The sequence below is a fragment of the Cibotium barometz genome, chromosome 26, assembly GCF_041138505.1.
Source record: "Cibotium barometz isolate CiBa-2024 chromosome 26, ASM4113850v1, whole genome shotgun sequence".
In the NCBI taxonomy this organism is placed as follows: Eukaryota; Viridiplantae; Streptophyta; class Polypodiopsida; order Cyatheales; family Cibotiaceae; genus Cibotium; species Cibotium barometz.
Window position 1 is genome coordinate 5,374,350 of NC_141071.1, and position 72,089 is coordinate 5,446,438.

The window sequence follows — 72,089 nt, forward strand, 5'->3', positions numbered from 1 at the left end:
AGCAAAACAATCCTCATAATCTCCCAAAATAGTCATCACATTTATATCAAACACTGGGACAACTGCTGGATTGGCCTTCAAATATTCCTCTTCTTCATCATCTGCCAGGTGTATGCCTTGTGCCCACAAACATTAGGGAAAAAGGGACCTCATTTTGGGGCCTTTTACGGTTTGGAAAAATAAGCTCTCAACCAATGAAAAGAGGGCCAACGTAACGTTGGAAATTCACAAAAATAAGAGAAAATAGATCAAAGAAACAATATTTTATGTAGGTACAAGCGTGCTACATTAATGTGGAGATTGGTTTTTTATTCTCACAAGATCTTTGGACATGAAGATAGAATCTAGTCTGACATTTTCTCTGACAAGGGTCTTCCCGCTTCCACCTTCCTTTGAACTTTGAAATGTTGTGCTGCCTTTCCTTCGAAAGGTCTACCATTCTACACCACTGCCTCATTGTGCAGCAACCTCTTCTTTTCCAAAACTGCTCCCTTGATCCTGTTTGGCTTAGAGTAAGATGTTTCTTGTCAACTATCTGTCTGTCCACTTTCTCTTTCTTGAAACTTCACTTTGTTATCTTGTTTACATTACTGTGCTGTGGTTATAGATTCACAAGGTCTCCATGGTGAATAAAAACTATGGTCATTCTTGTGGAAGACGCTCTGTGGATGATAATGCTATGAAGGCAAAATTATATCACACATCCTTACCACGTCGACCTGCTTCTTCTATTTCTTCGGTAGAGAATTCAAGTACAGTCAAAACGGAAGGAACTTGGGAAAGGTTTACTATTTCGAAAGGAGCATGGGTGCTCATGCAACCTAGTAAAAGAAAGAGACCCCAGACAAAAAACATTTTCTTGGCATCATGGAAGGGAAGAGTACGAGATTTTAAAATCACCAGAGGGAAGATATCGGTGAAAGAAGTTTTGATTTAGCATGTGTACATGCATAAATAACTTGTCTTGTGAGACTATCCAAATGATCTTTCACAACACAGGCCTAATTGTATATTTTTCTATTGTGGTTTTGTTCTTTATGAGGTGTATGGATTTTTAAGACAAAGCTTTGTTTCTTTGCTTATTGATATTCTTGTGTTATTTTATTTCAAATTTATACCCTTCATCATATGAGACATGGCAAAACATCGATTGTATTCTGGGATTTATAGATGTTTTGCATGGATCGATAGGAGAATAACAATACCAAGGTCGATGTGCAACAGAGCTAGCTTAATTCGGTATATTTTTTAATGATCATTTTTATCAGTTTGCTGGACAATGCAAACACACATGGTGTGTTAAGAAAACAAGACCTTCCGGCATGGAATTCAGTGGATTGGCCTCTCCCACATTTTAGTGTTACAGAGGCATATAGAGCCAAGCTTTTTAAAGAAGTACAGAAAGCTCTGAGGCCCAATATTGCCACAAGGACAATAAAAATTTCTTTATGCATGCCTCTCACAGTTTTTGTAGACTTGTTTAATACCTTTCCAGTGAAGGTTTCAAAAACAATGTTCACAGTTAAAGCAACAAGTCTGGCATGCATGCCACAATTTTTGGATAAAGGTTGGGATAAGAAGACATGTAGTTCAGTGTTTTGTGAGGTTGTCCAACCTTCTATGCAACTGAAGTACATGGTTGCATCACAAAATTTCATTTTTTCTTTTTATTATAAGCGCAGTCAAATGCTAGGTACAAAACTAGTCCCAATGGATCAAGATGAAGATTCTTTTGGTGCAGAAAATAAACTTCTTGATATTGATGTTGTTGAGAATGGTGATGTGCTAGTCAATATCTCATTAAGACAATGTTGCTCCCTAGCTCAATTGCACAATGACATTCTATTTTGAGACAGAAGGTTCTATTTCAAAGGACTTTTTATTTATCTATAACAATAAGAAGGTATACCATGTGACTTATCCTAGTCTCATTAAGAACTGCTATTAGTTTAATTTACCCTATTGTTTCATATTGCTTTTTTGCAGGTACTCAAAAGAAGAGAGAGTTCAATAAAATGCAAAGACATTGAAATTTGAAAATTGAGATAACAGAGACTCCATAAACAAAGGTATTATATTCAATAATGTAAAATTCTGTACAGAAGTGTCTAATAATATATGTAGAACATATTCTTGACAACAATTTTCTATTTATCTATAGGCTGCTCTACATGGTCCAAGCTCACCGTATCATCTTTATTTGGAGAATCTATTTTTTGCTGCTCCATCCTGTCGTGTACAGTCTCTTGGTGCTGCTCCATTGTCTCCTCTACTACCCCTGGAGCATCTGTTTGCTGCTGCTCCATCATCTCCTCAATAACATCAGCAGCAAAACAGGTCCTTGTTCTTGTGGCTTCTCCTCATCAGCACTAGGTCCTTGTTCCTATTCTACTTGTGCCTTTTTTATCCGCTCTTGTATCAATTTCATTGACATGGTGGGGGTCATACATTGCCTCTTTGATATTTTTCGCATTCCCATTATGTGTTGTACTCTTCAATCCACTTTTGCATGCATTGGGAATTGTAAATCACAAAGACACTTCAGTTCTCTTGCTCCTCATGGGAGAAACGTAGTGGGTGACCCTTGCCACATAATACCTTATCTGATAATTGGGTTGACTCGTGTTAAAATGCAAGCAAGAGTGGGCTATGGTGGATCAAATGCAAGAATCAACATAACTAGCAAGTGATTAGATGATGATTAAGATAAGATTAGTGAGCAATTAATCTAATAGGATAATGTAGGCATGGATACTCAAAAACCAGAAATTTCTCATTAGGCCAATGTCTCGATTTATAGGTTTTACATCCACAAGATGCCAAGCATCTAATCCCACTAATTTCTCCTTGATTTTTGCCACCTCCCCTACATCCGGGGAACCTTTTCCTAGAATCTTTCCACACCCCTATATTCACTCATGCTACCCTTGATTCTCTCATCAATAGATTCTTCTCACATTTTCACTGCTACCCACTTAATTACAGACTCCATTTTACAGTCTCTTGCTAAGGGCTTGTTCCCGCACACACCCATTCACTTGCATATTTCAACACCTCCCCTCCAGTGAATAGTTCTAGCACATCTGGACACTATACTAAGTTTCCCTCTTACTTGGTAGCTCGTGTGACCAGTGCCTCAAGTCCCTAACTCATAGTCCTTGACAATCTCTCTCTATGTGCCCAAGGCTACTACAAGTGCCTGTGACCTTGACTAAACTGCTCACACATACATCTACCACATGGCCTACATCATCGATGGTTCAGAGGTGGTTTTACTCTGTTGGGGCAAGTTACATTGGATTTTAGGGTCTCTCTCTCTTTCTCTCTCAGAAAAGATGTCGTGAATCCTCTACCTTAGGAGTCTCCACCATGAAGTTTGCCGATGTCGATCATTCTTCATTTGGTTTGCTGTAGCAGTATCTAGCCATATGTCCTAACTTCCCATAGTTGTGACAAGTGAAGGTCCTTCCTCCTCCCATACCTCTTTCTTGTCCTCTTCCTTGTGCAAGGCCTCCTTGGGTGTAGAATGCTTTTTCCTCTCCAGTTGTTGGGTCTAACCCTTTGTAGAGCTCCTTCTATCTCATGTAGCCTCAAATCTGGTACATTCTTTAAGGTTGCCACCACAATGTTCTCATACTCTCCCTTGTCCACACTCTTCAGAGGCACTATTAGTTCCTTGTCATCTTCTAATTTCTTCCCAATGGCTGCCAGTTGTTGCTGAATGCTTTTGTATTTGTTCAAGTGTGTGGTTAGAGGTCCACTTTCCTTCATGTCAAGTTTGTAGAATTGCATTAGCTATTTCTTGTGCACTGCTCAATGATGTGAAGGCGGTCTTACCTCTTGATCCAATTCAAGATTCAAGGGTAGTGTCTACCCTTTTACAACTCCAATCTGATGATTACAACAAGTTTTGATCACTAATGATGTTGCTAAGAAAACTAGGTGTACTAGTTCACAATTTGCTAAGAAAACTAGGTGTACTAGTTCATAATTTGCGTGTGTGTGCAAAGAATACTCTGATTTGGAGGGATTAATTGGGATAGTTATTGTGACAAAAAATGAACACATAGACTTGTGTAGCACCTTCCCAAATTTGGATTAGATCCACCAATGCCTAATTAACACCTCAATTAGGTGAAATAATTAAGCAATTTTCCAAGATAACTCACTGTTCATGTGCAGAAGGCTGTCCCCACTTGGAGTCTTCAATTGATCCACTTGCACAAATCTAATCTCAAAATGCTTCAATATAATAGTAGATAAATGTGTCTCTTGAGCCCACAAACATCAAGATTGAATCTTTAATGAATAATTAATCAAGTGATTAACAGAGAAACTTCCCTGACTGTGCACAGTGCTGGATCTCACTATAGACTTGATGAAATCAAAAACCGTCTTCACCAGCATGTAGAGCATGCTTGAAAACCCCCAAGTCTAGTTGTAATTAGACGGATTTGAAGCAAGCACGTCACATGGATCTTTTTTCCCAATTCTTCAGGCATCTGATAATCACGCTGCCTCGTCGATCTACGCTGAAATTCACCGAGTCCATCAAGGTGCATGTGGAGCCCTGAGTCTAGTTTGTGCCTTTAAAAGGGCTTGGGAAATGGATGTGTGTGAAGGGAGAGGGAGCTCCTCCACCAGTTGGGGGTACAACTTGGCTATGGAGAAGAGAAAAGATTAGTGCTTATAATTATGATTATGGGCTAATGAGGTGAATAAGGCACTTGATGATGGGCTAAGGCATGTTGGGCATGGATCTGGGACTCTGATATGATTCCAGCAAGTCCAACACCGAGTTTTAAGTGACGAGGTTCTTATCTAAACTTTGGCTAGGTTCTATCAATGTGTTTGAAAGCTTCATAATTAGATGATACTCCAAGGAATTCATTTGTGCTCTTATTGGTTGATGCCCAATCCATAAGCTTTGCTAACTCTACGCTTCAAAATATGTATCTCACATGCGTAGATAATGGAAAATGTCTTAGAGCTTTCTAAGGAACAAGTGTCATCGCCTCGTCCCTTCACACACACACCCTTCTATTCCCCTTTTACATAACCTTAGTCTCTTAATACCACCCCCCTTAATACCAACTATGAAAGAAATTGGAATAGGTGGTATTGGACATAGGATGCCTTTATAACATTAGGCGTACAAGGTTAGGAATATAGGTGGTGTTGTTATCTAGGACTTACAACTATGTTCCTAGAGCCTTAGAGGCTAATACAATGATGCCATCTAAGTCTTTATTTGATGTAGATGAAGATGTACACCCTTAATGATGGTGCACCCCACTCTTCTTACTTGCTTGACCTCTTTTAGTTGACATGCTTTGGACATGCATGCCATTGCTTCCACATGCTTTCCACCTTGACCATTCTCACACAATGCTCAAAACAAGGCTGCCACCCTTGCTTAAGTGGTTTCCTCATAGATGTTCCTTCAACATGCTTGAAGCTTCCTTGAATACCATACCTCCTCCATGGGCAATGAGGGCCTTCCTTCTTAGAGTAATGGTTATATGGGAAAGGGAAAGGGAGGGTCTTACCACTTGCCTTATGGATTGGTCAAGGGCAGTGTCTACTCCATAATTACAACAAAAGCTTTTGTGCATGTTGGTTACATGATACCCATTCGGGTTTGAAGGTACAAGCTTAATGAAAGTGAGTAAGTGGTTGAGGTAAATGCTCAAACCAACAAGGTACATCATTCTTGGCTCAAGAAGGTGAGGGCGTGGCTCATAACGTTGCCTATGCCTCTTACAAAGATAATGCCAAGAGATGCTTAAAAACATGACAAACAACAAAGTAGAGCACTTAGTGATGCTATGCTCAACCTTACAACGCATCTTAGGAGATGAAAATGTTGAATATGCAGTGGAATAACATGCCTTGGGCTTGGGAAATGAGAGCATATGGCTTATGACATGCCTATACCTCTTACAAACAAGAGCCTCAAGGGTGATATACAAAACCATTAAAGATGAGCACTTAGTGTACATGTGCCCAACTTTAAACCACTCAAAAAAAGTGAGTTTGTTGTTGAAAAACCAGAAAACTTCAACCTCTTTGGCTTATGGGATGAAGACAACGGCTTATGGTTGCACCATTTCTCCTTGGAAGCTTGCCAAGGTAAGCATAGAAGTGGGTTGACGATGAAGACTTATAATGTGGCACTTATGGTGTGTGCCCGGCCTCCAATGTTGATGAAGAAGAGCCTCCTTAGTATTAAAGACCTCCTCCTTTGATGGTTAAGACCACATTAGTGTTAAGCAACACTTTGTTTGGTGATTAAGATCACCATTAGTGTTTAAAAACACGATTAGTGCTTAAAAACACGATTAGTGCTTAAGAGCACATTTTTAATGTCTAATGACACTTGTATTGGTGATTAGATTCACCATTAGTGTTTAATAACACTCTTAGTGTTTAAAAACACTTTGGAATAACTCCCCTTTGTTGGATTAAAAGCCTCATTAGTGTTAATCAACACTATTAGTGCTCATAAGCACACTTTGAAAAGCTTTGTGAACTTGAAGATGATGAGGAAGCTTGATGACGTTTTGATGAATGAGACTTATGAATGCCTCATGTGGTTGGCCACCACTTCAAAATCAAGACTAGGATCAACAAAAATCCCTCACAAGATCACTTAGGTGATTAGAGAAAAGAGGGGAGGATTACAGCAAGAAAAGAAAAAATTTGAAGCTTTAATGTGGTGAGCTTCAATGGAGTTGAAGGAGTGCAGCCTAGTTTTTCTACTGTGAAAAGACGAATGGAGCAGCCATTGGGGCTGAAAGTAGGGCTGTAGCTCCTTGAGACATTGGGCTTCAAAATCCCTAAAGCAATGCAGCTTCTAGTCGCCTATAGGCGACGAATTATTGTATGGCATCCGGCAGTGTAGTAAACTGACGTCGGCACACTCAGGCGGCAATGCTACAGCAAAGAGAGAAGCTACCCGTCAATTGGTCGTACGAAGATGAGCGCCCAGGTGTTATCTTCACTTTCTTAGTTGAAATCTCCCCTAGATATGGCCTCCACGAGCTGCTAGAGCTCCTCCAATGGTTGGGGGTTCAACTCCACACAAGAAAAAAGTGATAATTTTGACCTATTCTATACCACAAAGGGACCTAATCAACCAAAGCTCTAGATACCATGTTAGAATTCGTGGTGCTCAAGCTAGATCAAATATGTGGAGGGGAGAGACTCACAAAATACAAGAAAATATCTGCTTATTAAGTTGCTCAAATACAACTAAGCTTCTTGATCCATATAAAAAAGCCTCCTAGCTCCACCTTTAAATAGATGAGCTAATGGACCTTAAGTCCCTTCACACACACACCCTTCTCTTCCCCTTTTACATAACCTTAGTCTCTTAATAGGAGAGAAGGTGAAAAATATTGAGAAAAAGCAAAGGGAGAAAGGCTTGCAAAAGAAAGAGAGACGGTACGTGCTGCAATTCTGTGGTTTCAGAAAATTGCAAGGGAATTGAAGGCTTGGTTGAGGTCTCTTTTTCAAGTTACATCAAAGAAATATCTAATGGAGAAACGCTTTACCCAAAGCTTAAACAATTTATAATACAAAGCTTAAGTAAAAGCTTAAGCTTAAGCTCCAAGCTTTAACCACAAGCGTCGCTAATCCCTTCCCTTTCCGTCAGGCCAGCACGCGACGCATCATCCTTTGCTTGGGAAAAATTCAGCTCTCAATTTAGCAATCGGATCGAACATCTATTTCGTCAAATACGTCCGGCATGATCTCTTGCACAAATCCTGTACCCTGTCTGCTGAGAGTTTTGTGGAAGATCCAAGCATTTGAATTTGCAAACGGTGGAGGAAGCTCTACAGAAATCAAGGGTGGAGAAAAATTACATATTTTTTTACTCAAAAAGGTCTAAAAAGATAAGAGGAGATTCATACGGAAAGCTTCTTCAAGCCAAAACTTCATCAAAACCAGCTCGAACTTGTCTGAATTTGGCCTGGCTTTGAACTAGAAATATTTTCAATTTCTTATTTTGGTTGGGTTTAGAAAATTACACCAAGTCAAAGTTGCGGGATTTCCAAATTTGGTTATTTTATGCCTTCCTGAATCTTTAATTCACTCTCAATTCTCAATATTTTTTCTACCGACAAATCCTTCTTCACGCTAATGGGATACTGTATCTCACATATTAAAGTAGTCCAGAGCAGCTTGTTCTAGTCGATTTGATGAAATGAGTCATTTGTATAGCCATGGACCAAGTTCCTTTGTTAAGAATTCTGCCTTTGCTGAGCTTCTTCCATCATTGGTATGATGGAATATGTGCCTAGAGTGTTTTGACTACATTTATAAAGGGAACTTGATTGATTTATCCACGGGCTTAAATATGAAGATATCCATAATGGTTTGGGAATTAGAGAGGTATCACCACCTGGGAGGATGCCATAGCTAATTCCATCCAACTTGAGGATAACTTGATGATAAGGGGAGTAAGGGGAGTAAGAGCTTTAGGTTCTAATTTTGTTACGTCAGTAGAGCCAGCCACAGTGATCGTAGCACCACCACTGCAAAACCTATAGCTAAAGATAATACTTTAGTGGAAATGACTTGAACTGACTTCTCAAAAATCCCTCTAGAGGAAATTAAGGCTACCAAATCTTCGAAAATACCACCAGAGTGTCCAACTTGAAGAGCTCATTACAATGGTAACTTTAGCTTTTGTGGGAGCTATGGTCACAAAGCCTGAGATTGCTGAGCACGCCTACAGGCTATTGCCAACACAAAAAGACCATAGCTAGCCTTGTTGGCACCACAACAAACACTAACCCTCAATCCTACAAATCAAGAAATGGTATTGAATCCCCCTTAACAACGTCTATCAAAGGGCATGCACAATGCACCCATCAATTCCAACACAGAACAAGTATATCAATCCTTCAACTTGCACACAAAAAGGGATTAAGGCCCTCAAAGCTTCTTTGAGAAAGTATCAGATGCGGATAGCGGGCCATGAATCTTTTGTAGAACTCCACGTGCCATAAAACAAGGAGTTTGTTAATGTATAGCTAGAACACTTCAGTTGACAGTACCAATTTTCAATGCTTTTGGACCCCTTTTCAATACTTTTGGACAACTAAGTTCTTTTGGACCACTTTTAAGTACAAATGACTTTAAAGTGCACTTAGGACAAGATGAAAGAATACATAAAAACTTTTAAAATAATTCAAAGTGCTGTTAACCAAGTCAAGGACCACATGGAAGTACTTAAGTTATGCCAAGAGCACTTGCAGAATACCTTAAAGAGCTAAACATGTATTGAAGGTGCCAACAACTTACGTACTATATCAAAAGTATTTTAACACTACTTGGAAGTATTTTAAGACTATAAAAGAAACCTAAAGAAAACCTAGAAGTGCTTTAGGAATATCAAAAGCACTAGGATAACTTGTAAAGGACTTTAAGAGATACACAAAGTAATTTTAGAAGAATTCAAAGTGCGGTAAAGCAGGTCAAGGACCACATGGACGTGCTTTAGTTATGCTAAGAGAACTTGCATGTATCCAATTTAGAAACATTCGATCAATGTTGTAAAGAAACAATATCTTTAGATGACAACATGATAGGACACATTCCTCATCTCTAGAGCAAGTGAAGCAAAGGCTAAAGAGAAATTGATCTCGGAATTGTCATTACTTGAATTCTACACAGCCTTGCTTAAAAGCTTTGAACTGGCATCTCCAAGAGAGGATGAGCCCCCTCAAAACCAAACATCCTTAATGTCTCTCAAAGTGATTGGCGAAATGCCCTGTGTTCATTGCCATCCCTACGTCCATCCCAATCCCCTGGTCATGACACACCCCAATGTCCCAATTCACCTACAATTAACTTAAAACCTTCATCTCCCGTGCCCCAAACAAAAATAGTCGAAAGGGTAAAAATTGCTCACGAAGTAGTTAAGCAAACACTTTAGTGTTTCTATTGTCGTGGACTACACAACGTGGCAGACTGCACAGTTTGGAATACTTCCATGCCTACCGTCATCACTGCCACTTTGCCTCGAGGGGTTCACTATATGTAAACTCTCTATATCATGTGCGGTCAAGGTCTAACTAAAAAACCCCTTATCTGTAATCTTTTCATGGATAAAACACACTCTTTCTCTTTTCAATATGTAAATACCCCCTTAAAATGGGACCCTTCTGTATGTAAAAAATGTATAAAAAATGGGATTCAAAAAACCCCTTCTGTTAGACCCACATGCTACGCTTACATATTTATTCATGACCCCCCTTGAGCACTTTACAACCCATATGTGAACGATGCGGCATAGATAACATATTCTAAGATTGCCCAAGGCGCGTTGCTTAAATGCAACCTGTCTCGTAGAATACAACTCTTAACATCTTGAGCGTGCAAAATGGGCAATTGTCCATAGTACCCTTAAATGTGTTTACATGCTTGCTGAAACTAAAAGAGAAATCAAAACCTTCTAAACCCAAGAAAAACAAGGACCAACAAATAGTAGAAACCAAGGTTGAAATAAAGGACAGAAGAAAGGAACTTGTGGAGAAACTAACCCCAGAAGAGCCACCCAGAAGAGCCAAAAGTTACACATGATGTGAATGCATCCACCTCAAAGACTAACCCTAAAACCACAAAACCCACATGTGTGACACATGGAAAAAAAAAGCAAAAAAGAAAATTCGTTCTTGTCGCATGGACAAACATAATGAAAATTTGACAATCTAAGGAAAGTAAGAAGATGAAACAAGTTCTAGTACATCACTTAGTGAGGATGAAACAAGTTGTGATTTGTCACTCAGTGTACCTCTCATAGACCAATCAAGAAACTAGAACCTACCCAACCACCCCAAACTGAAAATCATGATCACATGACATACGTAACACAAAAGGCAAGTTCAGGAGAGCATGCTTTGCATTGTCGAGTGTCATACATGATCACCAGTTGTGATTGAAAGCTATGCGGCAGACATAAGAACCTATATTCTCAAAAAGGAGAGTAGCCACAAGAACCTGTAGCTTGTAAGCTAGTAGCCAAAAAAAAAGGAAAAGAAAATAAAAGAAAAGAAAAATACAAAAACACAAGGGAGTCACACATGGCCTATCTAAAAATGGTAGAATATCATAAGAAACTCCCAACGATCTTCAGTAGTGAATACATTTTTGTTAATCTTGTGGCTTACTCCTTGGCTAAGTTAATGTAGCAGTTGCTCCATGAGTACATATCCATACTCATGAACTAGAGAACATTTGCACCAAAGCCTCATCATCAATAACTATCCAAGTACATCTCTAGATGGGGGGGCCATGGTGGGTGACAGCCTGGTTAATGGTACAACCCATTGCCTAGAATCTTCCTTCAAATTGCAAACATATCCAAAGGAAAAATTAATCTTCACAACACATTGATATCTAATCCTTAGTAGATATCTAAATTAGCCTTTCAAGTTGATGTAATTCTTTCATACCTCTCCAACAACTAGCTACTTCAACAAGCAGCAGTTAAATAAGACTCATGTATAGCGCGCACTTAAATATACATAAAAGCATAAAAAGCACATGGAAAGAAGCATGCAAGAATAGGTCCTACTCAACAACATGTGACAATAATCAAGGACATCATCGAAGGCCAATTTCTTCAAATGATGATTGTCGCTTCAATGAATCAGAAGAGGAACTAAGAATCACTGTTACCATATTATAGTAGTGATGTGTGTGAACACACTTAGGACCGCCGGGGCACTTTTTCCCTCACTAGGAGGTTTTTTCCCCCGTGCATTGTATATACGCCCATTATCTTCTAGGGCTTGTTATCTTTCATTTTTGGCACTCATAATACACTACTGTGTTGTGCTCAAGCTTCCTCATCTTCTTGAAGTTGTGTGTGCATTCCTGCAACCCTAATTCCAACAATTGGTATCAGAGCAGGCTTCTTCCTCCCGGGCAGCATCACCGGCACCTGCCGCTTCATCTCCTCCGATTGCGACGAGGTTTCACGAGCGTCTGCAGGTTAGTATATGCCGTGGGAAAGCCCGTAGGGCTTGGTCATTTCAGAATTTTGATCTGAGGTCATTTCGCCCTCCGTTTTTGCATTCCAAGTACTGCGCAGGCAAAATCGTCCTACTGTGCAGATTTTCTGTCAAGATTAAAATCTGCAGGACAGGTGCCCATTCGTCTGTTTTGGGCTGTGCTACATAGCACAGGTCGATTTTATACAGGTTTACCTCTTACAGACAGCATTTACATCTAGTAGTACAGTCATTGGCCATGGCTGACAACAATGATGTATTCCGCATGTTGGCTGCTGAGGATAAGTTGGATGGCACCAACTATCCATTGTGGGCATATATGATGCGACATGTATTGGTAGCAAAGGGGTTATGGAACATTGTGCAGGGTATTGATGCACGTCCTATTGTGGCTGGGAATGCTGCAAACACATCAGAAACAGGTACTGTTGATGATGGTGCAGGCACAAGTGCTGTAGCAGCTGTTCGAGAACCACCACTTTCAGCAGAGCAGATTCGTTGGGATGGTAGAGATGCGCAGGCTCATGCCTTGATTGCGCTGTCTGTCAAACGTACCATTATTCCACATATTCGCTCCTGCAGGACTTCTAAGGATGCTTGGGATGTACTTGCCACATTGTATCAGGCAAGAAATGAGGCTCGTGTTGCTTATCTCCGAAAACAGTTGGAGAGTGAGCATATGAACGAAGGTGATTCTATGGATAGCTTTTTGACAAAGATCAAGGATTTCAAAGAGCAGCTCATTTCTGCAGATGAAATCCTGTCAGACAGTTCACTTGTGCAGACTGTTTTGAATGGTCTACCAGATTCTTATCAGGGTTTTGCTTCCACTCTTCGCTTGATGATGAAAGGCAATCCCAATGCCTTATCATTTGAGGAGTTAGTTTCTGTTTTGCTGCAAGAAGACCAGTCAAGGCAAAACAGGAATATTATGCGTGTCGCAGATCAAGCTTTCGTTGCTAGTCAGAGAAGCGGGAAAGGTAAAGCTGGCTTTTCTTCTAGTAAGCAGAAATCTGCAAATGCTGCGCAACCAAAGAAGGAAGACAAAGATGAGAAGAAGGGTGACAAACAGAAGACATTTTGCAAGTACTGTAAGGGAAATGATCATGTCATCAAAGCGTGTCCTAAGCTGGCTGCGAAAGAGGCTAAGAAGAAAGAGGCTGGTATGGCTGTTTTTGCAGATGCCTCTCCTTCTAACAATGAATCTGCTAATGTTGTTCAAGATACAGAATGGGCATTCAATGCGCAGTGCAGTTATGACCCATCTTTGCATTACACATGTATGTCTGCAGTAGATTCAGATGTATGGTACTTTGACAGTGGTGCCACTAAGCATATCACCTCGCAGCGCAGTTTATTCACTTTCCTTGAGTCTGCTCCCACAGGGAATACTGTCACTTGTGCCAATAACTCCTCTTATCCCATTAAAGGAGTTGGACAGATTGTGCTGAATGTTGCAAATTGCAACACCTTTACACTTTTTGATGCATTGTATGTGCCAGGGATCAAAAAGAATCTGCTGTCAGTCTCCGCATTTGCCAAAACAGGTTTGGTTGTAAAATTTGTGGATGACAGATGTACTGTTCATGATCTCTCTTGTGGTGACATCATTGTAGCATCTGGTTCACTATGTCGAGGGCTGTATAAGCTCAATATGGATGGCAAATGTGTAGAGGATTCAGCATGTGCTATTATGGATACGCAGGCTATTTCAAATGCAAAACTGTGGCATGCACGTTTTGGTCATCTGAATTTTGCAAGTTTGCTGCGCCTGCAGAAATCTGAAATGGTGTCTTCTTTGCCTAAGCTTGAGGCACCTGTCAAGCATGTTTGTGAGGGCTGCATATTGGGTAAAATGCAGCGTGCTTCCTTTCCCAAAGATGGATCAGTGAGAGCTGAACGCAGATTACAGCTTGTTCACAGTGATGTTTGTGGTCCCATGCAAACTCCATCATTTGGAAACTACCTTTACTTCGTGACTTTCATTGATGATTTTACCAGGCATGCATGGGTATATCCTTTGAAGGCAAAGTCCGAAGTGTTTTTGTGCTTCAAACAGTTTTTGGTTATGGCTGAAAATGTGTCAGAAAGTAAGATGGGCACCCTCCGTTCAGATCGAGGGGGGGAGTATATGTCTTCAGAATTTAATGCATTTCTGGCTGAGCGTGGGATAAAACACCAATGTACAGTGCCGTATACACCACAGCAAAATGGTGTGGCTGAGAGAAAAAACAGGTCTCTCATGGAAATGGCAAGATGTATGGTTAAGAGTCAAAGTCTACCACATGGTTTTTGGCTTGAGGCTGTCATGTGTGCCACTTATGTACTAAACAGGTGTCCCACCAAAGCATTACAGGTTGTCACTCCATATGAGGCTTGGCATGGCCGCAAGCCATCTGTTGGCCATTTACGTGTTTTTGGTTGCCTGGCATATGCATTAGTGCCTGTGCAACATCGCAGAAAATTGGATGACAAAGCTGTCAAATGTATTTTTGTTGGATATAGTGCTGAGAGCAAAGGCTATCATTTGTATCATCCACAGACAAAGCGCATTTTGGTTAGCCGTGATGTTGTATTTGTGGAAGATGCAGTTCAGCCCTTGGTTTCATGTACTAAGGAGACAGATATCAGCTCACGTGATGTCTATGATACATTGTTGCCTCTTTTCAGTGGTGCACAGTCAAGTGCAATACCTCATGAGGCAGTTTTTCAGCCTATGCAGGTTTTAAATGATGGCACAGATCAGCCTATATCTGATGCAGATGTGCGTGATGCACTTGAGGATGAGAGACAAGAGATTGAGGGCTCTAGGAATATGCCTAGATGGCTGGTGCAGACTTTGCGTGACAGCAAGTTGGATGCCCCTTTGTCTAGTCGCACTCGTTCTGGCTCTCATGGTGCCTCTTATGCGTCAGATTGTTATGCATTGGCTGTTTCTAGTATGTGCGATGAAAGTGAGCCTGTTTCATTTGATGAGGCACAAAGTTCAGAAAATTGGATGGCTGCTATGCAAGCAGAATACGATGCTATTATAAAGAATGGTACATGGTCTTTATGTGACTTGCCCCCTGGCAAGAAGGCCATTGGCACTAAGTGGGTATACAAATTGAAGCGTAAGCCTGATGGCACAGTGGATCGCCATAAGTCTAGGCTTGTTGCAAAAGGTTATGCTCAAGAGAAGGGCATTGATTTTGATGAGACTTTTGCTCCCACATGTCGTATGACCACTGTTCGTAGCATCTGTGCATTAGCAGCTCATAATGGTTGGAATGTACATCAGCTGGACATAAAGACTGCGTTCTTAAATGGAGATTTGCATGAGGAGGTGTATGTATCGCAGCCTCGTGGTTTTGTTCAAAGAGGGCAGGAAAACAAAGTGTGCAGGTTAAAAAAGGCTTTATATGGTTTAAAGCAAGCTCCACGAGCTTGGTATGAAAAAATACATGCATATTTGACTGCACATGGGTTTCAGAATAGTCCAACAGAAAGCACTTTGTATGCTAAACGTGTGGATGGTGTACATCTAATCATTGCTCTCTATGTCGATGACATGCTACTCACAGGACCAAATGAGAGTCATATTGCTGATTTTAAGGCTGATTTGAATGCCTCTTTTGAGATGTCAGATTTGGGGCATTTGCATCATTATTTGGGGATACAATTTAAGCAGTGTGATGGAGGTATTGCTTTGTGTCAGACAAAGTATATTGAAACATTGTTGCGGAGATTTGGCCTTGAAGACTGCAAGCCTATTGCTACTCCAATGGAGACAGGTTTGAAGTTGAGTCTTCATGATGCTGGAGATCACTTTGATGTCACACTCTATCAGACAGCTGTTGGTTGCCTCATTTATGTATGCATTACGAGGCCAGACATTCAGTTTGCAGTCTCACAGGTGAGCAGATTTATGCATAGCCCAGGCATTAAGCATTGGCAGGCAGTGAAGCGTATCTTTCGCTATTTGAGTGGTACTCGGCATCTTGGGTTGTTTTATCCCAAGGGGGGATCATTGCCGCCAGATTTACATGCTTTTTCAGATTCTGACTGGGCTGGTTGTTATGACACACGCGTGTCCACGAGTGGTTTTTGCTTCATGCTTGGAAGCTCATGCATATCATGGTTGAGCAAGAAGCAGCCTACTGTGGCCACTTCTAGTTGTGAAGCTGAGTACAGGGCAGCTTTCACAGCTACGGTTGAGTGTGTGTGGCTCAGACGCCTTATGGCTGATTTGGGTGTTGGGCAGCCATCTGCCACCACCATCTTCACTGACAGTCAGAGCGCATTGGCAGTTGCGCGGAACCCAGTGTTCCATGCTCGTACGAAGCACATTGAGGTGCACTACCATTATGTCAGGGAGAGACTCTCTGCAGGAGAGATCAGTTTGGCTTATGTGCCAACACAGGATAACCTTGCAGACCTTTTCACAAAGGCTCTGCCTCGTGAGAAGTTCGAAGCTTTTCGCAAAGCTTTGGGCTTACTCCCTTTTGTGGATTCGTCCACATAGCTAGACACTTCCCTATACATGAGTGCTAGCTCTTGTTCACCGCATCACTCCAGGGGGGATTTGTTACCATATTATAGTAGTGATGTGTGTGAACACACTTAGGACCGCCGGGGCACTTTTTCCCTCACTAGGAGGTTTTTTCCCCCGTGCATTGTATATACGCCCATTATCTTCTAGGGCTTGTTATCTTTCATTTTTGGCACTCATAATACACTACTGTGTTGTGCTCAAGCTTCCTCATCTTCTTGAAGTTGTGTGTGCATTCCTGCAACCCTAATTCCAACAATCACAATCTCAATCTGACAATTTTTCCTGCGTTTCCAGATCCTTCCTTCTCTTCTCTCACATCATTAACATCTCTTAGTTTCCCAACTAACACAAATCACATGTAACTCTGCTTATGATTGCCAAAAACAAAGTGATCAAAAATATAACCCACATAAATACATGCTTACAAAAATATAAAAATGCAATCACTCGCAAAACCCCTACCACCCCCACCTCATCACCCCGCCCGCTAATATCTAACCTTTTAACTAGCCTTTCTAATTCCTTCGAAGGAATAATGACCATGTCAAAAGCCATCCAGCAAAGCTTGTCAATTCTCCCCACACAAAGGTCTTCAACGCAATCATGAGGATGCGATCAACATCAGGAAGGGGGGAATGTTAACCCATTCCTAGGGTCAACAAGAGGTATTGCCATTATCTTTTATCAAGGAATCAAGGTGGATACACCAAAAGGTCATACATTCAAGATATGAAGCAATGGTGTCCAAATCTACAACTTGGATGGGCATTTGTAATGGTACGATGGAATACTTATGGTGATTCTCACTTTAAAAGCATGTGGTAGAAAGTTATGATGAAATCCCAAGTGATGTAATTCATAGATATATTATGGGACTAGTCATTTTGATAGCATTAGGACTCTTATGAGCCTAAAGTGCCCGGTCAGCCATAATTAAAGTGAGTGTGAACACTTACAGCCATGTATATAAGTGAATATCTCTCATAATACAAAGAACTCTCCCATTGTGTAATAGAGTCTTGCTCTTGCTAGTCTCTCTCTAATCCATGCTAGTGAGTGTGTGTGAGTGACGTGAGTTGAGAGGAGGAACGAGTACACATAGTGCAATGCGACAGTGTGACAATGCTCACAGGAGGCACGATGGAATTACTTCTCAAGGATTTGTAGAGCTTGAAGACCTCAAGGGTTATGAGCTCAGCCATTGGTGGAAAGATCCTCATTATAATTGTGGTTCACAAGGTAATCTTCTTATTGGATGCGTTTCAAGCGGGGTTTGGGTGATCCAAAACAACATAATCATCATGACTTACATAAGCAAGTGTACTTTGTTTTATTGATAGCAAAATATGTTTTTAAACAAGCATACATAAACATACTCACTTACATAAACAAATGTACTTTGTTTACATGTATCATACATGATAATTTTTTATTTTTATTTAAAGAAATCATTTCATTACTTAAGAACATATACTGGATTTAAGAACTATCCTCTAAGTGCGTATGCAAAGAGACTATGCCATTTAAGATTTAATAAGCTCTTAGAAGCTCAAAAATTTAAATCTCTTTTTAAACCTTATATTATTGTTAAAAGAGACATGCATAGACCCAATTGTTCAAGATATTAGATCTTGTGTTATATAATCTTTGTTGTAAAGGAGTGTTATTTGGCTTGCTAAATGTTTTGACTACCTCATTAGACACTCTATGTGAGTTGTGATTTATCCATGTCCAGGTAGGCCTTCACACCACTATGTGCTAGATGCACATTGGGATGATATGATTATTCCATGTCAGATACAAATATATATATACATATATATAATATCTTTGAAACTAAATATTTTCTTAGAACTAATATTCTGTATTGAAAAGTGATATGAGGTGTATTGAAAAGTAATATTCTTAGAACTAAATATCTAACCTTTCTTACAAATCCTCAAATGTTCTTTAATGCACTCAATATGAAAATTTATTTGGCAAATGCATTTCACCTAAATGAGCTAGAAAAAATCTATTTACAAACCACTTATGATAGTCTTTAGTGACCCCCTTGTCCATTGTTTGTGCACTATTGAGCATAACACTTTATGTGCTTGTTTGTTTCCCAAAGGGTTTCCCACTATGTTGTTTTACACTTGGATGACTTTATTATGCTCATTAGTATTTCAGATCACTCTTGTGTACTTTCTCGTTGCTTTAAGTAGATAGATAGTGTGATCGCGTATTGCTTGCTTATATGATGGTCACACTTGTGTCTCTTGACAATCTAGATAGAAAAGGCTTAAAGACATGTAACTTTGATTATACAATCACACATGCACATTATGGTAAGTAGTTCATTATATATGAGGTCACACTTGTGCTTAGGGGGGGGAGGGGTCACTCATAAATTTTTAAAATAGGCCTTGAACACACGTGATACAGAGGGTTTACTTATAGTGAACCCCCCTGAGCACTTGTGTCTCTTGACAATCTACATAGAAAAGGCTTAAAGACACGTAACTTTGATTATACAATTACACACACACACATTATGGTAAGTACTTCACTTGTTTGACAATCAACGCTTTAAAACTTCAATGCACAAGGTTTTACAAATAAAGGTTTGTCCCACTAAACTTTCTCAAGACCAAGAACCACCATGTGGTCTTCTTGAATTTACCATGGAGCTCTTTTTTCCTTGAATTTGCTAAGGATAAGTGTCTTCTTGAAGCACTTAAACACTGCCATGTTTCTAGAACATGGTAATGCTCTCAAAGTTACTAAGGAGAAGTGTTGATATTCTTGAAGCACTTAAACATTACCATGTTCCTAGAACATTAAACTATTTAAAGAATTTGATATAAGTAAAAGTATAGATCTTAAAGACAAAGTAGATCATTTCGATTTATTGCCAAATTAAATATATTTTTTCCTTACATATTGTTGTGCTTTTAATAGAAAACGAGACTAAAAAAGAAATGTCTTTGTACTTGTAGGTAACTCGTTTTTAAGCCAAAAAAGAAGAAGCATCATGTGACTCTATCTTCAAGAATATCTTATGTTATATTTAAAATCTTAAAAAACCTTAAACATTAGTCTTGTAATTGAGACATAAAAATGGATTTAGCAAAACAAAAGAGTTAAAATTTATTTAGAGGTTCAAAAAATGGAAAGAAAAATACTCAAAATTTTTATGTATGAAATATTACAATTACAAACATGAAGTTTTTACAAAAGTCTCTAAAATTGACAAAGTAGTTTTATTCCTATAAGACTAGTGTTAATTTGAAATCTTAATTGTTTTCTAAAATAGTTTCTTTTCATCTGCGTACAATATAATCTTATAAATATAAAAAATTATGCGCATGAACAATCTTTGTTCTTGTCTTATTCATTCTCATACATAGCTTTCAAAAAATAATAAACTATAGCCTTTGCTTGTTTGAAACCGCTCATGCTCTAATCTTTTAATGTAGTGGAAAAAATAATTAATTTGTATTATTTTCTACACTTTGTGTCTTGTCCACACAATCCAATAATTTATTCAAATAAAGGCCGTATGAAGGGTGGTGGAAAAAAAAAGATTGTCATCTCAACATACTTTTCCCCATTTGAACTAGGAATGATAAGGCTAAACAAAGTGGATAATTCTCAACTCGGAAACAATAAAGGGAAATAATTCTAAGAGACTTTGAACTTTGTTGACAAGCTAATAAAGATGAATTATTTGAGTATCCTAACTTCCAATATTCATGATGTTGATTTTATCATCATTTGACATGACATGGTAATGAGTGTATCAACTAAACAAAGTAGGGAAAAAATATATTAAGGCATTGTGCATGTGGAAGAAATCAATTACCGCATATAAAGAGATGCATTTTTTTTTTGCATCGCATACATCTTAAAAAGAAACACTAATGCTATTTTTTAGGTTTGAGTACCCATCATATTTTGTAAGAACAAATGAATCAAATCATGAAATAAAGAATTCAATTTTAAAAACAACTTCCCATAACTTGCAAAGTTATGGAGATTATTGTTTCAAAGGTGCAAGACTTATTGGACATGTGTATGTGTGTGTGTGTGTGTGTGTGTTGGGGGGGCATGGAGTGTTGGATGTGTGTGTGTGTGTGTGTGTGTGTGTTCATTCGCATGTGCATGATGTGCATATATGTGCATGTGTGTGTGTGTGTGTGTTGGGGGGGCATGGAGTGTTGGATGTGTGTGTGTGCATTCGCATGTGCATGATGTGCATATATGTGCATGTGACAATATGTTTGTGTGTGTCTGCATTTGTATGTATGCTTACTTGCACACACACACACACACACACACACATCTATGTGCTTGCATGTGTGCACATGCAAGATCCTTAGCACTCCTACACACAAGAAGCTACAAATACTTATACTCAATAGTAACATTATTCTTAGTATACAAAAACTAACTTATTCAAAAGAACAATATTATATGTATGCACGCTTGCACACACACGCATGCACACATCTATGTGCTTGCATGTGTGCACATGCAAGATCCTTCGCAGTCCTAGAGACAAGAAGCTACAAATACTTATACTCAATAGCAACATTATTCTTAGCATACAAAAACCAACTTATTAAAAGAACATTATTATATGTTGTGTAATAGAGACCCTCCCTATAAATAAAATTGGAGAACGTTTGCAAACATCCATATACCATATGTGTGAGTCGGCAATACTTCTTCTAAGAAGGTACGGAAGATGATGTGAGAGATGGCAAAGATTTTCCTCATCTCCGAGCATTGTTAAGGAAAGGGATGCCTCAATGCATCCTAGAGCCAATTAATTTTTTACTTTTAATATTTTATCTAAACTTTTAAAAAAAAGTGTATGCTCCACATAAGAAAATTGTCAAATCTAGTTGTGCTTTTCAAACAAATTGACAATTTCTTAGAATTTCAAAAAGGAAATATGTATGCAAAAGTTTCCTAAGAGCACCTCCTCATTACAAGTTGATACCCTAGCTGAATTCTCCTTGTGTCCTGGCCTGCTTTATTTTCACTTGTCAAGACACAAATTGACGTCTTTAACAATGGCTTGTTCCTTGAATTGGATAGGGGCTCCATGGCGTGCGCTTTGATAGGCTATGGGTTCACCACATTTTGGGAGTACTATATCAAATTTCGTGATGATCTCCCAATTGTATGATGGGCTCGTTACATAGGTGATACTTTAAGTGATGCCGGCAAGTCTTTTGGCCCTCACCCTGCTTTGTTCTCCCCTCGCGCTTTCTCTTGCGTGTTTATTTCTCCTTTTGGTCTTCCACCTGCCTCCCTTCCCTCTATATATCTATGTGCAGAGATGGCAGACTTCCCATTTTATGTTGTAGAGGAAGCTGCATTCTCACACTAGGAATTGTGCAGAGGTGACTTCCCACTTTGTGCTGTATTATGAAGCCCCATTCTGAAGGGGGGACCACTCTCCTCTGACCATTTGTATTTTTGTCCCATCATGCTTCTCCGCGAAGAAGCTTCGAAACTGCCTAGACAGGAATATGACGACCGCACACAAGCGCAGACGCCGTGACAAGATTGGCATCAACTTTTGCGCTCACCGTGATCTCCACTCGGATACTTTCAATCATGGCGTACTGCATCCTGGCTTGGCTTGTGTGTCGACACCCAGCTGACAGCTTATATAATGTTTTCTTCTTTCTTCCTTTTCTGAACAGCCCTCAGCTTCGCTCCATGCGCCGCTAGTCTTCATTACAGGCTTATCAGTATGCTTGAACTGCTTCCTAACTACGCTTTATCGATTTGCAGAAGAGGGAGAGCACAGCCCTTGAAAATAACATACGTGCACGCTTTACAAGGGCTGTGTTTTTCCTTTTCTGCAGTTCGTTCAAGCGTTATATCCACACCAGAAGAAGCTAGTGTTATATGCGAAGGTACTGAGTCCTGGAGGTATTTACTTTTGCCTCTGTATCCATGCAGTGCTGCCGCCCCGGAGGTGCGTGGCGTGGTACTCTGCCCCCGTAATTATGACCTAGAGAGAGTAATACGACCAGAGTCCTGGAGGTATTTACTTTTGCCTCTGTATCCATGCAGTGCTGCCGCCCCGGAGGTGTGCTCTCTCGCGTGGCGTGGTCTGCCCCCCTAATTATGACCTACAGAGAGTAATACGACCAGAGAAATGTACCGAGAGAGAGAGAGAGAGAGAGAGAGAGAGCGCCATGGCGAACGCAGCACGCAGAGAGAGGTAGGCAGGTCGACGACATCCACATGCAAAATTTCTTTCTGAACAGCACAAATACCTCCTTCCTTTTTCCTGACCTTATTTTGGCCGTTGTTCTACTGTTTACTGTCCAATTTTCCTGACGTTAGTTTGGCCGTTGTTCTAGTGTTCTATACTGCTGCTTTACGTATTAGCTTAGAATCGAATCAGTGAAGCACATATTTTTACTTGTTTGCAGAAAATGACTCGATCTTAGGTTTTTGCTTGCTTGTAGGAAATGACTTGATCTCTCCTCACAAATAATTACCCTTTTGCCAATTCTCCAATTGGGATTTAAATTGTCCATTTTCACATTCCTATCTCCTTTCCCCCACCACACCCATTTGCCTTTTGCCTATTTGCAACACGCAGTGCTTTACATTCTATACAGAAACAAACAACCTTGTAGTGACATTCAATAAAACAAACACTAAACACTAATTGAAACCATATAAACCATCTCCCAATTTCAAAAATGCAATTATAAACCATATCCTAATTTCAAAAATGCCCATTAGCTGAGCGATTCACTTGCAGGATTCGTCATCAGGTGGATGCAAGTGGTGGAGGGAATTTGTCTTTGTGGTCATCACAGGTGTATGCATGTTTGTTAGAGGGAATTTGTCTTTGGGTGTATGCCTGACTTAGGAGACTTAGGACACTATTTGAAAAAAAAAATCCAAATTGTAAAATACTTTTCACCCTTCAAAAATCAAATTGTAAAAAACTGTTCACCCTTGGAATTTCTTCATTTTTGACCGCCTGCCATTTTGGTCACGCTCATTTTAAAATCATTAGCACTACATCGTTTTCTGAAGATCGTGAGCCTGTCCAAGTGGCCACATGTCACTTCCTTTCTTTTTTTAATTAAGAAAATGCGGTGAATTTTAATTTGTCTTTTTTTACACGGTCACATTTGGCAGTTTACAACATTGCCCATCTGCAGTCTACGTAGCCACGCCATAGCTACGAGCAAAGCAAGCTCTTAGGGCTTGGATTTGTGTGGATTTGCGAAGAAGATGCCAATCAAGTAGCGCTCTTTATGGAGGGCCTCAAGCCCTCGACATCATCATAGGCGTTGGCGTTGCAGACCATTGTGCTTCCCTTCATGACAACCCCCCCCCCCCCCCCCCCCCCCCCCCCCCCCCCCCCTTGAGCACGTAGAGAGTGAATGATGGAGGAGAATTACAAAAATGAACATAAAACATTCAGAATTTGGGAAACTTCGCAGGTGGGCAGAGAGCCCATGGCTCAAAACATAGCAAGAATTATAAAATTTTGGAACTTTAAAAACTCTCCCTTGAGCATATGTCGGTGTAAAGAGTGAAGTATCTTTTGGCAAAATTTCCATGGTAGTGTCGATGATGTAGACTTTGTTGGGAAAGACAATGGTATCCTAATGCAAATTCTTGGACCTTCCAGAGCTACAAAAGCTCCAATTTGATATAGGAGGTTTAAATTTAATGATTTTCTTCATATTTCAAAAAAGCCCTTTTGCATGATACCTATTAATATAAATGAATGTAGGGAATGATTTTAGGCATTGTAAACTTGATTTTGCATACTAACCAAGATGCATGTAGAGGATGTTGTGTGGATGGATGATTTGATGGTGACGGAGTGTCCCTCGGGGGTTCACCTAAAAATATGTAAGTATACCACATGAGTTCAAATGAAGGGGTTTTTTAATTCAAATGTTAAGTTAAATTTACAAAAATACATTGATAGAAGGGGTGTTTTTTAAATTGATTTTGAAAAAAAAAACCCGTAAGTACATTAAGAAAAAGGGCTCATTTTATGAAAAAATCACATATAAGGGGTTTTTTTAATACCGCTTGAATGCACGTGATACATAAGGTTTCTTAGTAGTGCACCCCCGAGAGGTGTCCTTGTCTTTGTAGTTCTCAAGCCTTGACGTGTGGTGTTTTTCAATTAATGCTGCGGTGGGCTTAATTGGACCTGACCCTATTTTCCTAAGCATTTTGTTACCTAATTGTATACTAACCAAGATGTGTGTGGATGGATGATTCGATGGCTACTAATACCTTAGCTGATGGGGTGTGTCCTAGTAGCTCTTAAGCCTTGTTTTCTTCTCCTTCAGGATCAAAAGATGTGTGGTGTTTTACAATAAATGTGGTGGGCTCAATTGGACCTCACCCTATTTTGCTGAGCATTTTGTGACCCAATCAGGCCACCCTGCAACACAAAAGATGAGCTGCATTTTTTATTATCTGATCCATCCTCGATGCACTTCATTTTCTAGTCTACAATTCGTAGGTTGTTGTTTTTTTCTCTAGGGCATAGTTGTAAAACAACATATGGAGCTTTGTTCGTTGTTGCATTCATGGTTGAATGTGTAGAAATGAGGAGAGATGGCTGCAGATGAAGAGGTACAGACGATAACACAAAACTTCAAAAAAGAAAACATAACACTGACATGAGAAAAATATAAAGCTTGATATGGGAAATAAATGTAGCATAGCATAGTGAGGATGGTGGAAGCTCTGATGAAAAGAAACACATATGTGAAGCATAGACAAGGTGGCTAAGGTGGCTTTGATACCATGTTAGCATTCATGGTGGAGTATGTGTAAAGACATGGATGAAGGATTGAAAGCCTTACTTCAGAAGCTAAATAGTTTTTTCAAGCCCAAGTACAGAACAACTAGCTAGTAGAGCGAGATGGATGGGAAAAACCAGATCATATTTGCAAGAAGCCATAGCATCCTAACCGAAATCAGGCACAGCCGTTGATCTAATCATTTGAGGAAATCAACGCTTTTTTTCCTAACCGAAGTCAGGCACAACCACATTGATCTACTCATTTAAGAAATTCTTTAGGTTTTTATTTAACTACTCCAATTCTAAGTGTATTCCTATTATTTTAATTTAATTATTAAAACTCCACTGATTCCAGCCCATCCGGTTAGCCACCACCCAACTGAATTTCTTTCTTTGAATATTCACTTAACTGAATTTTAAATTAGTTACGAATTCCAATGAGGAATAAATTAATCATTTATCTGAATATTTTGATCTCGATAGATTCCTTGAATTTTCTTTTTACAATCCGTGTGAATATAAAACGATAGAAATTTCTCTCTTAGAGTATTTAATTATTTATTTATCAAATACTCATAGAATTTGAACATAGAATTTAACAGAATTCTAATATTGATATAAAAATTCTTTATGCATCTATTTATGCATAAAAATCAACTTCAATGGGAATAACACTTTTATATTTAAAAGAATCCTTTTATTCATCTATTTATGCATAAAATCAAATTTAATAGGAATAACACTTTTAAAATAAAAAGAATTTCTTTATGCATCTATTTATGCATAACAATCAAATTTTATAAGAATAACGCTTTTATAATAAAAAATTTCCTTTATGCATCTTTCTATGCATAGAAATCAAATTTAATAATATAAGAATAACACTTTTGTAATAAAAATATTTCTTTATGCATCTTTCTATGCATAAAAATCAAATTTAATAAGAATAACACTTTTATAAAAAAAATTTCTTTATGCATCTTTCTATGCATAGAAATCAAATTTAATAAGAATAACACTTTTTTAATTAAAAAATTTCCTTTATGCATCTTTCTATGCATAGAAATCAAATTTAATAAGAATAACACTTTTATAGTAAAAAAATTTCATTATGCATTTTTCTATGCATAGAAATCAAATTTAATAATTAATATCAGTGATATCCATGCATATTCATAGGTGAATATGTACATGGAGTAATTAGAATATTTCTTTTAGATGCAAAAAATGGTGGGAATCACTCTTTTGGAATAACATAAAAACAAACTTTCTTTTTCACAAAATTCTGGAAAACTTTGCCATAACCTCCTTTGTATGGCTGACCATTTCTCATTTTTTATCTTTCTTCACTTAACTTAATTAACCCAATTTAGAATTATAGAACTCTAATCTACACAATTTTCTAAATTCAAGAGAGTAAACAATAAGAAGAGTTTAATTAATCACTTAGTTAATCTTTCTAGGATTAAGAAAGGTTGGAATGTGAAGTTGAGAAGGGGAGGCATAGCATTTGAATTTAATTCAATCATTTGCAAAACATAAAAATCAAGAATACCATAGATTTTTCATTAAAATTCGTAAACAAAGTAAGAAAATTAGCTTACATGGAGCTTGTAAGCTCTCCTTTGGCTTGAGGGATTGAGGGTTCTACTCTTGTTTAAAGCAATAGTGGCCACCAATTCACTTTGGAGAGGATTAGGCCAAAAACAATTGAATTATTAAAAAATTCAATGTAGATGACTCAGGACAGGAGTAGAGTAACAATGCATAAACACCATTAAGCTTTTACAAAGGGGGAGGCTTCTATTTATAGGAAAAAGTCAGCCTCTAACCAAGCAAACTGATTCTAGAATTTTCCAGATCAGTTTGGTCAATTTTTGACCATTTTTGGGTCAGTTCAACTTACTTTTTGGATCTAGATTTGAAACAGGAGAGAGGAGAGATGAAAATATCTCATTTTATTGATTAAAAATTGGGGGTAATGATGAGAAAAAGGTGCCTACTTCATGAGGGGAGATCCCCACACTGAGGTGTCAAAATTCAGTTTTTTAATTCTTTTCTTTGGTCCTTAGTCCACTCTTCATCTTATGTGAGCATTTACTCATTTTTGGGGGATTTTTCTTTTATTCCTAAATTTATCTCCTCCCTACATTTGGATTAATTGCATTGGCTTGTCAAACCTTTGTTTCCACCTTAATCCGAAATTTTCTGAAAACAAGGGTCCTTAGGCTAAGGTCTTTTGTGCACATTATAATTTATTTCTAATGCACCTTGGGAATTTCTTTTTAAACTTCTGTTTTGAGGAAATTTATTTTAATAAGATAGGATATTTTTCCATCCAAGGATATTTAAAAACTGAATCACCTCTCTCTAGAACATTTTCTCTCTGTAGGCCAAAACAGGTAGAAACAAGATCTTTTATTATTCTGAAAAGGAGATTGATTACAGGGGAAGAAACTGGACATCTTGAGGGGCTGGGGAGGAATCTTACAGAAATAGAAGATAATATAAAAGATTTCTATAAATCTTGTGTTCTTTCTCTCTCTCATATATATTGTTCTATCTTGCCATCAACTATTGCTTCCATTGTGCATACTCCCAATAACTTTGACATTGCAATCAAGGTCTCTGACTTGTCATCCCACAACTCGTAGGTTTGCTTGTCTTTAGGTGTATAGAAGAACCCTCTCACAATAAAACAACCTCGTGCAATGGCATTCCCCCATCCGTCTTTTGTAGGTCTCTTGTAGAGCTCTTTCTCCTTTGTGCATTTCAAAATGTAGAAGTCCGCATTCTCTAGATTTCCTTTTTTAGCTGTCACTGCTGTGAAATTGTCTCCTCCAAGAAGGACATCACTATGGGTATCATGGTGCCCTTCGTAGGCCTCCTCAATGTTTGCAATGTTAACATCAATGTCAACATTATCTTCTTCAGTGCCATCTACCAATGGTTCAAGGAAAATGTAGTCCTATCTGTGAATATGAGACTGATTGCTACATCTACGCCATAAGTGTTTCATACAATAACTACAATAACATGATAACTGACGCACCCTCAATGCTGTTGGATCATGTTAAGAGTATATAGAGATTGAATGTAGGGATCTTTTGTTTGTTATAGCCTTGACATTCCATGCCTCATCTCTATCTATATCAGCCAACTTTTTCTCCCAAAAGGACTAACTTACCGAGGTTGTGATACATATGTGGATTCGGCTCTAGTAGTGGTAAACTTTATGACATTAGCTTCACATTGGATTTTAGCACCATTAGGCTTGAGTTGTTCATGATTTAGAGCCAAAGAAATTCCAAGTCATTTGAAACCCTGTGATGGTAATGTACCTGGAAACAAAGTAGAAAGGCTTTTTTGCTTTTAATTGAGATGAAGAACCATCAGACCAAACCCAATAACGTTGTAGGGGAATACTAAAGGGTAATACCCAATTATAATGAAACATGAGACAATGTTGCCCAAAATTGGTGTCATGCTTCTTATCATCAGAGATATAAAAGTGTATCCTTTTGTGGATGTCACCTGTAATGCGAAAGTATGTAATATGCACAAATATGGATACTTCACTTGAATACTAGTGCATTGATTGTATCTCATTTCGCTCCCTAAAAGAGTAATTCTCAGCAAAGTCTACAATAGGTATTACCCACATCTTCAGAAAACGTGTATAAGCATTCTTTGTATTGCTCAGCTTGTCACCTGTACACAAAATTATGTTTGATAAACTTTTTGAGCTGATCATTGAACATTTGATTCGGTGCCTTTGCATGACATTTCCTTGTGTATTAACTCTTTCCTCTTCTTTGTCTTGCCATTATCAATGGCTCCACATTCTATGCCCTAAAAGATCTTCAATGGTGACAAGCCAACCAACATATGCAGCTTCAACTGGACAAATTGCTATGTTTCAAGGACTACAGACAATGCAACTCCCCATTAGACACTTCAAAGCATGGAAAATAGTACCTTCAACTTTGGAGATCTAAGATTGACTCCCATGCCCTGGGTCCTCCCGTTCTCTAAGCGAAACTTTTTGAGAGCGAGGGAAAAATCGAGAAACACATTTCAAGTAACGCATTACGATAGTAGCACTCCAGAGATAATAAGAAATGATAACACCAAAGGTAATGAGAAAAAAACGAGCGATAATATTTTAGTGAGCACCAAAGGTGTGCAACATAAAATGACAATAACACAAGAACAAGCAAAATGAAACAATCGAGCAACACATTTCAAGGAACAAGCACACAACAAGGTTAGTGCATCGTAAGTGGCAACTTTCCAAAATTCATTAACTCTAGTGGATTACAAAAAACATAATGCGGACAGGAAGGCATAGCCCCCTTAAATAACATAGGTGCAATGGTGGCATGGATGAATATCAGTAGAGCTCCAAAATGTGGCACATGAATACCAAGATGGATCGGGATGAAAATATCAAGGAGAAATGTTACTTGATACAACTCTACCTTAGTGAGTGCAGCTTGGTGTATGAACTCATGTGGCGCAAGCACCTAGATGTAAATAAAGTAAATATGCTTGCATGGGACATATGTCAACTTTTTTCTCTCTCTTTTCTAGAATCCTTCACATGAGCACCTAGGGAACTCAACAATTGCCACTAAATAGTTCAATCCCAAGGACATTGATCCTTCCGTGCTTGCTGACATAAAACACATGAGACTCATTACAAACTATAGGTGCTTCTCTAATGACCTACGCATCCATTGTTCTCCCTTTCTACATATTGTCATGAAAGTCCTTGGTCAATTTGTTCCTACACTTGACAATCTTTCCATACCTGAATTTCGATCAAAAGGATGAAGGAACCTTCCCCGTATTGTTAGTGGTACCCTACAAAGGAGATGCACGGGGAGTAACACCCTGCAACACAAACACATTCAAAGTGAGCATTTCTATCTCCTGGGGTTAAAGAGATGTACCCTCCTCCACTGGTCAAACTCCTGGAGTAGGTCTCGGCATCCCAATAACTTGATTCTCATCCATAATCCAAGAATTCTCTGGTGTAATGTTACAAAACCAAAGAAATCCTCCCACTGTTCCACTAGGGTATTGTCAACACCCAAAAACAAGGTGCTGGTGCTCCTACTTCTTTAGCCTCCTCATTAATATATCTTTCACATCTTGCATTATCTCTAGGTGGAATCCAAAGCAAGTCATTTCTTTTCCCACATTATCTTTGCCACTTTCACTTCAACAATCGTCTAGTTTTTTTCCTCTTTTCTCCTCTTTTTGACCCAAATCTACTTTTTTCATTACTGACAGTAACATACTCAGGCCTATGGCTATCATCTTCCAACTCCACACCTGGATCTGCCAAAGGAGGCTGCTTTCTACACACTCCTCTTGCTCTCATGGTCTCTATGCATTTCTGGAGAATGCACCCCCATCCCCTACATGGAAGGGTGAGTGAGATCAACTAGTCATTTAGTAGTCGACTTACTTGAAGTTTTGGTACTTTGAAATATGTCCACCAAATCTTGCATGCTTGTTCCAATCTGGAAATGATTGCCTATCAAGTATGCATTGTACTTGACACTTTGTAGCACTACCATTGACATGTGTGTAGGCTGTTGCATCAAAGAGGGAGATTCTTGACTTGCAACCCACACCAACATGCACGCTTGCATGCGTGTTATTAGACAAATTTGTTGTTGGCACAAATACAGCAGAGTCATCCTGTGGCAGAATCCAGGCACCCCAGTGAAACTCTCTAACCTCCCACCAAGCTAGCCATGTTTCCAATAAAGGTATCTCATCTTTTTTTGCATGACCTACATGCTAGAACTTGCGAATCTCATGCTTGCATTGTTATGCTATACCCTCCGAGGAAGCACTTCTCCATTTGCAACACAATACTTTATGCTCCTCCTACAAATCCGACCTAAAACAATTCATTGTATGTCAGACCGTGCTATGGTCCCAATGGAATACACATGACCTCTCATTCTCTGGCATTTTCTTCTTCGCCCCTCCAAAGTAAACAATGTGGACAGCAATCCAATTGGCATTGAATTTATTTGCCATGAAACCTCTGAACTCTGGGTTTGCAAACCCATTGTCCTAAACCACTTTATTAATCATCCTCCAGAATCTTACTTGGGAATTCCTATACTTGACCCTAAATTCACAAGTGGCAATGGTAAGAAGCTCCCCCACAAATGAATGATACACAAAGGCTCACATGGTTGGCCAACCTTGCACTCATGCGGTCAAAATGAATCCACATGCTCTCTAAATTTTCATCAGGTTGCATCCTGTTAACCAAGTCAAGCTCACTTTCGGGGCCCATAGTTGACATTTTTAACACATGGGGTTCATGTTCAGGGGGCCATCTGACCAGGAAATAGGACACTATGAATGAATGGAAATTTTCATTTTGTTTTCAAATGAAGGAAAGCCTCCAAGACATAACCATGGCCAGAATTTCCCTTCCTTTATTCTTCCAAACACCTCTCAATCCTTTTTTTTATTTGAAAGTGGAGTCACATTGTACCAGAAGCTCAGCATACTCCTCCTTCCCAATACCAACACAGGCTCCACCCTTCTCATTAGAATATTGAATATCACATCCTTAGTTACATTTATCTCCATTTGTTTGACTATAGTAAATGGATTGAAGTTTGCCCTAAATGAAACAATGTCTTCAATGCTTTGCCAGTTTTCTACTCTATCCTTCCTCATATCGATGACTGTGATGACCCGAGTGTATTGCACATCTGCTAGTATCCTTATGGACTTTGGGTAAGCAGTAATATATTACAGCATGTCGCAAGGCCACACATTCTAGCAGCTAGTCACAATGTCTACAAAGAAGGTTCCCGTACTCGAGGCCAATCAATCCTGTGAGAAAACTCTTTTTTAAAATTTCCCTTCCACTGTGTTTCATTGTGATAACCAAGCCTAGAAAAAATAAGGACAATCAATTTTCACACAACGCAAGTGGCCTAAACTTCTACTAAACCAAACTTGTCCCGAGAAACAATCACTTGAACATGTATTCAACCCACTGATGACAATCATACTTCTGTTCCATCCCATACATGGCTGACTTCTCCAAGCATGGAGGTAGTTCAAACACTACATACCCATCATCAACCCTAGGCAGATTGTTTGGGGCATCATAGTATAGCGGAGGCTACACTCCAACCCACACACATTGTCAATCCATGAATGCAACCCGGTTAGCGCATAGAGGCTATCCCGAATGGGAGAAGATTAGTTAACCACACACTAATGACTTCTAATCCTACTCAATCCTTCTTCAACAATCAAGCAATCAATCGTTGATTCCTTCTCAATCTAACATAATCAACGCATCAAGGTTAGGCTACACTTAAGCACAAAAATGCAACTTATGCAAAGAATCTAACATGCAAAGAGCTATCACACAAGCCTCAACTACACATCATTTCATGCACAAGCTTCATCACATGCACTCTACAATTCACAAATCAGATTTTAGCATCAAAACATCATTACGAAATCTAGATTAGCAAGTGTGTAGACCGCAACCTCAATTCATTGAATACGTAGAGAATAGAGAGTACAAGATTGAAGCAAGAATGGAGATGGAGAGCCTTGGGAGAGCACATGAGAAGGAGCTATGGAGCAAGCTCTCTCTATGAGCCTCTCAACCAAATGACAAAAAAGTCCTCTTTAGCTCTCAAATGAGCCACTTTTTATACAAAAACTCTAAAACTCCCAAAAGTTCCCATGTGGGATTATTGTCAAGCCCACTCTCACATTCATCTACAACTTGGAACTCTTTACAAGAGCCCTAAGTGTCTTTTTTGTTGCATCCTTGCATTGATATTCACTCGTCATGCAACACTCCCCCCTTCCTATTTTGCGCACGTCCTCGAGCGCGGTAGAAGCAAGAGCTGCAAAAAACAATGGATACAAGTAAAGCCTTTTATTGAAAAAAAAAAAAGAAAAGAAGAAAAAAAAAACAGCAATGACAATTTCACATGTGAGCATACAAGTGAAAGGCTGATTAGAGTTTTAAAGAGTACTAAAATAGGTGAGTAAAGACTAGTCAAAGTGAGACTAAGTGGTAGATAGTGCTATGCAAAGACAAGTGTGCTTGCACACCACAGGTTAGGACCGCAGTCTCAATGTCCTACAAGTATTTAAGTTATTCCTAAGTGGCAAACCTACTTCTAAATATGAGCAATGGTGATTGGACCTTTTTTTTTTTATGTGTGTGTAGAGGGTGATAAAGATTAAGGTTCCATCCCAATGAGACCCAAGCAATGGCCAAGAGACCTCCGCCAAGAGAATCTAAAAGCCACTAAGTATCTCAAGGGCAACAGACCCTTTTTCTTTCTTTCATGACATAAGGAGTACCCCATGAAGATGAGGGCATCGTACTCAAAGGCCCATAATGTACCCCAGAGTCCTACCAACATCTATCAAGACGATAGATTCCTTGAAGTTCTTTTTTTCTGAAGCTTTTAGACGTCAGTGTTCACCCCATGGAAACCAAGGCATCGGCCCCAAGGTGCTAAGACAACCCCAGGTCCTACCAAGCATTCCACATGGCTGTAGACACGTCATGTCTTGATTCACTCGTATATATTTTTTTAGGATATATTTTCGTAAATTTTTTATGAATCCTTTCACCGAGCTCATACCTAAGAGGTAGCTACCACTAGGGATAACTAATATACCTTGAAAGCATAAGAACTTGGCATACTCCATTGGTATATATCCTACACTGTCTTTAAATAGAAATATCTATTACTAAGTCCTCTAAGAATCTAGAATTCACTCACCATATTTTAACAACTAATCAAAAACTTAAACCAGCCAACATTGTGTGAACATGCAAACCATATATCCAAAAGATAAAAGCACATAAAGAACAAAAGATTATGATTTGAATACACCTGTTGTAGTGCCCGTTGATGTTGTTCGTTTGCATTGATGCATTGCTGATTTTGTGCAGATTGCTCCTCCTTGGTCTTTGTAGGCGTAGCATGTCTCCCCCCTTCCTAATTTGTGTGCATGGTAGGTGGACTATTGGGGCGTGTTAGATGCTCTTGTTTGAAAAGATGCAGGGGGGAAGAGAGCTTGAGCTCTTGCAAGCACACACACACACTCACAAAACCCTAATAGAGAACACACAAGGTGAGAGGCTGAAAATCTTCTTCTTCTCTACTCAACACACCATATACAAGAATAAGAGTACACACAATATGAAAGGTACTCAACCAAATACATACACGGGTTCTCTATAATGTGAACCCGACTAAATGAGCTGGCGCTATAACTATGCCAGTCTCTAGAGTGGCTGTCACACAGCCTGTCATCCCACTGGCCGCATATCACCCAAGATCTCACCAACTATGCCAGTGGTGTAAGTGCGGGGCCTATCCCCCAGGCGGGTCATCAGTGTCCACCGCCTCACTAGAGCTCGATATCTCAACACTCCCCCTCGAGCTCAACTCCATCTCATGTACACCAAGCGAAGCCCTGAATCTGCGGAGCTTCTCTGTACCCAATGCTTTGGTGAAGATGTCAGCTACCTGATCCTCTGTGCTGACATAAACAAGGTCAAGGTCTCCTGCCAAGACCTTCTCTCTGACGAAGTGGTAGTGGACCTCTATGTGCTTCGTACGAGCATGAAAGACTGGGTTCCTGGCCAACTGTATACTACTAATGTTGTCACAGAAAATGACAACTTGTCTATCCACTGATAGACCCAAATCTGCAAGTAGCTTTCTCAACCAAGCTACCTCACATGCTGCCATAGCAGCTCCTCTGTACTTGGCCTCTGTACTCGATAGAGCAACCGTAGGCTGCTTCTTGCTGCTCCAAGTCACAGCAGCACTCCCCAAAGAAAACATGAATCCACTGGTAGATCTTCTATCTGAGATACTACCAGCCCAATCAGCATCCGTGTACCCATGTACACATATCTCTGTCCCAGTCTCATAGAATAGTCCACAATGCAGAGTAGACCTCACATACCTCAGTATGCGTCTCACTGCATCCAAATGCGGTTTCCGTGGAACCTGCATAAACTGACTCACCAACCCAACAGCATAGCTCAAATCTGGTCTGGTGATCGTCATGTAGATCAAACTTCCTACTATGCGTCTGTACATAGTAGGATCCTCCAAGATCTCTCCTGAATCTGCACTCAACTTGCCATTCTGATCCAATGGCACAGAAATAGGCTTACAGCCTGTCATACCATACTTGGACAACATGTCCAAGCCATACTGTCTCTGCAGTAATCCAATACCATGTGGTGACCTAATCACCTCAATGCCCAAGAAATATCTGAGCTCCCCCAGATCCTTCATCTCGAACTTCTGTCTAAGCAAGATCTTTACATCAAAGATCTCTGCATCATGGTCCCCCGTAATGATCAAGTCATCTACATAGATGACAACAAGCACAACTCCTCTATCACCATGTCTCACATACAATGAGAAATCTGCATTGGCTACATGAAAGCCAATAGTGACAAGATATTCAGAAATCTTGTCAGACCATGCTCTTGGTGCTTGCTTTAAGCCATACAAGGCTTTCTTCAACCTGCAAACATGCTCGGGGTGACCCACATCCTCATAACCAGGTGGCTGCAACATATACACCTCTTCTTGCAAATCCCCATGCAAGAATGCATTCTTTACATCCATCTGATGTAAAGACCATTGCTTTGACGCAGCCACTGCTATCACAACTCTCACCGTTGCCATCTTGGCAACTGGGCTGAAAGTTTCCTCATAATCAATCCCATATGTCTGCGCATATCCTTTGGCTACCAATCTAGCCTTGTACCTGTTTATGCTTCCATCACTGTTATGTTTAACTTTGTACACCCACTTGCATCCAATGGCTTTCTTGCCTTCAGGCAATTGCACTAAATCCCAAGTTTCATTTCCATATAGTACATCCATCTCCTCATCCATAGCTTTCTCCCAATTCACATTTCCAACAGCCTCATCAATGCATGTGGGCTCAACAACCTGCACAACCTTTGCCATATATGCATAGTGATGTGCCACATAACCGTCATATGTAAATCTCTGCACAGGGTTCTTCACTCTCCCTGATCTTTGCAGCTTTTCATTCATGGCTTCCATAGCCTTCTTTACACCAGGTGTTCTCATAGCTGGGATCCCAAGCTCCTCATCAAGGCTCATATCTGAGCCACTAGACTCTCCATCAACATGAGAATGCCCTGCAGAAATGTCAGGCATACCAAGGGGCTCAACCACTTTCTCTTTTCCTTTACGTGATGTACTAATCACATTTGCAGGGCTGGTATTATGACGCAGCCTGCCACTCCATGGTCTATCAACAGACCCACTAGATGAGGACTCTCCTGGTCCACTCAAAGACTGTGATTGCTGACCTGCATTCTGTGCAACCACACTTCCACTCAAATCAGCCCCAACAGCTTCTTTTTCAGCAGCATACCAGCTGCTCATCTCATCAAAGACAACATCCCTGCTTACCCTCAACTCACGTGTAGCAGGGTTATAACACCTGTATCCCTTTTGCTCAAGGGAATATCCAATAAACACACATTTTTCAGCTTTCGGATCCAGCTTGGTTCTCAGCTCATCTGGCACATGCACATATGCAATGCATCCAAAAACTTTCAGATGAGATAAATCTGGTTTTCTGCCAGTAAACCTCTCCTCTGGAGTTACATCATGTATGGCTGCAGTTGGAGTCCTGTTCATGATGTATACTGCTGTAGAAACAGCCTCAGCCCAATAGCAATGCGGCATATTTTTCTCTTCCATCAATGCCCGCGCAATCTCAGCAATGTGCCTGTTTTTCCGCTCAGCAACTCCATTTTGCTGCGGAGTGTATCTGCATGTATACTGTCTCCGAATTCCATTCTTCTTCAAAAATTCAGAGAACTCATTGGAGAAGTATTCTCCCCCTCCATCTGACCTTAGGCACTTGACATATTTTCCTGTTTGCTTTTCAACCAAAAACCTGAAATTCTGAAAGTGAGTGAAAACCTCACTCTTCTCCTTCATGAAATATACCCACACTTTCCTTGTGTGGTCATCAATGAAAGTGACATAGTACCTGCAGCCTCCCATAGACACGGTCTTCGTAGGACCCCATACATCTGAATGCACAACATCTAGTGCATTTCTGCTCACATATCTGTTACGTGGAAACACATGCTTTGTTTGCTTCCCAAATTGGCATGCTTCACATATTTTCTGCATACCTTCCACTTTAAATTTTGGCAGCCCTGTCACAATTCCTTTTGTCTGCATAGACTTCAATCTCTGCACATTTACATGTCCAATTCTTTTATGCCATATGTCTGTGTCTGCAACAACTCCTGAACCATTTGCAAACATCGCAGCACTCATTTCAGGCATGTCTACATCCAACGTAAACATTCTGCCCACTCTGTTGCCTTTTGCAACCAACCTGCACTTGTCTTTGAAATCTTCAACATAACACCCATCAGGGTTAAACCGAACCTGCAACCCCTGCTCAATCATCTGGCCAACTGAAACCAGATTCTTTGTTATGTTCGGTACATGAAGTACATCTGCAAGGTACTTCACTTTGCCATCCTGCATAGATAATGGCACATCTCCAATGTGGGCAATTGGATGAGCAGTGTCATCCCCTGTTTCCACAAAACCTGGTCTTTCCGGGTTCTTCATGTCCTTGAACCACTCCCCATGACTTGTCATGTGGTTCGAAGCGCCTGAATCCACATACCATACATTATCTTTTTGTGCTGCATCAACATTTTCAGACATGGCATTCACAACATGCTGCATAACAAACAACCTTTCATTATCCTCATTATTTCTGCTTGAGGATGCATAGTTGTTTTGCTGCACTTTCCCATTTTGCATGTCAGCCTGCTTCTTATAACATTCTGACTGCACATGTCCTGGCTTACCACAATAGTAGCATTCACGTGCATCATTATATTGCCTTTGCCAATTTCCACGGCCTCTTTGACTCCCCCTGCCTCTGTATTTTCCTCTTCCACCTGCGTGTTGTTGTTGTTGTTGTTGATTCTGGGACTGTTGTTGCTGCTGCTGCTGCTGACCATAATTCTGATTACCTGTTCGGCCACCTCCTTGACCGCGTCCACGGCCTCCTCTACCTCGTCCTCTTCCTGAACTCGTGTAGAAGGCCTGTTGCTCTGAACTGCTTTTACTTTGTGAAGACTGTTGGTCTTCACCCAAGCTCTTCTCTTCGATAATCAGCATAGACACCAAATCTGTAAAATTGGGAATGTTTTCCCGAGTCTGAATGGACGTCTTGAACGCCTTGTATTGTGGCCCGAGACCACGTAGACAGACTTCCACCTTGTCATCATCATCTACTGAAACACCAATAGATGCAAGGGATTCCACAATACCCTTTATCTTCAGCGCATAGTCATTCACAGACATGCTCTTTTTCTCCACAGTATGAAGTTCATTCTTCAACTGTATCTTACGAGCCTTGGTATTTGTTTCATAAAGCTTTACCAAGGTGTCCCACGCCTCCTTGGGGGACTTGGCATCCTGAATGTGCCCAATCATGGTGTCCTGTATACTAATGGAAAGCCAATACATAACCTTCCTGGCTCCTTGGTTCCAGTCTTTAAACTCTTTTACATCTGCAGCAGTCGGATTTATATCCGGTATCTCCGGTGCCTCTTCATGCTCACCTTCTATGTAGTCCCAATAGCCTTTTCCCATCAGGAAATTAGTCAACCTGAACCTCCAAGCGTGGAAGTTATTCTTGTCCAGCTTCTCAGCCACAATCTGTGTTATGCCATCATTAGACATCTTGCCAAACACACAACTTTACCAGAAACTGCACTCTGGTTTTTCTGCACAAATGCTGTATTTTCTGCACAGCGGTACTGCAGTACTCTCAAATGTCACAACCAGTGACTTCAATGCGCATACATACACCCAATGGCAACTGTAGACCTCTTTGCAGCACCCACAGTGTCTGCACAGTCAATCTGTCTTCCTGCAGTTCTTAAAACAGAGTTCTGCAGAGAATCGATGACTTACCCGCAGTGCTCGAAATCGCCTGCTTTCTGAAAAACGGAGGTCCAGACGCGCCCGAAACGCGTTTTCGGCCCGAAAAGTGAAGTCCAAAGGACTGTATAGTTGCCCTAGAGCTTCACTCCCGCGAAGAAAGCTCCTCAATCGGATATCGTTTGCCGGTGCCTCCCGTAGAGCTCCCGACAAGGGTGTAGTCACCAACACAATAGGGAAGAGTAGTTGAAGCTCTTACCCTCGTACCGCTTCCTGTGGTTCTCTTGCTTGCAGCTCAGCCCTTAGCACGAACCAGGCTCTGATACCATGAAAAGATGCAGGGGGGAAGAGAGCTTGAGCTCTTGCAAGCACACACACACACTCACAAAACCCTAATAGAGAACACACAAGGTGAGAGGCTGAAAATCTTCTTCTTCTCTACTCAACACACCATATACAAGAATAAGAGTACACACAATATGAAAGGTACTCAACCAAATACATACACGGGTTCTCTATAATGTGAACCCGACTAAATGAGCTGGCGCTATAACTATGCCAGTCTCTAGAGTGGCTGTCACACAGCCTGTCATCCCACTGGCCGCATATCACCCAAGATCTCACCAACTATGCCAGTGGTGTAAGTGCGGGGCCTATCCCCCAGGCGGGTCATCAGTGTCCACCGCCTCACTAGAGCTCGATATCTCAACATTGTTTAGCTGAGATCTCTACAAAAATTTTATTAACAAACAAGAAAAGAAAAGAAAGGAATAAAATTTGTTATTGGTGCCAATCACCGATAAGGGAAAAAACCCAATGGGAGAAAAGTGCCCTGGCTTTTTGATCTTATTGTGGAGTCACTGAGCTTACCCTTGCGCTGGTGGTGGATCCGTGTCCACGTCTGCTGGAAAGATGGTATCAATTTCCTCAGGATGCAGGGACAACCCCTCACAAAAACCGGCCTCTGGAGAAGGTGGTAGAGGAAGGAGTGCTTCCTCGCTAAAATATGGCATTGGTTCTATGGGAAGGTTCAGCAGACAATTTCGATTTTGGAATTGCGCAATATAGGTACTCATATTGATCCAATATTGACATGTTGAGGCTTGGGGAAGGAGGGCTTGCAAGATAGGTGGTTGCAAGTCATTTAAGCATGTATCCCTCCATAGTTGTGCTTGAACCTCCTCAGGTAATCTACGTTGATTTGGTCCTCTCTCTGGTATTCTCACATTAAGAAGATTATGGCGTTGGGGTGTAATTCCCACAATTTGTTTCATTAAGCCCGTACCATATCGTCTAAAGTAAGAGCGGCATATCCAACAAATATGTGAAACTTCTCCTAATACGAGTCGTGCACACTCTTGACAATGTGGAAATGGGTGATGCTGTTGATAGAATAACGTGACAAAGTGATGCCCACAGCAATTTTCACCTAAAGGAGCATAGAAGTACCTAGAATGAGTTTGAAATGGAGGAGGATTATAACCCCCGCGATGATCAGGTCGAGTACTATCAGGGTCAATGCATGGTGGACATGTATCTCGCCAAATATCCATCAGGAGTTATCTGGACGTAGAACAATGAAATTTAGAAACACTCATATCCATCATTAAAATTCTAATCAAAAACAAGATTATCTCAAAAAGAACACATCTTCTAATGGCATAAGGAACCACATTATGCAAACACTGATCTACCAAAGAGCTTCAATTGTAATGTTAATGCCTTATCTTTGGTTTTGGGTATGTCCTTCTTAGGTGGGAATTTTAGCAATTGTCTTGGAATTTGAGCAAGATAAGAGGATTTAGGCATTGAAGTGCTAGAATCTATGCTCAAATGAGACTCATTTGGACTTGTCTTAGGTACACAAGTTGATAGTGGAATTGTGTAACAAGGAGAAATTGGGACAACTTGTGTTTCAATACATGTTTTAGGAAGATCAACACAAGTAGATTTCACTACAAGAATGGTCTATACATAGCGACCCTCATATAAATATGAAGAAAATGGCGGGGGTCGCTTTCGTGGATGCTTATGCGACCTTTAAATTAAAGTTGTTTATGCCACCATTGTAGCGACCCTTGCAAACTGAAAATGAGTGGTTTATGCATCGAACTTGCGATGCATAAGCCACCTTTTTTTTGGGTCCTTTATGCATCGCGAATTTTGGCAAAAACTAAAATGTGTTCATTTTCTTCGCCCGTTTCGCGTGCACTGTAGCAGCTTCAAACTTTGATTCCACGCTCACGGCGATGCGCAGTTCGTCTCTCAATCCAAGCTCACGCGGCCAGGTAAGGTTTGTGTTGGTGGGGTATCTATTTCACCAAAGGGAAAGGCACAGTGTTCGGGAGTGTAGGCGCACTGCGCTTTGTCGGACGCTCTCCCACTTGAGAGTGGGTGCGTCTGTGTGTGTGTGTGAGAGAGAGAGAGAGAGAGAGCGAGAGAGTGTGCGAGCGCGCGCGTGTGGCTACGTAATTAGAGACAACGCGCCCTCCCTACGCACTCTCTCATACAAGCAATGTCACAGCCCGGTCGTGTGCTGATATTTGGCGCTACTGGTTACATTGGCAAGCACATCGCCCAGGCGAGCTTGGATGCTGGGCACCCTACGTTTCTCTTCGTCCGCTCGGAAGGTCATGACGCCCACAGTGCCTTGCGCAGCGCCATTGGTCTTGCGAGCTGCGAACAAGAGCACATGGTCTGCAGGGATGGCCCCAGGAAGGCCGGCATCGGAGGTGCCGGACACGAAGTGCACGCGAGGTGTGCTCCACTCATCCTTGGAGTTGTTATGCAGCCCAATTGCGATCTTGCGGTCCACACTCGTAGTGCCCAACAAGGCGGTAAGCAGGTTTATTGAGAAGTCGGCGCCAGCAATCACAGCAGCAGCAGCAGTAGCCATTGTTCTAAGGTGGCAGTTTCAACTTTCAAGCAAGCAACTGCAGGCGAAGATCGTAAGCAAGTAGTTAGTTAGTGATATATAGTGTGAGTGAACTGGACAGTATTCACAAGGCCTAGCTCTTGATGTCCCTCAAGAGATCCGGTGCTACCTTCTTGAAGGTAAAAAAAAACCCCAACTGCACCGTCCCTCACTCTTGAATCAAAGTTGTGAGCAGTGCAATACTTGAAATTACTTATTTGAAATAAAGTAAATGTTCCAATGATTATTCCATTCCTTTGAGACTAATTTCTGTGCTTCAGTACCTAATTGCAGGGCAGCGTAGAAGATCATAGCAGCCTGGTAGATGCAGTGAAGCAAGTAGACATTGTGATATCAGCCATGGGTGAACACAAACTTCTAGATCAACTGAAGCTGATAGAGGCCATGAAAGAAGCTGGGAACATCGAGGTAAAATCAGCAGCTGCAGGACTTAATGATGAGAGTTAGGATGACTAATTTATCATGAGCTAGATAGCGACGAGGAATAGGTAGATGACTGATAGAAAGCAGACGGTGATAATCATGATTGGATTTGTTTATTGCAATCAGCAGTGACATGATGAATGCAGCAGGCATGCTTAATTAATTGGGCATCAAGGTTAATTCAGAAGCATTGCATGCGTGTTAATGGTGGGTGTAGAGGTTTTTGCCTTCGGAGTATGGGATGGATCCGGACCATCTGGTGGACTGTTCGTCGCCGGCGGGTGATTTGTTTGCGGAAAAGAGACAAGTCCGGTGAGCTGTGGAGAAGGCGGGGATCCCTTACACCTACGTCTCGGCCAACTACTTTGCCGGCTACTTCTTGGCTGGCCTTGCTCAATATGGCCGGTTCTTGCCACCCACGGACAGCGTGGTCATCTACGGTGATGGCAATCAAAAAGGTCAAATCCTACGTATAACATTTTTGCCATATTTTTTTCGAAGGTTTACACCTTAGATTATGAATTAATTTCGAGATAATTTGAGGCTTTGCAGTAATCTGGGTGAGAGAGGAGGATGCTGCAGCTTATGTGATCAAAACTGTAGAGGATCCTCGTGTAGTAAACACGACTGTCTACATTCGCCCAGCAGCAAACGTCCTTTCTCAAAACGAGGTGGTGCCATTTGGGAAGAGCAGTCAGGAACAGCACTACAAAAGACCCACATTCTTGAGTCTACATGGCTTAAGGACATGCATGGTAAGCATACATTCTCTCTTCATGATATAGATTTATATGAATTTTCTAAATCTGTGATGCATCTCTACATCTCTACATTATCTTAAGGAAGGGTTTCACAAAGCTGCCATGTGGCAAGAATTCGGAGGTTTGGGAAGGGGAAGAGGAGGTTTGGGTACGTGCGAAGCACGGGTTCCCAACTAGTATTTACGATAAGGTCTTGTTCTCTCTCCTTCCTTCACAAAATAGACAGAGCAAGGGAAACCTATATTCTTGAGTTACGATAAGTGATAGCTTCTAATAACCTTTAGTTATGTTAATGTTTGAGCATGCAAAAGATAATAAATATTAGATGAAGTACTCATAATAACCTTCCTTTGGTTTAGTCCGACAAAGATTATGATTTTAGTGAAATAATATTCATAATAACTTTCCTTATAGAGAGAAACTTAGTGGAGAGATGTTGTAACTAGTTGCAAAATGCATTAACATTAAACTTTCCTTATAGAGAGAAACTTAGTGGAGAGAAGTTGTAACTAGTTGCAAAATGCATTAACATTAAACGGGGTATGTGGGTATGCATTTAAACAAATTTAGTTGCCTTGATTTCTTGGACTTAAAAAAACATACCGATGAACATAGTATCTACCTCTACATGGTAGGGGCCTACCTCTACATGGTAGGGCAAAGACACAAATCCTCTCTCTCTCTCTCTCTCTCTCTCTCTCTATATATATATATATATATATATATATATATATATATATAACCACAAAGACAAACATAATACATTGTGTACCCCCCCAACCTAGGTCTTTCTCTCTTAGGATAGATAGGGGATAGATTGACCTTGGGATAGGCATTTTGTGATTACATGGGTTTAGTAATTGAATCATGGAAAGCTAGTTAAACATCCCACTTATAAGGCTAGAAATAAGTCCTAAGGGTGCGTGTAACTATGTGATGATTTTTAATTGTGTGGTTTGGATCTCATCTAGTAGATGAAGTGGTGATTTGTGAACGTGTTAGGGAAAACATCAAGTGTTCATTTGTGGACAAGGTGGCTGATGGTCTCAAGGACTTCTAAATTTTTACTGGATTTGTGTATACCCCAAATCCATTTGTCTATGATAAGCTCTCAGTTTTGAGTTTCTTATGTTTATTATTTGTGCAAATTTCTTATTGCTTTTGATGTATGAGCATTTTCACTATTTTGAGCTTTATGGTTGGAGTGAATAGAACTTTGCTAACATGAAGCTTCTCATGTTTATGGTTTTCCTATATGCTTATGTGTGTGCTAGTTTGGTGCTCAAAGGATGAAGGTTGAATTTATCAAGTCTTTCAAAGTGTAAATTGGAGTACACTTTGCATTTTAAAGAAAAACAAGAGATGCCACAACTTGTTATAGTAATGACCATGTAAATTAAATCCCACCATTGATTCATCAAGTCTCCACATGGATATTTGATTTGATGGAATTAGGAGAAAATCCCTTCAATTTGTTGAGAAGAGAGGCCTAAACATTGGTGGGTTGGGATAAAGAAGAGAAAAAAAATGCAATTGAAGGGATTTCTTACTTCAGATGTAGGGAGAGTAGTCTCCACATGGATATTTGTGTGTTAATTTGATGGAATTAGGAGAAAATCCCTTCAATTTGTTGAGAAGAGAGTCTTAAACATTGGTGGGTTGGGATAAAGAAGAGAAAAAAGATGCAATTGAAGGGATTCCTTACTTTAGATGTAGGAGACCACTCATGGGTGACACTAGTACGGCCAGTAGCCTTTGGGGAGACCACTCATGGGTGACACTAGTACGGCCAGTAGCCTTTGGGGAGGGCTCTTCGAGGGATCCTATTCCCGGAGGTGGCGGCACACCCCAACCCGTGCATACGCTGTTGGTGCAGATGCAGGTGCAGCAGACGCTGGGCCCCAGTGTTTTGACACAGGCCGAGGGCACTCCCTTGGCACAGAGGCACCGCCGTTCGAGGTATGCATTAATCTACTCCGTGTCTAGGTGTAATTTTCATGAAACCATCCAAAATGAATCTTAAAAATTATATGTGTTTTTTGTGCAGTAGTAGTAGTAGTCAGCCATCACCATCACCAGTCTCTTCACCATGTGTGCCTCCTTCTGCACCTCCACCTGCCACCTCGGAGCTTCGCATGCTATCGGGCACGATGCCCACCATTAGCATTCAGGTGGATCAGAGTGGGCGAGTGCAGTATGTAGACGGTGGGGCACTTTTCCGTCGCCGCTTGAGAGAGCTCGTGCACACATACATGCCCAAGATACACATCCACTGGTGGTAAGTCCAATTCTTTCATGTATTTTTTAAAATCTCTGTATACATTGATATCAAATGATAAATCTAGCTAAAGTGACTTTTTTTTTTCAAATTATAGGGATCAAGATGATAATGACAAAAAATATGTGTTGGCAATCCTCGCGTAGGAGTTTGGCGTTGGTTGGGACGAGACCGCTGTATTGCATGAGATGCAAACGCTTCTAAAGCATCGACGGAACAATGCACGGTACAATTATTTGCTTTGCTATGTTATTCAAGTCTACTTCTTTCTTTGAGTAATATGGTTGAATTATTGTTAAATTAAATAAAGAAAGTTTGGAACGTCAAACACCTGAAACGTTCTCTAGAAAGTTCACATACTCTCGCACTTACACACACACAAATCAGCCCACCAATTCTTCTTTTTGTGCATAGCTCTTCCTCGCCATCTGAGGAAAAGGGCAGCTTTACTGGTCAAAAAGGCCAGCTTCTTCTGCCAGAAGCGAGTTCTTTCTGGCATAAAGCAGGTATAAAGGGTATGAGCAGTTTTATACCCTCTCTCCCCTACTTGTCTTGGAAACCTCTCAAGTCCAGCCTTGCTAACTAGATGCTTGCACACCCTAACTAGATGTTGCTAATTTGCCACCTCAGCTCTTGATGCCACATCAGCATCGTGAGTTACATCATCAGCCACGTCAGCTGCTCATTGCGCATTAGCTTCACGATCAGCTGCTCATTGCGCATTAGCTTCACGATCAGCTCTTTTCACAACACTTTTGCCTGTAAGACAAAACACACACACGCATAGTACATGGACTCATGACTATAGAACACGAGCCTAAGGGGAATCGAACCCCTAAGTAGCAGCATAAGGCCACTCTAAGACCAAGAGGCTCCCCCTACCACTCTAAGACCAAGAGGCTCCCCCTACCACCCCACCCTATAGTTAGTATCATGTACAATCAAAACAAGCAATGAAAAAAAAGGATATCGAGATAGAAACACATTACCATTTTCTTTTGAATTGATGAGCCAAGCTGTTTATGAACAATTGGAAACTATGCCTTGCCAAAGATATCAATCTCTAAGAACACCTCATCATTGTCAGCCATAGCCTCTTGAAGTTCCATCTCTGTTAGGCATACGCCGAGTCCATCAGGGAGTGGAGCATTGTTCGAGGTGGATTTTGAGATTTGCTCAATGATGTCAGCCTCTAGTAGATCTTCTCCTAGATCATCCGATAAATCTTTACCCAGATCATCCCCTTCATCATCCGTTGAGGGTGGTGTGACATTTGTTTGTGAAATCAAATCTGCTTCTCTAATGCGAAGAATTGTATCTCCTTGCCCATGTGATATAGAGGTCATTGTTGTGTCTGGTGTATTGTCGGGCTTTGTAGAGGTCATTGTTGTGTGTGGTGTATTTTCACGCTCAATAGAAAAGGTGGTATCAAACAATCTTCGGCTTCTAGGGTTCACATGAACAATTTGCCAACATGGATTGCCAGTTGGATTTTTGTAAAAGAAAGCTTGTTGTGCATGCATCGGGAAGAGATAGGGCTCTTTGGTTGCTCGTAGGAGCTTCGATGAGTCAACGGACCAGAAGCCGCTTTGTTCGTGCCTCAAGGTGGCCCTTTTTCCTTTGTACTCTGCTCGAAACCAACGCACCTTCAAAATTACCTGCAATATTATAATGTATATAAACTTGTTACTCAAAGATGCTGAATATTTCAATCAATTGGTTTGCATAATATTTTGAAACGAATCATGCGTACCTGTTTCATAACACGATAGTTAATTTTGTATATGCCCTCCAGATCCCCTACGTAGCCGAGCTCATCCTCAATCAAATTTGTGTCACAAGCACTTGCACGAGAGAGTTGATGAAAGGAAGCAACGATGCAAGAGTCCTGAGTAACACGAAGATCATCAATCCTCTTGATGCGGAGATGCTGACCACACACACACATGTTGCTGTGAGCTGGGACCTAAAACCACATGGGAACCACATGAACATGTATGGTTAGAATCCAGAAAATCATGTAGTATTATTCAAATTAAAATATAACATTGGAGTAACTTACCATGGTGTCGCATCCTAGGCTAAGCTCAAACTCTTCTCGTGAGATTTCAAACCCCTACCCTTGCATCTCTCTGATATATGTATTCAACCATTCTAGGCTCATCGTTGGAGGTGCACTCCGACCCTTTTTGGATGCCCTACTTCTCCTGTTTCTCTCTTTGCATTCTTTGTCATGCTTGTCAATCCATTTTTGCATGCAATCTGAGTTATACACCACAAAAGTACTAAGCGCTTCCCTCTCCTTAGCACTTATCTTTAGTGGGACCCCTTGGCCACATAACATCTATGTGGTTTCGTTGTCTGATTGTTCTTCTCTCCAACCAGGAGGAGCTTTGTTATCCATGCATACACGCCCACTTGCGATGTGCAAAGATTCTTGGCGGCACTTCAGGAAAGAGATTCGCTTGAGAGTGACATGGCCTCAACAGAAGGTACACAAAGTTAATTCACTCAATGCATATGATAGGTACTTCTCGAATAGCATTAATTATATATTCATATAAAAGTGCATTTAATTTGCAGGAGGCAGCACAGGCTCGTGTCCAGTCAGGGCACACCTCTCGGCTTGGCCGGATGGGCTCTAGTGGCTTTCGAGCACTCTTTGTAAGTGCACAAATTTTTTGTTCGACTATCTATAGCTATTTGTATATACATATATATATATATATATGTATCCATGTATCTATGATCTCATATGCATTCAATTCACTTCTTACTTATATATATGCAATGTTTAAATGACAGAGAAAGGATTATGGTCGAGCACCATCTGCAGACGAGATACGGAGAGCCACAATTTACGGCTACAGAGCGCTACAGAAGGAGATGCCGACACCCGATGCTTTTGTAAGTAATTCTATCAAATATTATTTTATGCCAATCAAGATCTGCATGTGTTATATGTTATGTGGTTTTTTTTATACTCAAATAGCTAATAGACATTTTTAATTGCAGGAGCAACATGGTGAGAACGACATGGACGAGGTTGCTCGACAGGTAGCAGCAGGGTTATCATCGCAACCACCCAAGAATGTACAAGAGGAGGACTCTTCCTCCGATGACTCCGATTAATGATAGAGCCATTTAGTGCTAAGTTTGTAGACATAATTTTTTGATACATATAGTCGCTCATTCAGAATGATGGCGCTCTTTCATTAACATTTTCTTTATGTATGTGTGTTTTTGGCCATGATGCACCTGTGTTACATCTATCAAGAGTTTCTTGAAGTGTCTACCTCCCAAATCTACAGATTTAAATGTTAATTGATTGCAAAATTTAATTTATACTTACCGTAATCGATGTCGGCCATTGCTTTTTCAAAAGTCGATGTATGTCAATTCTTGGGTCTTTTGTCGTACACGAATGCGCGTGCGTATGTGTGTGTGTGAGAGAGAGAGAGAGAGAAAGAGAGATTTTTTGTGATGTTTGTATACGTACGATGTGTGTGTGATAAAGAGGCAAGTGTGTATGAGAGAGAGAGAGAGAGAGAAAGAGAGACCAATGTTTATGTGAAGTGTGTGTGTGTGTGAGAGAGAGAGAGAGAGGGAGAAAGAGAGAGAGAGAGAGAGACTAATGTTTATGTGAAGTGTGTGTGTGTGAGAGAGAGAGAGAGAGAGGGAGAAAGAGAGAGAGAATGTGTGTGCAAGAGACACAAGTGGAGATAATGTGTAATGAGAGAGAGAGAGAGAGAGAATGCGCATCGGCTAAAAAAAAACGTTCAGAACAAAGGTCTTTTAAGCGACCCCAACGGCTAAAAAAAAATAATACAAATAGGGTCGCTTATGCCACCTTCATAAAGTCATTTATGCCACCCAAACAGGGTCGTTTATGCCACCCAAAATAGAGTCGTTTATGCCACCCTTTGTAGGGTCATTTATGCCACTCAAAAAAGGTCGCTTATGCCACCCAAACTTAGGTGTTTATGCCATTCAATTTGTGTCGTTTATGCCACCTAACAACGTGGTTTATGCCACCCTCGAAACGTCGTCCTCGAAACGTCGTTTATGCCACCCAAATGCGATGCATATGCCACCCTAAAAACGTGGTTTATGCCACCCAAAAAGCGCCGTTTATGCATCGCAAAAACGTCGCTATAGAGGTCGTTTAAACGATGTTCAAAAGCGACCTTTGGAACGAATTCTGTAGCGACCCCCGTAAGGGTCGCTACAGGCTTCTACTCTTGTAGTGTTTGTAGGTGCTATCACAGCCACCTATCCTATCTTGAAGAGTTTGTGTTGATTTCTTTTGCACCACTGATATGGAAAACCAAGGGTGGCTTTTGGAATCTTTCTGATACACTCTTTTACCCCTAGCAAACCATGGTATTTTGGAAGCCAAATTGCTGTTGCACGCTCATAATAGCCCTGTGCTTTAAGAACATGTTTTGGGAGCCAACGAGTAACAATCCGAGGTTTAGGCTTGGAAAAGATGTGCTTTTTAGGAGGCTTAGCAACTGGGCTAGATGGTACAAGTATGTACGCATCTTTGGGTAGCCAAATTGATAATTCCTTCTTGCCTGGCCTTCTTTGAGCAGCAACTAGAGTAGTTGGAACATGCCAGCCATGGCCCTTACTTGAGTACTCATCAATTATCCACATCATTTGTGTTGGAGCTTCAAGAGCAGATTTTGAGAGTGGGTTGTGTAAGGTAGAAACATTACCCTTTTGACACGATAAAGCTCGTGGAGTAGCAGATCCCAAGATGCAATCCGAATCAATTTGCAACTTGTATTGTCTATTCTTCCAATCTAATGAGCAATTGGTAGCATTTAACCACGATCGACCGAGAACAGCCTCTACTACTGCCTTGGACTTACGTGCCACATAAAAGGACACTGACATCTGGTGATCCTGAATGGACATCATAATGACACATTTTCCCTCTATAGGGTTATCTTCACCTGAGAAGCTTCGTAAGTCAACACGAATTTGTACAAGTGTTGGTTGTCCCAAGGCTTTCCATGTGTCAAACGAGAGAACATTATAATCTGCACCAGAGTCAATTAAGGCAGAGACAAAGTAGGTAGTCTCATGAAGATGAAGGCACACTTGAATATTGAAAGGATCGACATATGGTTCATCAGTAGCCAACTGTAAGACCATCATAGAAGCTTTGCGACGCTCCTTGGCTTTTACAACTCTAGCTTTAGCCTCCTCTTGAGCCTGACGTTTAAGTAGGTCAAGTGCTTCTTTCCGTGTTTATGCAGCATGCATTTGTTGAAGCATGGCTTCAGTTAATGGTTCATTGTATTTCTTGAGACGACTTCCATTAATGAAGTTAGGCATTTGCTCACCTTCTAGTGTCTCTAAATGCACTGCACCACTTGGAGTAAGCTCATTAATCACAAACGGTCCTAGGCCACATTTCTCGAGCTTTCTCTTATGCTTCTTAAGTGTGTACAAGAGCACAAGGTCTCCTTTTTTGAATCGGCCAATTGTTACATTTCTATCATACCATTGCTTCTGTCTCCTCTTCTCAGCATACATCCCCATTACCGCCAATAAGCGGGTCTCATCAAGCTTTTCCAATTCATCAATGCGTTGTGAAAGCTCATGACCAGTCCAATCCAATTGTTTGGCAACTCGTAGAGTAGGTACAAGAAATTCAATGGGAAGAATTGCATCTAATCCAAAAGCAAGCTCAAATGGGGTTGTGCCCACAGATGTTTTATAGGCTGTCCTATATGCCCAAAGAACTGAGTGCAACTTTTGCTCCCAATCAGTCCTATGTCCCTCAACAATCTTTGTGAGTGCTGTGCAGAGAATCTTGTTAGTACTCTCAGCTTGTCCATTGGTCTGGGGATGATAGGGTGCAGAACGCTTTTGAATTACCATAAATTCTTGAAGCAAAAACTCTATGACCTCATTCACAAAGTGCACCCCTTGATCACTAACGATCTCAATAGGTAAGCCATAGCGTGTAAACACGTACTCATACAAGAACTTGGCTGTGGTTCTGGCATCATTTTTGACTGTTGCCTTTGCCTCTACCCATTTGGTCAAATAGTCAGTTGCGACTATAATATATTCAGCATGTGTGTGACGAGCTGGAGGTTTAATGGGACCGACAAAATCAATACCCCATTTTGCAAAAGCACGTGTGCTTAACATAGGCCGCAATGGCATATTGTCCTTTGTGATGGGAGGTTTGGTCCTTTGACAATCGTCACAACGTTTTACATATTCTTCGGCATCCATTTGTAAGGTTGGCCACCAAAGCCTAGACCACCTAATCAACTTAGCGTGGTATTGCCTGAAAAGTGTCCACCCCCGACACCTGCATGTGCATGAGTCAAGATTTTCAAGTAGTCAGCTTCACATACACACATGCGTAAGTTGCCATCCTTGCCCCTCTTGTAGAGTTGGCCCTCTATCAGCATATAGTTTGCCGCTTCAACTTTAATAGCACGCTTTCGATGTTTAGGAATTTTTTGATCCGTATGACCATGCTAAAGATAGTCCACAATATACTTACTCCAACTTGGTGTAGTTGAAATTTGGAATAATGTGATATTATGAATTAGCTGTTGAATTTGACATGAAGCACAGTTACGAACAAATTTTTCAGCATCCGCATGCATGGTAGGCCACCATTGCCCATCCTGAGATATACGTCGCACACAAGTAGTAGCTGATGCATGGATTCCACCAATACCCGCATGTGCCCATTCCAAGATTTCCTCATATTGGTCAGGGTTAGGTATAAGTCGCAACACTCCATCATTACCCTGACGATATAATCTCCCTGAGATTAACTTGAATGGTCGCCATAGGTTCCCATTAGGACCCGCTATTGTATCTGTCCACTTGTCAAAATTTCTAAGATGGATTCAAACCATCTAGGAGCTGTCTCTACAAGGAAAAGTGTTGAATCTAACATATCATCATCTACACCCACAGGAGCTTCGCCAGAGGTGATTCGAGACAAATGATCTGCCCTAAGATGAGTTGTTCCTTTTCAAACTACCACTTCAAAATCAAACTCAAGAAGGATGATAAACCACCTCACAATCCTTCCAGTTGCATAAGGATTATTGACCAAATATAGCAATGCTTGATGGTCCACAAAAAATATGAATTTGTTAGCCAAAAGGTAATGGCGAAACTTTTTCACTGCATATATCATGGACAATCCTTCTCTTTCTGTTGTGGTGTAATTCTTCTCAGCATTGTTCAACTGTCGACTAGCATATGAGATTGGGAAATCCTTATTATGTTCTCCCGATTGAGCCAAAATACATCCAATTGCAAAGTTTGAAGCATCAATATGGACATGAAAGATTTGGTTCCAATCTGGTGCCCGTAAGATGGGTGCAGTCACTAATGCTTACTTCAACTTTTCAAAGGATTCCTCACACTCATCAGTCCAATTAAACTTTACAAGAAGAGCATATAATGGTCTGGCTAGGACAGCGTACATGTAGATGAATCGACGATAATAACCACAATGTCCCATGAATGTTTGTACCCCTTTAGGGTTGATAGGCCGAGGTAATGAGACAATGACATCAATTTTATCCATACCTGTTGAAATCCCATTGCGAGAAACAATATGGCCCAAGATTTTTCCTTGTCTCACCATGAATTTGCACTTGTCAGGATTCAGGCATATACGATAAAGTTGACACTTTTGAAACACAAGTCTGAGGTGTTCTATATGATCATCACGCTCTTGTGAGTGAACACATAAATCATCCATGAAAATCTCAAGAAATTGCCTACGGTACTCCTTGAATACATGACTCATTAACCGCTGAAAGGTTGCTGGTGCATTTGTCAGACCAAATGGCATAACACGATAGGCAAAGATGCCATCTTCAGTAGCAAAGGCTGTCTTGTGTTGATCCTTTGGATCAATTGACACTTGATTGTAACTGGAGAATCCATCCAAGAAACTATATGCCTTTTTCCCTGCAACTCGTTCTAGAACATGATCCGTGATTGGAAGTGGGTAATGATCACGCACAGTAGCTGCATTTACCTTCTTGAGGTTTACACATACCCGAAGTTTTCCATTTTTCTTGGGCACCACTACAATAGGGGAGACCCGTTCAGTGTGTTCAATCTCATAGATAAATTCTGCCTCTAAGAGCTTGTCTATTTCTTCCTTTATCTTCCGTGCGAAATTTTCATTGTAAGTATAAGGACGTTGCTTGGAGGGCTTTGCATCCTCTCGCAATGGAATTGTATGCTGACATATGCTTGGATCAACTCCTTTGAGGTCTTTATAACTCCAAGCAAAAACATCGCGATACTCCTTTATTGTTTGAATTAATAACTTCTCCTCATCTAAGGACAAGTCTGTGGCAATCCACACATAGCGAGGCTCTTCTCTTGGCTTAGCAATATCAATCTTTTTTGCATCTTCTAGACCATCATATGAAACCCCTGGCATGCTTGGTTTTTGTCGCATGGGCTGTTGAAGAACAATCTTCCGATCTTGAAGAGTACTGTGTGAAGTTGGGGGGAACATTGAGACCCTGTTCTTGTCCACTTGAGTCTTCACTCATTGAAGACCATGTGGTTTTGAGCTCTCCTTTGCCATCTTGCATCAGATTTCTTTGTTCAACCGTTGTCTTTGCACTTCCAACACTCTCTTTTGAATCGGTTTTAGACTTGAGTTTTGGTTTTTGTTTCTTCATTTTTTTATGATTTTTGCTAACAGTTTTTAGCTTTTCTCCTGCTTGGAATCCATCTGATCGTTTTACTTGGTCTTTGATACTATCTTGTGCTTGGACATAGTATAGATATCCGTTCTTTCCTGAGAAATGAGGTGGTGGTCGAGAGTGTTCACTCTTAGACTCCTCTTTTTCTTTTTGTAGTCTCTCACGTCGTTCCCTCTCATCTTGTTTACAGATTCTCTTATGGCTCTTACAGCATTTACGTTTAGGTCGGCTTCGAGGGATCTCTACTTGAACCTCCCTTCCTCTCAAGAGTAGGCATGCCTTTCCTAACTCTTCCTCAGGGATTATCACATTATTATCAAAATCAGAGTCCCATCCATCTTCCTTATCAGCATCATTAGTAGATTCGAGTGTTAAATCCTTCACTGAGACTTCCTCGACATGCAGAGCTGTTGTGGATGTATCCCTATAGTACAAATCATCTAGAAGGTCGCGTGATTGTACCATTCGTATAGGAATAATGTCATATCCATCTGAGTCACAAAATTGAATTGGCTTAGGTAAAGCACATGTCGATAATGTTGCAAGGACATGACTCCATTCTAGTGGATCAATTAAATGCTCAGGGAAGGGTTGTGGAATGTATGCCTCATCTGATTCACTTCGATTAAAGTCTCTCAGTGTTGAAATCCCTACATGAGGCTCCACACATCCACAGATCTTCTCGCCCATCTCACAATGTAACCCTTGAGCCCTCAGATGAAGCAGAATCAAACTCATCTATTGGAGACTTTGTTACATCACGATATGAGTGATTCCTTAGGTTGACCCTTGTGATGACAGAATCATGTCAGAGGTACAAATAATTGTATCCCCAATCTTGAATCATTTGAAATTGTTGCATGAATGGTCTACCCAATATCACTTCATAGTTTGGATGTTTTCCAAAATCCGCTACTGCAAAGGTGTGCTCATATTCAATCCCACATGTGGTGACCAATATGTTCTCAAGCAGCCCAAGGGGATGTTCTAAGCTTCCATCTGCTAGCTGCAAGTGCATCCTGGTACTCCTAATAGCTGATTTGCCCCACTTTTCCCAAATGGACCTTGTTACAATGCCCACTCCTGCACCACTATCAAGTATTGCAGTTGATGCTACTTTTCGCACTTCTAATGGGAGGGTAGCATTTCCTTGATCGTCCTCACAAAATTTTCCTACTTTATTGATAGGAACTGGCATAACATGCTTTGTCTCAGGGTGTAGAGTACACTCATGGTGACCCTTTTGTAGCAATACCTGCTCTGACAAACATGTGGCAATATCATTCCACAACTCAGGTCGAAGCTTTATCAACTCAAGCAAAGGTAAGGTACAAGCTACTGGTGCTGATAAAATAGTTTGCACGATACTCATATCCTTCTCCTTTGTCAACCTTTTATGCACGGAGGGTATCCTCAAGGTTTGAGAACAGTTCTCATATTCTCCCAAATATGATGGTAAGGTTTTCATTGTATGCTTACTTCTAGGAGAAACAATTGTTTGAACTTCCTCTTGGATGCTTGGGCGTCCAGAATTGTTTTCTGTGCCCCTGGTAAAATCCACCTCAGAGAATGGAGGTCTCGGGGGGGTCACTATATGTAAATCCTCTATATCACGTGCGTTCAAGGCCTATTTAAAAAGTCCCTTATCTGTGAATTTTTTAGTGAATATAATGTATCCTTTCCTATTCAAATCTGTAATTTTTTTTAAAAATACAATAAATAAATCCCCTCTGTAAATATATTTCTGTAAGTTTTAAATATTTAAAATGTCCTTCTGTTGAACCCACGTGATACTTACATATTTATACAAGTGACCCCCCGAGATGGAGGTGAACTAAGAGAAGACATGTTCTCATGAACTGCTGCCCACATCTCATTTGCCATGTCCTCATTAGCATCAATAATTTCATCATTGCATGGGAAGACAAGGCTGAGTGGTGGCAGAATTTCTTCTTTCAATGGGGTGTCAATTGGTGCAGACCTCTCGCTATGAGCTTGTGAGATGAGCTCACTTCTCATTTCCCGACTTGATGACACTTCTGGTATGGTTTCTAATGTTGGCTTCAGAGAGGTTGGGCCCCGAGGAATAGGTGGTGGTGGTCCCTCAAGTATTGACTGAGCTTCCCTAATGAGTTGCTGATGTACAGCTAGATTGATCTTCTCCTCATCACGAGGGTTTGGATATTCTTGAAGCTTCTTGGGTAGCTCAGATAAAGCTGCAATGCGACTTCTATGAGCATCAATGATGGCATCTAAAGTCTCATTCACTTTATCCACAAAAACAGAACCCCCAGAACTATCCTCGGTCGTACTAGCCTCATCTTGTTTAGCACTAGGCCCAGGTTGAGGTTGATGCTCCTCATGCACTTCTTGGGATGTAAAAGTTTTATCCCTCGTGTTTTGTTTAGAGGCTTCTTGAGAACTAGTGGATGCACTTTTAGTTCGCTTGTTTCGGTTCTTCTTCCTCCTAGTGGTCTTTTTTCTATTGGACTGTAGGGTCTTGTCCACTAGATTTGTCTTTGCATCCCTAGTTCGAGGTGTCTCATCAGTCTGTATTTCAGCATTTCGTGTCTGTGATCTAGTCATGACTCTAAGTGGCACGACATCCTCATTCTCAGATGAAGGTGGTGATGGAACTGCCCCTATGGGTTGAGTGAGACCTTTGGTTGAGAGGTGCCTTCCTCATGTGGTTTCAGCAGACAATCCTTTGAGAAGTGTTCTACACAACACCCTAGACAATATCTTTCAATTGGTGGAAACTGTGGTACTGTTGTATTGGATCGAGCTGCTTGCCTTGAGCGATGTGGACAATCACGAGCCCAATGGGGTTCTCCGCACTCATAACAGGGGCCCATTAGTTTGGCTTCTACTTTCCTTTGCTGCCATTGACCTGAGGGGCCTGGAGTCCTAGGTTGGTAGCCGCCTAGCAACATTAAAGAGTTTTGTTCCCCTGGTTGAGTCTCCAACAGTGCTTGGCTTGGGTATGCGGGACTTTCAAAGAGATTTTCCTTGGATGAATATGATGCATATTCCTCCTCCACATAGCCTGGGTTTACCAAGTCTCTACACATATTTGAATTGTCGTAGTCAACAACCCTCACAGGAGCAGTCCCAGGAGCAGGAGGTTGAGCACCAAGAACAGGTCGTGCTTGCTCTTGTGCCATCGGTGGCTTACGTTCAAAATTAGTATACTGTTGATACATTTGTGGAGCCACTCCACCCCTTGGCTGCTCACGCTCTTGTCTCATTCTTGCAATGCGAGTACATTCCTGTGTGGTGTGGGTAAAGTTCCAAGCACAGGCCTGGCACCACTTCTTTGTGGATTGGTTTGTGACTAGAGGAGAAAAGGTATTACATTCCTCGGTTTTATGGTTACCGCCACATGCTCCACAAAGATGAGGACCTGTAGGAAGTACACTCCTCATTCGTTGCTGTTGTTGTGGTGGCTGCATGGGTGGGCGATAGGTCTGTCCCAATCTCCTTAGTACTAGGTTAGCAATTTGGTCTGGATTTACTAGCGCGCTAGACCCTAAACTTTGGTCATCACCCCACTGATCTCTAGGTTTCACCTTAGGGCCAGAACCATCTTGGAATTTGAAGTTATCTGTGAAATCCATAGCATCATGGCAACACTCATTGAAATTTGTATGCTTCTTTGCATAGAGATGTGTATGCAGTGTTGAATTTTTGAGTCCTTTTAAGAAGAGAGAAATTAATCGACTTTGGGCAGGCTTCTCATCTTCTGGGCAACGATTAATGTACTGCTTCATTCTATTTACACAGTCTCTAACACTCTCAGTCTCGCCTTGCTTGAAAGAGTAGATGTTTGCTACCATGTCATGTTGAATCCCCATCAAGGAAAAAGCAGCAATGAATCTCTCTTCCAAAACTCGTAAAGAAGATTTGTCTGAAGCCTCTAATGCCTGAAACCAAGCAAGGGCCTTTCCCTCAAGAGTAAGCCCAAATCCCTCAATTTGAGTATGCTTGTCAGCCACTTGCTCAGCTCGAACTGCTTGCCTAAATGCTGCTACATGGTCGTATGGATCTCCCGACCCTTCATACTTCTTTACCAGTTTCTGAAGAGTTGATGGCCTTACAAGATACCGTTGTTGTGGATCCCTAAAGATCTCAGCTTCTTGAGCATTCGTGTAGACATATTGGAGTCTCACATTGAGTGTTAACCCCATGGTGTCAGCTTCAAATGGATTAAAAGATCTTGTGGGTGTCCTATTTGGGGCTAAGGGATGACTATTTGACGGCCCTAGATTGTCCATGGACAATGAACTAGTTGTTCTGGAGGAAAGGATGTCGGATTGGGATTCGAAAAAGGTTTCAGCAATATCTGCCAAATTTCCTACTGATTGGGTCCCACTTTCCTGCGTAGGTACTCTAGAAGGTGCCCTAGGCCCTATGGCAGAATCTATAAGACGTCCCGACCGCAAGTGCATAAGGTCAATTTTTTTTTGGTTTTTTATGTGTTTTTTTTTTGTTTTGTTTTTGTTTTTGTTTTTTTTAATATATATATATATGTGTATATATATATATATGTGTATATATATATATATATGTGTATATATATATATATATGTGTATATATATATATATATATATATATTTTACCCTACCTAACCACTAAATGCAACTAAAATGAGTATGTGTGGTGTAACTATCTATCCTTTTTTTTAAATTTTTTCTTTCTTTCTTTTTTTTTTCTAATTACAAAAAATATGAATTACGCTAAAAAAATACTAATCATGCACAAAATTACAAAAATTTAAAACAATGCAAATTACTCTAATTATGCAAAAAATTACAGAAATGAAAAAAATGAAACATTACAGAATATGCAAAGAATATGGACTCTTAAAAAAATAATTAATTTACAGAATTTCTTTTTTTTTTCTTTTCTTTTCTTTTTTTTCTTTTCTTTTCTTCTCTTTTTTTTTTGTTTTTTTTTTCTTTTTTTTTCTATCTCTTTTTTTTAAAAAAACTAATAAATTTCGTACTAATTACACAAAAATATGAATTACGCTTTTTTTTTAAAAAAATACTAATTATGCACACAATTACAGAAATGCTAAAAACAATGCAAGTTACTTTACTTATGCAAAATTTTACAGAAAATTAAGAAATGAAAAATGGACTCAAAATACGAACACAATAATTGTTTTCTTTTTTTTTAAATTTTTTTTCTCTTTTTTTTTCTTTTTTCTTTATTTTTCTCTTTTTTTTCTTTTTTTTTAAAAAAATTATTATTTTATGGTTTTTTTATGTTTATTTTTATTTTTTTTAATTAACAAAGAAATTAACAAAAAATAAATAAATAATAAAAAAAGAAAAAAAAGAAAAATATAACTAACCTTATCACCTCAAGTCTCTCTGCGCCTCGTCGGATTCTTCGCCGGCGTCTTCAATGCACCCACGCTCTTCTCCAGCTGTTACGCCAGACGCCACCTTCAGAGTCGACCGCTCGCCTTCAACGGATGCAGCCGGTCCTTTTTTTTTCTCTCTCTCAGGCACCCTCCAACCCGCCCTTTTGCTGCAGCCCTTCGCTCCCAACTCCACGCAGCCGACGCCTGCTTTGCTTGCGCCCGCCTTCAGCTTCCAACTCCACACAGCCCACACGCAGATCTCCTCACCGCCCTACTGCCAACGCCTTCTTCTCGTCTTGCCTCTGCCGGCCTGCCTTCGCTTCGACTTGCCCGCATTCACGCCTCCAACTCCACGCAGCCCACACGCTTTGCTTGCGCCTACTGGTGCTTCAATCGCCTTCACTTCACACTGTCGGCCCAGTCAGCTTATACACAGCTACCGCCCACCTACGGCAACACCTTCAGCCGCCTCCACTCCACATTGTCGGCCCAGTCTGCACTTCGACCTCCTCTTCTGCTGCGCCCGATGAAGACGTCCCCCACAGCGCCTCTCCAAGCTGCGCCTCCTTCAGTGTATATTTTTTTTTCTTTTTTTTTCTTTTTTTTTAAAGCCGCCTCCAACACTTCCCACCTACCTCTCGCAGCCACGTCAAAAAATACAAAAACAGAAAGCACTTAAACCTAATTAATTGCGGGATTTCTCTACCGCAATGGGGTTTTAATTTTTTTGCTTCTAATCAAAAAACAGAAAACACACAAGGCGCCCTTGAGATCACACACTCAATGCCCTTGCAAACTCTACTCTAATCTTCCCTAATCCACGATTTTGCAATCAATGGAGCACTTAGTAAGAAGTAATGGTTAACACCCTTCACTAACTTAGGTGTGCGTTCCCCAGCAGCGGCGCCATTGTTTGGGACATCATAGCATAGCGGAGGCTACACTCCAACCCACACACATTGTCAATCCGTGAATGCAACCCGGTTAGCGCATAGAGGCTATCCCGAATGGGAGAAGATTACTTAACCACACACTAATGACTTCTAATCCTACTCAATCCTTCTTCAACAATCAAGCAATCAATCGTTGATTCCTTCTCAATCTAACATAATCAACGCATCAAGGTTAGGCTACACTTAAGCACAAAAATGCAACTTATGCAAAGAATCTAACATGCAAAGAGCTATCACACAAGCCTCAACTACACATCATTTCATGCACAAGCTTCATCACATGCACTCTACAATTCACAAATCAGATTTTAGCATCAAAATATCATTACGAAATCTAGATTAGCAAGTGTGTAGACCGCAACCTCATGGAGATGGAGAGCCTTGGGAGAGCACATGAGAAGGAGCTATGGAGCAAGCTCTCTCTATGAGCCTCTCAACCAAATGACAAAAAAGTCCTCTTTAGCTCTCAAATGAGCCACTTTTTATACAAAAACTCTAAAACTCCCAAAAGTTCCCATGTGGGATTATTGTCAAGCCCACTCCCACATTCATCTACAACTTGGAACTCTTTACAAGAGCCCTAAGTGTCTTTTTTGTTGCATCCTTGCATTGATCTCTCGTCATGCAACACAGATTGTCCACTTGCATAACTTCTTTAACACTATGCAAAGCTGCATGTAAACTATTGTTCAGAGGCAATGTTCTTATCAATTGCAAAACACTATTTACATTACCTTAACAGTCACTACAACCACTTTGTAAAATTTGTGCTGCATGGCATCAAGATTGAACCCCTCTTCTCTATTTGGAAAGAAACTCTAGCTCAAGTTTCACATCTTCACCACCCATCATTAGAGGCCGCAAAGAAATATGCATTTCTTCCTAACCAATATGAGTTTTCAGCTCTTCTAAATCAATACAAAGTAATCTATCACTTGTTGACATAAGCACTAGTTTTTGTCTCAGCTCTGGCCATAGATGGTATATGGTGTGCGACATTTGATTTGTGCAAACAGGCCAAACAAGAACGAATAAAAAGAAGAAGAAGGCCTTGCAGCAATCAAAAAACATTTTTGAGGAAGGAGTAATTACCATTAAGTGGTTGGTTGATAGCGAGTCCCAAATTTAATATTTATATTACTAAAACTCAATGTTAATGAGCTTGTCACATTGTGATGATAATAATGCAAATAATATTCTATAACAACTAACAGAATTCAATTCCCAAGAGTTAAACTGAAATTAATTATTTTTAAATGTAAATATAAGATATGTATAAAGAGTTTCATGGTATACAAATATTATTATTATTTTTTGAAATAATATTAATTTAATTATAGTATTTTTTATAAATCGTAACATATTTAAATCTATGTTGAAATTAGATTTTTTTAAAGCAAATTTTAAAGCAGGACGTTGAAAACCATTCCTTTACAATTTTCAAGATGCAATAGCATTAAATGTATTTACATTCCTTAATATTTTCTATCATAACGCCAGATTTGCTCATAACAGTCATAAAAGAAACGTTCAAAAAATTTATGCATCTCAACTTACAAGTACGAATTTCAAAAAAATAAGAACCAGGTAATTAAACTTCTCAACTTTTTGGGTTTTCCATTTTTAACTCGGATATCAATTTGATTTTAACCTATTGTCTCTTTTCTTTTTAACCAAGGCTCTACACAAATATCTTCTTTCTTACTCTTTTTCTCATTTTCTCTTGCAAGCACCGATGGAACCAAAGAAGCTTATGTCCAGGTTTGTCCTCAAATCTTCCTTCTTTTTTCTTTGTAAATAGCTACCTTTAATATGTCCATGACATTCTCTCTCACCATAGCTTCAAATCCAAGCCAAGAAAATAAAAAAAATGGTTAAGAAGCTTCAATTCATAAGTTATAAATTTCTTATGTCTGCTATGCCATTATGGTTTTTCAAAAAACCAAAAAATGCCCTGTGGGCAGGCCGTGCATCGTGGCTTGCCCACAGGGCATTTTTTTATTTTTTGAAAACCCTAATATTCTATCTTCTCCATGGTTTTTTGAAAACCCTAATGTTTAATCTGATTAATGGATATGTACATGATTTTTTTGAAAAATATTAGGGATTTAAGTCTAATGGTTTGCAATGGTTTCTTAGGGTTTTAAATTTAAAAAAAATGCTCTTGTGAGGAGGCCATGCCGGCGCGGCCTCCCCACATAGCACTTTTTTTAATTTTTTAAATGCCATAATAATGGCAAAGAAGCTATGGCTAAAGAGCCTAGAAGCAAAGCTCCGATGGGAGTTTTTAAAAAAACTATGTGGGGAGGCCGCGCCAACGTGGCCTCCCCAAAGAGTAAATATTTTTATTTTTGAAGTTCCATTGGAGCCCCTTTGCTTCATGATCTCCCATTGGAGCCCCTCTGCTTCATTGCCATTATGGGAGTTTTAAAAAATGCTCTGTGGGGAGGCCACGCCGGTGCGGCCTCCCCACAGAGCATTTTTTATTTATTTTTAAAGTCCCATTGGATCCCCTTTGCTTCATGAACTCCCATTGGATCCCCTTTGCTTCAAGAACTCCCATTGGAGCCCCTATGCTTCATTGTCATTCTGGGAGTTCAAAAATAAAAAAAATGCTTTGTGGGGAGGCCGCGCGGCGCGGTCTCCCCACAGAAGAGCATTTGCTTTTTAATTTTAAAGTCCCATTAGAGCCCCTTTGCTTCATGAACTCCCACTAGAGCCCCTATGCTTCATTTCCATTATGGGAGTTCAAATGTTTTTTAAAAATGCTCTGTGGGGAGACCGCGCTAGTGCGGCCTCCCCACAGAGCATGTTTTTTAAATTTTTGAAGTCCCATTGGAGCTACTTTGCTTCATGAACTCCAATTGGATCTCCTTTGCTTCATTGCCATTATGGGAGTTCAAAAATTTTAAAAAAAATCTCTATGGGGAGGCCACGCCGACGTGGTCTCCCCACCACAGACCATTTTGTTTTATTTTTGGAATGCCATAATGGCAATGAAGCAAAGGGCTAAATAGCCAAGAGGCAAAACTCCAATGGGAGTTCAAATTTTTTTAAAAAGCCTTGTAAGAAGATTTAGCATGAATGATAATTTTTTTTAAATTTTACAGTGGCATAATGGCATGGATGAAGGGGCAGATTTAGCATAAACCAAGCTCGCTATGGAGGCATTCTTTTATTTTTGCGGCTGAAAGAGCTTGGCAATGTAGATCTTGGGGCTAAGATTGTTGCTATTGGAAGTTGATGTTGATGTTGTAAATTTGGTTTAATGTTTTGTCTAATGTTTGTTGTAACAATCCTTTAAATAAAAGCAAAAGAAGGTACAAATAGAAAAAAAGTATGCCTGCACCTCTACCCAGTGACATGGACCAAGTCAGTCGTGTGGTGGAAAGTCAAGCTGGATAAGATGTTGGGGGTGAGGTGGAGAGTTGGGTGCTTGATGAAAATGCCACACAATGTCAACATGAGGTAGACACAATGAGCTCGTGACACATGAGGTAAATCTTGCATTAGTGCCTTACATGGTTTTTTTGGAGATTCCTAGTGATGAGGGGCATGAAGAAAACTTGTACCTTTCCCAAGGGGAGGACATCATGAAAAAAAAACCAGGTTATTCAATTGCCATGAATGTCCTCCAATTTCGTTATGCAGGCTATTACCACATGCCAAAGTGAGGGGCCTTCGCAAATATTTGTTGGGTTTTAAAGTGGCATTTGGGAAGGAGGGATATGTCCCTGAAAAAGGAGCATTCATTGTGTCCTTATGGAATTGCTCCCAAGAGGAAACCATGGTCACATATGTGGTAATGTCTTCTTAGGATCCCCTTTGGCAAGAGATAAACAAGGAGTTCGAGGATGAGCTCGCTCGATTTCCAGCCCTCTCAGTTCTCTTTACTCACATGTTTTATGTATGGGAAGGAAATCACCAATTAGTGGCATGGATTGCATCAATGAGAGGTTCTCAATGACAAAGGAGAAACACTACCAAGTTCTTTGCATGATCATTGATCCGTCCAAGGGCAACGAGATTGCATTGCTCTCAAGCTTGCAAAGCATGAACTTTTGAGTGTCTTTTTCCCCTACAATTAACATGAATTTAATGTAAATAATTAATGGGATATGTCATGTTGTGTTGTCTTAGTCTCAATACACATGCCTTGGTTCCCACTACCTTGTGGGATGAGATTGTCAATTGTATAAATATGTGTGGTTGATCAATCATCGTACATGCATGACTTGCTAGAAGGGATCAGAGGCTCATCATGGATATTAGGAAGAAGTACACTAAGGGTGCTGAGCCTTGGTATCCATTGACACAAAGATATTTAGAAAAGCTTGTTTACAATGTAAGTACTTTGCAATCACTATTTGACTATCCATGCTTCTCCTTCATGTTCTTTTTTAACTACCTAATCAATGGTCATTGTCGCATAGGTTCAAATGACAACTTCTTTGAACAAGACACTTGATCTAAAAAGGGAGACATTAAGTGAAGAAGAGTTACAAAAGGAGGAGAAGAAGGAGGTAGAGTCCCTTGCATCACGTTATGGTGACTGGATAGGCAAGGTAAGGCTATTATTTGGCTAGTGAGGTATTTTGTTGTCATAGGTTTCTTGAAACTAACTCTCATTTTATCAAACCGTCCAAAAGATTCTCAATATCATTGACCCGCGACTTGGGGATGCATGGCGCAGCAAAGTATTATCATTAAAATGAGATTGCGAGAGCTTTGCAACATTGGAAAATCTGAATCTCCTCGCAATATGTGAAGCCCCTATGGAAGCAAAGGTGTTATGGTTGTCTCTATTGGAGGTAAGTAGGGCTACTAAAGCCATGTATCACCTTCCCCATGATGATCATTTGTATAGACACAGGGAGTTCTTTTGTCCCCAACTTGTTATTTGTATGCATTGATCATTGTGGGATAATGTGCTTATATTTTGTTCTCTTGTAGTTGGATACACAAGGAAGTCTTGCTCGAGAATATCTTTCATTTGGAAAGAGACATCTTGAGGGACTTTGTTGATATTTGGAGGGGCTTGGTGTTGCCTGTGGATTTGTCCTTGTCGGAATACTATGTGGAAATCAAATTGGAGAGGAGAAAGGCCATGTTTCCTCTAGAAACATGCATGGAGAAAAAGGAGAAGGGAGTAACCGACAAGGCCAAAAAGAACAAGCAATTAGTGTAGTTGGTTACTCAGAGATTAGTATTTAGGTAACTTCAATTCTCAGCTATTTAAACACTAGTCCTTCAATGATTCAATACTAAACTATTGCGCATGTGACGTTATATGTGTGCTTTTTGCTTTAGGTATTTTTCAACTTTGAAGGAGAGAGGATATATTGTATCAATCCCAACGATGGCTAGGAAGTGGACAGATGTTATAGAGCACGCTACTTGTGTGTACCCTCAAGAGATGGAAAATCTCACAGAGTGGGAAATAGGAAATTGTCCTTGGTGGCTTGACATGGCAAAGGGGCATGTTTTAGCAAAGGAAAAGAACTTGTTTCAAGTCTAGGAGCAAAGAGGTGAGTGTGGATAATATATTGTCGATCAGATTATGTTGGTTATCTTATGCACATGACCATGCTTAATTTTACAAGATTAGTAAGGCTTTCATATAATACTATTGTATGCCACACAGAGCGTGAGGCCTTGAAAGGCTTATGGTTGTTGTCTTGGTTTTGGATTTTTTTTGAGTTTATAAGGGAGACTCTGTCCATTTTTTCTAGGGAATCGAGACTTGATTTGTAAACCTTCCTTGCGTATTTTAGGTTTAAAAGTAAATATTACATAATTTGGAAAAAAATCTCTTATTTTGGGAATCTCCCCATTTAATTTTGGGTATATCTCCACTTTTGGATGAAGAGCAGTTGATGGCCAGATTCATTCGAGGGATGAACGAGCCATTGGAAACTTTAGTGAAAAATGCCAAACCAGTCTCAATGGCAGAGGCTGTCAGAATGGCAAAGGACTTTGACAAAGCATTTGTTGTTAAGGTCCCGCGCCGAAGCCTGCACCCTCAAACTTGAAGAGGTTTCAAACCCCGAGAAGAAGTGCTTCAAACTTTCCACCCCCAAAGAGGCAGCAAGGCCCTAATCAGAATCAAGATGCTGGGAAATTCAGAAGTGAAGGAAGACCCTTCCCTCAGAACACTTTCTCAGGAGCCCCACCTCTTTCAAGGATTCAGAGGAATGAGCTTAGGAGTGAGAACATGTGTTTTGGGTGTTAGGGTTTCGGTCACCAGCTTAAAGACTGCCCGACTCCTGCCATGTCAAGAGGATAGGGAAGTCAAGGACCCAGAGTGCAGAGAGCAGCCCCTTCATATCAGTCAAATCAAGGTCCGTCTCACCAAAATCAAGGCAATCCCAGGAGGACTCCAGCTCAACCATCTGCCTCTGTTCAGAGTAATCTCAGAACTCCCTCCCAGAACTGGGGTAACTAAAGAGAAAGAGTTCCGCCCCAATGTGCAGCAGCCAGAGCAGTTATGATAGCAGAAGTAGTGGAAGAGGAAAGAGGTCTGATTTATGCCGCGATTCAAAACCAAGGGCCAAATCGTCAATTCTCTGTCATCCATGCTCCAGCTGAGTATAAGGGTAAGCCATTTAAGCTTTTGATTGATTCAAGCAGTACTCATTTATTTATTTGCCCACGATGCTTGCGAAAGCTAGTCTTAGAATAGAAATCAGGGAAACCTATGCAAGTTAAATTGGCCAATGGGAAGATTCTTTTCACTCACCATGAGAGAGATCGTATTCAGTTTAATCTAGATGGGAATGTAACTGACTCCCAGTTCTTCAGAGTCTTACCTTTGGGAGTTTTTGACGGAATCCTTGGAATGGATTGTCTTCACAAAACTCAAGCTGACATTCACTGTCACAATGGAACCATTTCCTTCCGTGACCTTCACGGGAACAAAGTTCAAGGAACTGAAATTTTTGGATCCCCAGATCTGCAATTAGTAAAAGCTTCTAGGTTATTGAAAGGACTTAGAAAGAAGCAGCTCATTTATGTTTTGTCAAAATGAATCCAGTAGACACAAAGTTAAAGGCTAAAGAACCAGAATGGTTAAGTGAGTATGATGATTTACTCCTAGCAAAGCTAACGGAGATGCTTCCGATTCGGGAAGTAGATCATGAGATAGAATTGACCCCCAGAGCTGAGTCAGTAGTAGCCCAGCGCACGTACAAAATGCCAGTCCCTGAAGCCATCGAACTCAAGGAACAGCTTAGGTAGCTGTTAGAACAAGGGTTTGTAAGACCCAGTGTTTCACCTTCTTGGGGAGCGCCAATTCTCTTTCAGAAAAAGAAGGATGGAACGTTAAGACTCTGTGTGGATTACAGAGGTCTCAATCACTGAATAAGTATCCTATCCCCAGAATTGATGAGCTTCTGGACAGGCTAAATGGAGCCCATATCTTCACATAGATCTCAAATTAGGGTATTACCAGATCAGGATTAATGATCAAGATATCCCAAAGACAGCCATCAATACTCACTATGGACACTATGAATTTACGGTCATGCCGTTTGGATTGACAAATGCCCCAGCTACATTCAATCACCTAATGCAGGACATTCTCAAAGAATACTTGGATGATTTTGTTCTTGTTTTCTTTGATGATATTCTGATTTACTCAAAGAATGCAGCTGACCAATGAAGCTCACGTTCGTAAAGTTCTTGAGATTCTAAGAAAGCACCAACTCTTTGCAAAAAAGAGCAAATGCACTTCCTCTGTCGACCATGTTGAATACTTGGGCTTTCTGGTATCCAAAGAGGAAATTTCTTTAGATTCCGCAAAAGTCCAAGTAGTCATAGATTGACCTGAACCAAAGATAGTGAAAGAGGTTAGGGGATTCTTGGGATTAACTGGTTGGTATAGAATTTTATACCTAAGTATGCTCTCATAGCTTTTCCCTGACTAATCTTCTCAAGAAGAAAACCCCATTTCAATGGTCTGCCAGGTGTCAGAGCGCTTTTGATAAGCTAAAGACCGCCTTGGTAACCAATCCCATTCTGAAGTTGCCATATTTCTCTCTACCCTTTGAGGTAGTAACTGATGCCAGTGGTTTTGCCCTAGGAGGTGTGCTCATGCAGGAAGGTCATGTAGTGGCCTATGAATCCCGAAAACTCAGAACTCATGAGAGAAACTATGATGTCCACGACCTGGAGCTACTTTCAATAGTCTATGCCCTGAAGTTGTGGAGACATTACCTACTGGGTCAAAGATTCACTTTGATGACAGATCATCAGAGCTTAAAGTGGATCTTCACTCAGAAAGGATCTCAACATGCGCCAAAGAAGGTGGATGCAGACCCTGCAGGAATTTGATTTTGAAATCAAGTACTGTCCAGGCAAAGAAAATGTGGTAGCAGATGCCCTCAGCAGAAAAGCCTCCTTGCTTGCAATCACAGTGGTGTCAAATCCATTGATTAATGAAGCAAGAGAGAAGATCATGGAGGATAGATTCTTTGGCCCTATTACTTATGCAGGAAAGCAAAACTCCTCATGAGTTGAACCGAGTTCAAGGGTACAGCCTAGATGAAAGAAATTATGTATTATAATAACAGGCTATGCATTCCCAATGATGAGGGAACTAAGGGTCAAATTTTGAATGAAGCCCATGATAGCCTTATAGCAGGACATCCAGGTTTCATCAAGACCTACATGTCTGTAAAGAAAAGCTTCTTTTGGCCTGGACTAAAAGAGGATGTACTTAATCATGTACGTCAATGCCTGATATGTCAGAAAGTCAAAGCCGAGATAGTAAAAATGCATGGGAAGTAACATCCATTAGACATCCCCCAGATGAAGTGGGAATGTATCAGTATGGATTTTATTACTGGACTACCTTCAGTGCAATCAATTTACAACTCCATCTTCGTGGTAGTTGACAGACTAACCAAAGTTGCCCATTTGATTCCAGTAAAAGAAACCTACACTGCAGTGGATGTGGCCAGAGTGTTCCTCAAGGAAATCTTTAGATTGCATGGCGGCCTACCCACCAGGAGAATAGTAAGTGATTGAGATCCCAAATTCACATCAAGATTCTGGACTGCATTCTTCAAAGCAGTAGGAAATTTCTTGGATCTCAACACAGCGTACCACCCCGAGACCGATGGTCAAACAGAAAGGGTGAACCAAGTAATCGAAGATATACTTCTGTCATACTGTTGGCAGGGAACCCAAGAAGTGGCTAAGCTATCTGCACCTAGTTGAATTCGCCTACAATGCTTCTTATCACCAAAGTATCGGGATAAGCCCTTTCAAAGCTCTGTATGGACAAGACTACCTAACACCATTAACTTGGTCCGACCCATTGATTAGGGTCGAGATGTCCAGACAGATGCTTGACGACATGGAGCAGCAGATGCAGTCAATCCACAAGGATATAAAAGCTACCCAAGATAGACAAAAGCAGTATGCAGATAAAAAGAGGTCAAGAAGAAAATTCGAAGAAGTAGATATGGTCTTCATTCGAGTACGCCCCAAAAGAAGTTCTCTATCTCTTTGGAAGTACAAGGAGTTATCCCCCAGATACTGTGGGCCATATCTGATTACAAAGAAAGCAGTGACTTAGCCTATGAACTTCTTCTGCCTCCTCATCTCAAAGTACATAATGTATTTCATGTCAACCTACTTAAGAAGTATGTATCGAGCCTGAATCATGTGCTTAATGATGAACTCTTAACTTCTTTAACCTAAGGAAAGATGGAACTCCAACCTGAAGAAATTCTTGATGTTCGAGAGGATGTACCCAATGCTTTGGTGAAGATGTCAGCTACATGATCCTCTGTGCTGACATAAACAAGGTCAAGGTCTCCTGCCAAGACCTTCTCTCTGACGAAGTGGTAGTGGACCTCTATGTGCTTCGTACGAGCATGAAAGACTGGGTTCCTGGCCAACTGTATACTACTAATGTTGTCACAGAAAATGACAACTTGTCTATCCACTGATAGACCCAAATCTGCAAGTAGCTTTCTCAACCAAGCTACCTCACATGCTGCCATAGCAGCTCCTCTGTACTCGGCCTCCATACTCGATAGAGCAACCGTAGGCTGCTTCTTGCTGCTCCAAGTCACAGCAGCACTCCCCAAAGAAAACATGAATCCACTGGTAGATCTTCTGTCTGAGATACTACCAGCCCAATCAGCATCTGTGTACCCATGTACACATATCTCTGTCCCAGTCTCATAGAATAGTCCACAATGTAAAGTAGACTTCACATACCTCAGTATGCGTCTCACAGCATCCAAATGCGGTTTTCGTGGAACCTGCATAAACTGACTCACCAACCCAACAGCATAGCTCAAATCTGGTCTGGTGATCGTCATGTAGATCAAACTTCCTACTATGCTCCTGTACATAGTAGGATCCTCCAATCTCTCTCCTGAATCTGCACTCAACTTGCCATTCTGATCCAATGGTACAGAAATAGGCTTACAGCCTGTCATACCATACTTGGACAACATGTCCAAGCCATACTGTCTCTGCAGTAATCCAATACCATGTGGTGACCTAATCACCTCAATGCCCAAGAAATATCTGAGCTCCCCCAGATCCTTCATCTCAAACTACTGTCTAAGCAAGATCTTTACATCAAAGATCTCTGCATCATGGTCCCCCGTAATGATCAAGTCATCTACATAGATGACAACAAGCACAACCCCTCTATCACCATGTCTCACATACAATGAGAAATCTGCATTGGCTACATGAAAGCCAATAGTGACAAGATATTCAGAAATCTTGTCAGACCATGCTCTTGGTGCTTGCTTTAAGCCATACAAGGCTTTCTTCAACCTGCAAACATGCTCGGGGTGACCCACATCCTCATAACCAGGTGGCTGCAACATATACACCTCTTCTTGCAAATCCCCATGCAAGAATGCATTCTTTACATCCATCTGATGTAAAGACCATTGCTTTGACGCAGCCACTGCTATCACAACTCTCACCGTTGCCATCTTGGCAACTGGGCTGAAAGTTTCCTCATAATCAATCCCATATGTCTGCGCATATCCTTTGGCTACCAATCTAGCCTTGTACCTGTTTATGCTTCCATCACTATTATGTTTAACTTTGTACACCCACTTGCATCCAATGGCTTTCTTGCCTTCAGGCAATTGCACTAAATCCCAAGTCTCATTTCCATATAGTGCATCCATCTCCTCATCCATAGCTTTCTCCCAACACACATTTCCAACAGCCTCATCAATGCATGTGGGCTCAACAACCTGCACAACCTTTG

The 72,089-nt window shown here is 40.6% G+C and overlaps 1 pseudogene; it reads left to right on the forward strand.

Moving 5' to 3' along the window:
• The first annotated feature begins 41,824 nt into the window (after positions 1-41,824).
• LOC147623597 (bifunctional pinoresinol-lariciresinol reductase 2-like) lies at positions 41,825-45,197 on the forward strand (annotated as a pseudogene).
• The last annotated feature ends 26,892 nt before the right edge of the window (positions 45,198-72,089 follow it).